Raw genomic sequence first — 72,089 nt, forward strand, 5'->3', positions numbered from 1 at the left:
AGATAACAACTCAGGCGACAGATTCGGAATCTTCTGATGACGAACAAGCAGTTGCTCTACCTATAATTTTCATATCAGTTTTATTTTGAAGTAGCTAAAGATTCAACTCACAGAAACAAAGAAACCTTGAAATAGCAAGCCCTTACGTACAGATGAACTGAATTTTGGCTGCCCTCATACTGAGAGAAATTAAGAAATTGAAAATATGGTGGCAGTCGTTGATTCAACTTCAGACCGAACATCTTGGTTTTGAGACGCGCACGAACACAGAAAGGCCCGTCGTGCCAACGTCGAGGCTCCGGCCAAGTTAGGAAACATCTGGAAAAAAAAAAGAAGTGGCCAGGTCTAGGGCCCAACGGGCTAAGCGAGCAAGTTGGCCCCGAAGCAACTTTTTTCATTCCTAGGCACGCTAGTGCGAGGTGCCGACCAGCTAACAAAAGCTCTGGGCATGCCCGATCCAGCCTATTCTGGAACGTCTTAGAAGGTCCATCAGCGGCAGTCTCGAATGCGTCAGTCTCTTTTTCGTAGGTACACTCCGTTGCTTCCGACAAAATCTAATAGTGATGCTCGGATTTGATCGCCGTTTTGGTCGTTTGGCGAGTGTTTCCCAATACTACGGGAGAGCAGCAGCGCCAGGCATGTGGTAAGGTACACCGAATTCTGCGACTCCTTCTTTTGTTGACGGAATCTAGTTCTCATGGTTCGGTCCCTCTCTCCGAAGAAAGTTAAACTTGGTAGCTACAGGTGAAAGCTATTTCTACATGTCATTCTGTGAATATGTCTAATTCAGTGGAGGCTGGACTCGGTTAAGAGTACGTTGTCCTTTTTCTAGTTTATAAATTTCTTATTTCCACCACCTTCCCCTCTGTCCATTCAAATAAGTGGGTCCCTGCAAGGTTTCTGTCTTTATTTCTGCAAGTATGATCATAGTCCATACTTAAACATAATTTGATACTGGTTAGAACGACAACATCCCGATGGTCTATCAGTGTTTATCTCGACCACTAGTTGGGGCACGCTCTTTTCATTCAGGCCACCTGGGATACGAAAACTGTGCCAATCAGTTTAGGTGAGATAGCGCAAGATCGCCAATATGACATTCAGGAATTTTTATTTACGCGCATTATAGTCTTTCTGCATTCCGTAACATGACAAGTTACCGTGTTGGCTACTGGAGGTCGGGTTGAAAACAACCCAACGCATGTCTGTTGATACGAACTGTTTCGGTATGGTCTCCAAAGAAGTGTTACTAGCCGGACGACGCTGTAGCAACCCATGCTACACAACTAATTGGCTGGTGGCTGTGATGTAGGCAACAGCCAGGGGCCACAGCAGATATCACGGTGACTAACAACGAAATCTTCCGGACAAGCCCTTATCGCTTCGCTTTGTGTGTGGAGGATTTTAAAGCCAGTGTCCTGACAATAGTTTCAGTGTGAAACGACTCTCAACACAATCAAAAAATATTCTTTGTCGATTGGAAGATAGCCAACTGATGTTAAATATAAAATATATTTGATTTGTTATAGTATTTACCCATAGTAAAATTAAATTACCATAATGGACACACCTAGAGCAAGTGAAATACGAGGTCTGAAGCTCGTGACAGGAGTGTTAATGCTTCAGCAGATATCTGGCGAACAGGGGTCCACCTAAATCCATCAACAAAAACAAGAATTTGAATTTGTATAATTCTAAAATTGTATTGTTTTTAAGATGCAAAAAGAAACAAAACATGACGAAGAAGTCATGACGAGAAAGACGAGATGATCACATTGCTTGGAATTTGAGTTCCGTTACTTCTTTTTTCAAATTAGTAGTAGCATTTGTGCCGGCCGGAGTGACCAAGCGGTTCTAAGCGCTGCAGTCTGGAACCGCGCGACCGCTACGGTCTCAGGTTCCAATCCTGCCTCAGGCATGGATGTGTGTGATGTCCTTAGGTTAGTGAGGTTTAACTAGTTCTAAGTTCTAGGGGACTGATGACCTCAGAAATTAAGTCCAATAGTGCTCAGAGCCAGTTGAACCATTTTTTGAAGTAGCATTTGTGTTACACCCACGGCTCAGAAAAACAAGGAAAAGTGATTTATACCCGTGGAAGATGCAACATTATGCTGTTCACGAACTTAGTACAATCACATCTGCACTATCTCGGTATCTACCTCCTAGCATACTGCTTAACTAACCCAAGAAGGTTTACTGCAAGTGTGTGTGGCGGTTTTATCACTACAGAAGACCCATCATTCAGTTTTCCGTGCTTTGTTCGGGAAAGAAGGTTTCTAAATTTTTATTTCATGATTTTAGAATTTAACCTTTTACTTTCAGGTTTTAGAGAAGAACATTAAAGGAACTGCAGCCAGCCTGAGAAGCCAGATTATTGGCGATCGGAAGTAGAAATAAAAGCCTAAGTGGGGGCAGGAGGCCCTTTTTTTTTGAGTCATCAGTCTTCTGTTTAGTGCAGCCTGCCATGAATTCCTCTCCTGTGCCAGCCTCTTCATTTCAGAGTAGCACTTGCAACCTACGTCCTCAATTATTTGCTGAAAGTACTCCAGTTTCTGTCTACCTCTACAGTTTTTGGCCTCTACAGCTCCCTCTAGTACCAAGGCAGTTATTCCCTGATGTCTGAACAGACGTCCTATCATCCTTCCCTTCTCCTTGTTAGTTTTTTCCGTACATTCCCTTCCTCTCCGTTTCTGCGTGAATCTGTTCATTTCTTACCTTACCATTCCACCTAATTTTCTAAATTCGTCTGTAGCACAACATCTGAAATGCTTCGCCTACCTTCTGTTCCGTTTTCCCACAGTCCATGTTTCACTACCAAACAATGCTGTGCTCCAAACGTACATTCTCAGAAATTTCTTCCTCAGATTAAGGTCTATGTTTGATACTAGTAGATTTCTCTTGGCGAGGAATGCTCTTTTTGCCAGAGCTAGTCTGCTTTTAATGTCCTCCTTCCTCCGTCCGTCTTAGGTTATTTTGTTGCTTAAGTGGTAGTTTCTTAACTTCATCTACTTCGTGACCATCAACCCTGATGTTAAGTCCCTTGATTTTATCATTTCTGATACTTGTCATTACTTCCGTCTTTCTTCGATTTACTCTTAATGCATACTCTATACTCATTAGCCTGTTCAATCCATTCAACGGATCATGTAATTCTTCTTCACTTTCATTCAGGATAGCAATGTCATCAGCTAATCTTATCATTGATATCCTTTCACCTTGAATTTTAATTCCACTCCCGAACCTTTCTTTTATTTCCATCATTGCTTCTCCAATGTACAGACTGAACAGTAGGGGCGAAACATTACAGCCCTTTCTTATACCCTTTTCAATCCGAGCCCTTACATCTTGGTCATCCACTCTTATTATTCCCTCTTGGCTCTTCTACATATTGCCCGCATCTCTTGGTTGTGCGGTAGCGTTCTCGCTTCCCACGCCCGGGTTCCCGGGTTCGATTCCCGGCGGGGTCAGGGATTTTCTCTGCCTCGTGATGGCTGGGTGTTGTGTGATGTCCTTCGGTTTGTTAGGTTTAAGTAGTTCTAAGTTCTAGGGTACTGATGACCACAGATGTTAAGTCCCATAGTGCTCAGAGCCATTTGAACCATTTTCTTCTACATATTGTATATTACCCGTCTCTCCCTTTACTTTATCCCTACTTTTTTTCAGAATTTCGAAAGTCTTGCACCATTTTACACTGTCGAACGCTTTTTCCAGATCGACAAATAGTATGAACACGTCTTGATTATTCTTTAGTCTTGCCTCCATTATCAATCGCAACGTCAAATAGCCTTTGCAGTGGCTTTATCTTTTCTAAAGCCAAACTGATCGTAATCTGACACATCCTCAATTTTCTTTTCCATTCTTCTGTATACTATTCTTATCAGTAACTTGGATACATGATCTGTTAAGCTGATTGTGCGTTAATTCTAGCACTTGTCAGCTCCTGCAATTTTACGAACATTGTAAATAATATTTTTCCCAAAGTCAGACGGTATGTCGCCAGATTCATACATTCTACACACCAACGTGAGCAGTCGTTTTGTTGCCACTTCCACCAACGATTTTAGAAATTCTGATGGAATGTTATCTAACTCTTCTGCCTTATTTGATTTTAAGTCCTCCAAATCTCTCTTAAATTTTGTTTCTCATACTGGATCCCTTATCTCTTCCCTATCAACTCCTGTTTCTTCCTCTATCACACCAGAAAAATCTTCCCCCTGATAGAGGCTTTCAGTGTACTCTTTCCATCTATCCGCTCTCTGCTCTGCATTTAACAGTGGAATTCCCGTTGCACTCTTAATGTTACCAGCCTTGGTTTTAATTTCACCGAAAGTTGTTTCGATTTTCCTATATGCAGCGTCAATTCTTTCAACAATCGTTTCTTTTTTGATTTCTTCACATTTTTCATACAGCCATTTCGTCTTAGCTTCCTTGCACTGCGTATTTATTTCATTCCTCAGCGACTTGTGTTCTTGTATTCCTGAATTTCCCTGAACATTTTTGTACTTTCTTCTTTCATCGGTAAACTGAAGTCTTTCTTCTTTTCCCATGTTTTCTGCGCAGTTTCTTTCTTTGCAGCTATGTTTTTTTTTCGACTTCTGTGATTCCCCTTTTCAGAAATGTCCATTCCTCTTCTGCTGTATTGCCTACCAATTCCTCATTGCCGTGTCTATAGCCTTAGAGAACTTCAAGCGTATCTCGTCATTGCTTAGAACTTCCGTATCCCACATCTTTGCGTATTGATTCTTCCTGACTAATTTCTTAAACTTCAGCCTCTCTTCATCTCTACTACATTGTAGTCTGAGTCTATATCTGCTCCTGGATACGCCTTACAATCCTGTATCTGATTTCGGAATCTCTATGTGTCCATGATGTAATCTAACTGAAATCTTCCTGTATCACCCGGCCTTTTCCAAGTATACCTTCTCCTCTTGTGATTCTCGAACAGGGTATTCGTTATTACTATTAAAATTTGTCACAGAGCTCAATTAGACTTTTCCCCCTCTCGGCCCTTGTCCCGAAACCATGTCCTCCTGTAACCTTACTTCTACTCATTCACCGACAGTTGCATTCCAGCCCCCCTGAGTATTAAATTTTTATCTCCTTCTACATATTGTAGTACCCTTCCTACACCCTCATATACTTTCTCGATCCGTTCATCTTCAGCTCGCAACGTCAGCTTGTATACCTGAAGTAATTGTCGGTCTTGGTTTGCTGTCCTAAGAAAGAAAAAATGGTAGCTGAAAATGTAGCGCAAGAGATCCGCAGTCGTAAAACCGCTAGTTCAAATCACACAAATAGCATTTCTTTACTTTTTTTAAGAATATATAAAGACACGGAAATGTTATTTAACACATACTGAATCATAATTTTTAATTAAAATAACATCTTTTTGTTTGTAATTACTAATGGCACGAAAATGAGAGTATTCATCGTTAACTGAAAATTAGAAAAAAATAGAAAATGAAATACGTTCTTTTTTCTAGATACTGAACAGTTTTATTTACGTATATCATATATTTTTATTTTGCAAATTTTGGTGTATTTTCAGATGTCCATTTTTATTAAAAAAATATGACTCAGAACGTCTAATTGAAACTTCCACTCGTTAATTAATGTGGAACTTAAACAAAAGAAGAAAAAGTGGCTATCAGCTCGAAACAGTAACTTCGCGATTACAAACATGTAATGTCACGTTCTTGTCTACCGACGAATACGTCCGTAAGATGGAACAGCGCTCAGAAATCTAATCTTCAATCTTCAAAACTGACTTTTTTTGGAGTTATTTTGTCATTTGAGCCGTACATCTTTAGGAAACTGACTCCGTGCACATGCTTTCTATTCCCATAATCATGAAGAAAATTGTGACGGGGCAGTCCGTGAATCACCATAACAAATGACAGTGCAGAACTGTACCACCCACATTCTTCAGGTGGAGATACACGGTACCTACCAGCTTCGACCACACTACAGTCAGCCTTCTGAATCTCTAGACCGGACAGCACAAGCTCGGAATCACACGATCGGTGTTTGCGGTATTTATTGTGATTGCTACAGAGGAATTTTCGATCTCAAAAACAGTCGCCATACTAGTGCACCAGATACATTCCTTAATTCCTTGAGATGTTGACGTCAGTGAGGTAGGTCTGTGGCTTTGTGAATCTGTCGTCTGACTATTCCTAGTGTACTCAGATATGGATTCGACAGATTCCAATTTGCTGTATGGATTGGCAGATGGTAATGGCCCTGAGAGACTTCCAGAACGACAGTGCAGCAGTAGGAGGACCTTTCAAGCCATTGATCGTCGTCTTGCGGATCATGGGACTTCTAAGACTACTATTTGGGACTGAAGGGAGGCCTAGAAGGAGGAGGACACCGCTATGGAGGAGGAAGTTTCTCGTGCAGTTGACGACAGCCCTAGTGTCAGCGTCAATCAACTGCTACAAGTAATGTTGACAATATTTGTCTGAAGAGTGACGTATGTGAAACTGCTGTTTGAATATCATACACAGCGTATACAAGTACTGCCAGCAGCTGATTTTCTGGCACAGGTAAACTTCTGCGAATCGTTCATTCAACAACGAGTAAGCCCTCACTTTATTGCAAATGTGCTGTTCACGGATGAGGTCTCGTTTCAAAGGAGATTATTAATAAGTTAAACGGTTTAAGAAACTGGGCTCCAACATGGAAATAAAGCGTTTCTTCCTCTACGTGTGAACAATTTTCCGTAAAGTTTGGCCACACTATTTTTGTTACAGCCTTTAAAACCTTCAGTTGTTTTATAATTCAACATCAACGTATTTCTACTTCAGTCAATTTCGCATCGATAGGAAGTGTAACATTCCTCATACCTTGTTTCGAATAAAATTTAAGAGCTTCTTCCACGCAACCCACGTTGCTTCTGCAGGACTTCATATGGTGAAGAGATGCGGACTGCCAGAAAGGCAGACGACAACTACAGCGCATATAGCAGTCGACAGCCCGGTGCAATCTGTGCCAGAGTCCCCAGGAGGACACCGACCGCGGCGCTCCCTCTACGAGAGCTGTCAGCGGCGAACAGGTGGCCCAGTTATGAGCTGCTAGCGCAGCGCAGTGCTGGACCTCATATGGCGGGTCGTTCATCCTGCATGCGCTCCGCACTTGGCTGCCCCGCTCCGAGCTAAAGGTCAAGGTCACGACCAGTACAGGTGCCTAGCTGTATAGGCAGTCTCCCCATCAAAATTGTCGCTACAGTACGGTACACGTTATTAGTAAGAAAACTACCAAAGTTTCTTCATTTCATTTCAGTCCAGTCACGGATTACAAATATTTATTAATGAGGTTATTTATGTTGAAAACGACAACAATCTTCAGACATGGTCATGGTCAACAGAAATTAATAACCTTATTAATAAACATTTGTAGTCTGTGACTGGATTTATAATAAAATAAATTTTTCCTGGGTCGCTGGAGAACGTTTCTGCGGCGGTGTCGCAACTTGTGTACCAAAATTTCTGATATCAGAGTTGCTTACTAGTGAAGGCTGCCTGCAATAGCAGATGAAATCTTAATAGTTTTATTACACTCAGGAGGATGTTATCGGACTATGACCACGAAAGCCTAAGCTCTTGTATGACCCTTTTTTTACCACATTGTTTCTGGACTGCTTCCTTGTTAGTCTGTTCAAATGTGTGTGAAATCTTATGGGACTTAACTGCTAAGGTCATCAGTCCCTAAGCTTACACGCTACTTAACCTAAATTATCCTAAGGACAAACACAGACACCCATGCCCGAAGGAGGACTCGAACTTCCGCCGGGACCAGCCGCACAGTCCATGACTGCAGCGCCTAGACCGCTCGGTTAGTCTGTTCAGTTGATTTTAAACTAACTTTCTGATTAGCTACAGACTTGTAAACACAGCTCAGAACTGGAAATACTGCAATATCAACTCATTTAACTATTCGTCTGCTCGTCAGGATAGGGTTAAGTGTGAAAAAAGTCGGTAACACCTGCAGGGCTACCATGTTGTGCAGGTAGTATTGGAGTGTGTTACAGGCGTTACGCAGACAGGTAGACAGGGCAAAGGGGAGATTGGGCTGGGGGAGTGCAGGAAGAGTTGGTTCAGGCCAGATTTTGCAATTGATTTTAAAATGAGCTAGATACTTGAAACATTCAACGTACGTCAAAAATGGATGACAACGCAATGTTAGTTCGCTTTCCTGTCTGGAGTATCGAAAATTGTGTACCAGTGATATTTCTCACTTTTCCTGTTGCAGATGTGAATGCTTAATGGGAAGAACGATTGTGGGTAAGCCTCTGTGTGAGCTCTAATGTCTCAAATTTTTAACATCGCGGTATTTTAGCGAGATATACATATGAGAAGACAATATATTATTTGAGAGAGGTTAAGAGAAACTGAACTAAATCTAATGCCATATGTCTTTGCTGTAATCTCATAAAAATGTTTGAAATAGATCGAAATTTTTAACACATACAAGAGTAAAGAAGAAGAATTTTTTTATTTGCGCATTGACCACATTTGCGCATTGATCACATTACAATTTCATTTCTTCTTTGTCTGAAGTTTCCTCTTTCTCCAGTTCTCCTTCATATGGACGTTGTGCTGTTGCTTCCGTTCATTTGCCCAGGCTCTTTCAGTCTTCTTATTTCTTTTGACTTGAAATCCTTTTAAATCTTGAATAATAGGCCGAAATGTATTCCTATTTAACATCTGATCTTCCTGACGTTGAATCCTTCCAGATCTTTACGTGTTTCCTTAATCCATGTAGTTTTTGTCTTCTTTTTCCATAGCTAGTCGAATATCCTTTTGGTTAGTCTGGTATCTATTCTATGCAGGTGTCCTACAAATGATAACCTCCTCTTTTTCATGGTCCGAGATTTTCTGCACCTTTTTCTGCATTTCATTGTTGTTCCAAGGTTTCCAACCAGTTTCAACCTGGGCTGGACCCATGGTTTTCCGTAATACTCTCCTTTCTAGTATCTACAGCTTTTGCAACCTGTAATTCATTGAGAGGCATTCGCTGGCATACAGGCACTCTGTTTTTACCACAGCATTATAGTGCTATATTTTAGCATTCCAAGAGATACACTTTTCTTTGTAAATGTTTTTTGTTAATCCATAAGCTCTCTCAATTTTTGAGATGCTGTCCCCCAAAGTATCTTTCTCCAGCCCGTCCTCTTGCATGGCTTCACCGAGGTATTTGGATTTTTTTACCCCCTCAATCCGTTCAGTCGCTGTTTAAAGGAATTGGGGTCCATGTTTGTCATTCGTCATGAATTTGGTCTTTTCTTTCAAGATCGTAAGTCATATCTTGTCAGCGATCCTTTCTAGCAGGTTGACCTATACGGCCCCTTCTTCTAAGTTATCTGAAAGTACTGCAAAATCATCAGCGAAAGCCAGCTTTGATTCCTCCCGATTTTTTTCCTAGATCGATTGGTCTAATCCCGTGATTTTCAAGTTCTTAATTCCAAATTCTCACTCTCTTCTTCAGAACACAGTTAAATAGTATTGGTTATAATCCATCGCCATGCCGCACACCTGTCTTCATTTCAAATGTTTGGGACAATTCTCCCACAAAAAACACTTTGGAAGGTTTGCCTGTTAAGGTTTCTCTAATACTGTTTGAAAGCTTGTTTTTGATGCCAAATTCTCTGATGATCCTATCTAGGGTCTCTCTATCCACTGAGTCAAAGTCAATGGAAGAAACACTATATTTTTAGCATATTGTAGCCCCATCAGCAACTGTGATAGACATCTACATAATACTTATTTTGCCTACAATTACGGTTGTCAGCTCCCAACACGTGATATACAGACTGCCAATGATATACAGCCTTGACTCTCCGTATGCGCACGCGCACGCGAGTTGCTATGTGCTCAGTGAAATTCCGCGTACAACGGTCAGTACCATCATAGTTGCCGCTGACAACCGACCGCGTGGTGGAGAGTTGCCGGGGCTGGACTTCAGTTAAGTGGTTTTAATTCATTGTACCGCGGTAGTATAGGTTTTAATTTTAACGTTGACTGTGCCTTACTCTGTCACGTTATAGTAATTCTATGCTTCTGAAGAAGGCTGGATTAATTTAGCCGAAACCTGGTGAAGACCAGAAAATTTGCGCAACTGAAGCTGATTCTTCAAAACGTTAAACACTATAATTTGGCCATTCAGCATTCTGTGCCGGATTATTGATTTCAAATTAAAAATTTGTTCCTCACAGGAGTTGTCTTTTCGAAACCCACCCTGATATTCTCAAAGTTGTTTATCTAAAATTCTTTCACTTCCATTCAGCGGCATCTTTGAGAGGATTTTGCAGGTACTTGAGAGTAATGATACGACTCTGTGGTTATTTAAATCTTGTTTGTCACCTTTCTTGTGGAGTAGGTGGATCAGTGCTGTTTTCTATTCATCTGGCAGTTTTTCAGTCTCGGTGAAGATTCGGTGTAGGTCGTCTAGGATTTTCGGTTCTGCCCATTTCAACATTTCTGTTAGATTTTTAATACATTCTATTTTAATTCGGACTAAAAAGTATAAGGTAGTTTTTCCTACCCCTTTCCAGATTCTCAACCCCAAGACAGAGTGTTTTGAAAATTTGTGATTTTGAATTTTTAATAGCTTTGAAAATTCTTGTAACATCTAAAACGAAAACCATGGAACACAAGCAATGCGTAACTGATGCATGAACAGTCCTCCTTACTACTACAGTATTTACTATCTGAATAGTTCACATCCTTATCCTATTGCATGTGCCCCACATTTTCAGTATTAAATCTTGTTTTAGCCGTTAAAAATGCATGATCACAAATTTCAGGACAGTCTGAATGGGGTTAGGAATCTTCATCAGTCTACTAAAATAATTTTACACATTTTAAACCGATTTAAAAATGTGGCATATTAAAAATTCATTTTTATTTAAACGACTGTTCTTTGAGTCATCAGCCTACTGACTGGTTTGTTGCAGCCAGCCACGAATTCTCCTCTGCCGCCAACCTCTTTGTACGAATGAAACTTGCACCCTACATACTCAGTTATTTGTGGAATCTTATAGTCTCTGTATTCCGCTACAGGATTAAAGAAGTTATTCCTGATGTCTCAGTACACGTCCAGTCATTCTGTCCTTCTTCTTGCCAATATTTCCCATATGTTCCTTTCTTGAACGATTCCGTGGAGAACCTCCTCGTTCTTTATCAGTCTACCTAATTTTCGATATTTTTGTACAGCACCCCATCTGAAGCCTTGTTTTCTTTCTCAGATTTTTCACAATCCATGGTTTACAACAATACAGTGTTGTACACCAAATGTACTTTCTCAGAATTTGATACGGTTGATGTCTTTTGGCTAGAAATCACCACGCACATAGCACTGAGACTGACGAATAGAAGTTGTTCCATGGGATGGACCCGACCAGCCAAAATGGTCATATAATCCTTGGCAGCATTTCCCTCTTGAGAGGAATCATGGGGCTCTTGGAATGCCATGAAGTGGCTGGGCGAATTGTCAGTCCCCACCACGTTTCACGCCAGGGACGTAAACTGGGCCGGAAGTTGGGAAAAGTGGGCAACAAGTGACTTTTTTTCCTTTGTTCTATAGTCACGCTTTTACGTCTTCGGCAACATGCTTTCCTGTTATGGGCATTTGAAACACTGGTGAATGGTTATGGAATGTGGAACCACCACGCGGAAAGCATTCTTGAACATAAATGCATATGCTAGGCAAGCCTACAGGTTGGGCTGTTGTACATGACCACGAACAGTGTCCTGTGTAGTTGTGAGTGTGTCACGTCAGATATAAGTGGCTTCGAGTGGGGACAAATTGGTTGTACTCTTAAAGTAAATTGACGATTTATCCGGCCTACAGGGAAAGTGGAAAAACATCATCTACTAACTCACAACGCGGACGAATATGTGTTGAGTGGTCGAGACTTGCGGTAATTGAAGAGGATTGTGACGAAAAATAAAAGGAAGATAGCTCCGAAAGTCACAACAGAACTGGATGTGGTTACCCCTATCAGCGCAAGAAAGAAAGGAACAGGAGCTCCTTAAGCTGAGAATTGCAAAGTGTCGGGCTGGAAATTCAAATCACCCATCACTGATGCAGATGTCAATAACAGGAACGCCTGTTGCCGAAACTGTAAAAGGTGGACTATAGAACACTGGAAAAAAAGTCATTTGTACGGATTACCTTGTTTCAATTTCTAATTTCCAGCCAAATTTACGTCTCAAGAGTGTAACATGTCAGGGGGTTCGGTGATGATTTGGGCACCCATATCATAGCATTATATGTGTCTTATGGTTACTCTTCAGGGTCGCATTACTGCCAATGGTTATGTGACCGTTCTGGCTATTAATGGTACAATGTTTGTTCCCCAGTGGCGATGCTGCGTTCCGAGACAACAGGGCCCTGTTCACACAGCTCACGTCCCCAAGGCCTGGTTTTGAAAGCACGAGGATGAATTGTCGCATCTCCCCTGGCCATCACAGTCACCAGATCTACATCTACATCTACATCCATACTCCGCAAGCCACCCGACGGTGTGTGGCGGAGGGTACTTTGAGTACCTCTATCGGTTCTCCCTTCTATTCCAGTCTCGCATTGTTCGTGGAAAGAAAGATTGTCGGTATGCCTCAGTGTGGGCTCTAATCTCTCTGATTTTATCCTCATGGTCTCTTCGCGAGATATACGTAGGAGGGAGCAATATACTGCTTGACTCCTCGGTGAAGGTAGGTTCTCGAAACTTCAACAAAAGCCCGTACCGAGCTACTGAGAGTCTCTCCTGCAAAGTCTTCCACTGGAGTTTATCTATCATCTCAGTAACGCTTTCGCGATTACTAAATGATCCTACAAAGAAGCACGCTGCTCTCAGTTGGATCTTCTCTATCTCTTCTATCAACCCCATGTGGTACGGATCCCACACTGGTGAGCAATATTCAAGCAGTGAGCGAACAAGTGTACTGTAACCTACTTCCATTGTTTTCGGATTGCATTTCCTTAGGATTCTTCCGATGAATCCCAGTCTGGTATCTGCTTTACCGACGATCGACTTTATATGATCATTCCATTCTAAATCACTGCTAATGCCTACTCCCAGATAATTTATGGATTTAACTGCTTCCAGTTTGCTGATCTGCTATATTGTAGCTAAATGATAAAGGATCTTTCTTTCTATGTATTCGCAGCACATTACACTTGTCTACATTGAGATTCAGTTACCTTTCCCTGCACCATGCGTCAATTCGTTGCAGATCCTCCTGCATTTTATCCACAAGGTCATTTATGTATATTGTGAATAGTAACGGTCCTACGACACTCCCCTGCGGCACACCTGAAATTACTCTTACTTCGGAAGACTTCTCTCCATTGAGAATGACATGCTGCGTTCTGTTATGTAGGAACTTTTCAATCCAATCACACAGTTTGTCTGATACTCCATATACTCTTACTTTGTTCATTAAACGACTGTGGGGAACTGTATCGAACCCCTTGGGGAAGTCAAGAAACACAGCATCTACCTGTGAACCCGTGTCTATGGCCCTCTGAGTCTCGTGGACGAATAGCGCTAGCTGGGTTTCATACGATTCACGATCGTCTTTTTCGAAACCCATGCTGATTCCTACAGAGTAGATTTCTAGTCTCCAGAAAAGTCCTAATACTCGAACATAATACGTGTTCCAAAATTCTACAACTGATCGACGTTACAGATATAGGTCTATAGTTTTGCTCACCTGTTCGACGTCCCTTCTTGAAAAGGGGATGATCTGTACCCTTTTCCAATCCTTTGGAACGCTACGATCTTCTAGAGACCTACGGTACACCGCTGCAAGAATGGGGGCAAGTTCCTTCGCGTACTCTATGTAAAATCGGACTGGTATCCCATCAGGTCCAGCTGCCTTTCCTCTTTTGAACGATTTCAATTGTTTCTCCATCCCTATGTCGTCTCTTTCGATATCTACCATTTTGTCATCTGTACGACAATCTAGAGAAAGAACTACAGTGCAGTCTTCCTCTGTGAAACAGCTTTGGAAAAAGACATTTAGTATTTCGGCCTTTAGTCTGTCATCCCCTGTTTCAGTACCATTTTGGTCACAGAGTGTCTGGACATTTTGTTTTGATCCACCTACCGCTTTGACATAAGACCAAAGTTTCTTAGGATTTTCTGCCAAGTCAGTACATAGAACTTTACTTTCGAATTCATTGAACGCCTCTCGCATAGCCCTCTTGACACTACATTTCGTTTCGCGTAATTTTTGTTTATCTGCAAGGCTTTGGCTATGTTTATGTTTGCTGTGAAGTTCCCTTTGCTTCCGCAGCAGTTTTCTAACTCCGTTATTGTACCACGGTGGCTCTTTTCCATCTCTTACGATCTTTCTTGGCACATACTCATCTAATGCATATTGTACGATTGTTTTGAACTTTGTCCACTGATCCTCAACACTATCTGTACTTGAGACAAAACTTTTGTGTTGAGCCGTCAAGTACTCTGAAATCTGCTTTTTATCACTTTTGCTAAACAGAAAAATCTTCCTACCTTTTTAATATTTATATTTACGGCTGAAATAATCGATGCAGTAATCGCTTTATGATGACTGATTCCCTGTTCTTGCATGATCGCTATCCATCTCCACAATCGTTACCTGAAGTTGACAGTATTTTGCACGAAGAATGGTATATTGTGTATTTATGCATTTAGAAACGGGTGGAACCCCTTTCGATTGTCAGTGGTTTTCCTAAGCCATGGTAATGTGTTGCGTTTTTTATGTTTCCGTATTTTGGTCCTCCTTGTGTGCACTTTCCCGGGCCGGGTGTACCGTAACTCGATTCCGTCACGTGGCTGTCTGTAAAACGCTGCTTCATGTTTTACATATCCACCGTTACGGTTGACGACTGCGCTGCCCAACGCTAAAACAGCACCCTCCTACAAAATTACTCATGTGGCTTTCCTGCATACCCCTTGGTTGGGTGCTGTAGCCTGCCTGAAACCGATGCTGCAACAGTACTGTGTAAACCATAAAAATATGTGTACGAGCAACGCTTGGTAATGAATTAATTCCCCATAAATTGACTTCATGACCAGTGTAGATACACACATAAAAAAAGTTTTGCATCATCCCTTTAATACAAAGTTCATGACACAGAGAACAAAAATCAGCTAAGAGGCACGCGTTTATATCGACTTTCAGTGTATAAAGATCTCCAAATAAAAAACAAGCACTTTTATAATGACGACGTCATCTATTTACCATGGGGTGTTTTTCACAGCTGTCCTGAGCAATGTCAATACGTTACGAAACGCCCCATTTCTCATATGAAGGGCTTGAATCCGTCGAGGAATAATATCGATTAGATCATAGAAGCAGCGATGGTTTGCGCAGAATACGTGGTCATGGTCGACATCCAAAAATAGCTCGTTCCGAGTGAACCCACATATGCTCGATTGGGTTCATTTCCGGGGAACAGGCAGGTCACTCCATTTTCGTGCTTGTAGCATCCTGAAGGAACGTGTTTACGAATAGAGCACAATGAGCACCTGAGTTATCATCCATGAAGATGAAACTGTCACCAAAATTTTGGCGATACGATCCCGTTAAATGTCATATGACTAGGGCCTCCCGTCGGGTAGATCGTTCGCCGGGTTCAAGTCTTTCGATTTGAAGCCACTTCTGCGACTTGCGCGTCGATGGGGATGAAATGATGATTAGGACAACACAACACCCACTCCCTGAGCGGAGAAAATCTCCGACCCAGCGGGGAATCGAACCTGGGACCTTAGAATTGACATTCTGTCGCGCTGACCACTCAGCTATCGGGGGCGGACACGATCCCGTTATTGACTGTAGAATCTCATCCCTGTACCATAGAGCAGTGAGATTGCCCTCAGTAAATTCAAAAGATTTACCTAGCCCCATGCAATGCCACCTCTGAACGTCAGTCCACAGCCACTTTGTTGCACGGTTGGGAGTTAGCCCTGGAGGCATTCGATATTATCTCATTATCTCCAATACCGTTGCCTGCGATTATGAGGGCACAACAGGTCTGAGTTTTGTCAGTAAACGACACTCGGCGCCAATCCTGGGGCGTCCATTCTGCATGTTTTCTTGCCCGTCTATGACGAAGTCCATGCTACGGTGGCGTACAACGAATTGCTCGCCATGGTCGTCGTAAATGAACATTCGCATCATACAATCATCTAGTAAGAGGTTGATGCGATTCATGACGTCTTCTAGCTTCTTCGAATGCCGAATTCTGTTCTGGTACTGTCAGCTCAAGGTTGACTCAAAAGCCTCAGATAATGTTCCTGTTGTGAATGTCGAAGGTGGACGGCCTGTGCTTTGCATCTCTTCAACACTACCTGTCAGCTGGAACCGATTTCACGTCTGCGCCACACCACTTAACTGTAGCGTACACGTCGAGAAACTTTCTGTGCGTGGTTGTAATTCGGACCCGCTCACTGGTTGCTATTGTCCTTCGTTGGGTAATGGATGTTCACTCTACCGTTCGAAAAACGTCTCTAATGCGTCGCTAATGGTGCTTCACTTTCAAATGAAATGCAACATTAAATTCGAGTCTGGCTTTTAACGCGAAGGTAGTGTTTATTGTAACTGCGTGTATGTTTCCAAAGGAAAGAGGATACCTTCCGATTGGTATAGGAACAGTCACGATAGCAACACACGTGCATTACATATTGAGATGGTGTAATGCTTGGATTTAAATATAAAGTTGACCTCTTTAATTCTGTCTGCGAAACGACTGAGCTTTGCTGGAGCAAAAAAATGCAGGATCACGGCGGTGCGCGTCTGTCCCGCGCGAGGCGAGGCGCACGCCGACCTCTCGAGGCGGCTGATTACGTGTGCGACGGCCATTCATCCGGAGACAATGGCGACCGATACGCAACGCGCTGTCACACCGCGCCGCGGCGCGCAGCTGCTGCTGCCTCTGGTGGGGGACTCTTTGTAAGGACGGGGACGGCCCGCGGACGTCGCCGCCGGCACACGACTTCGACGGCTCGCTCGATGTGCACCGCACTCACACGGCACGCAGTATAACGCCACTGCCTGCCTCAGGTAGCGTGCGCCCCCCCCTCCCCATCCCCCCACACACACACCACACACACACACACACACACACACACACGCGCGCGCGCTGTTTGTCCGACCCGCCCACGTAGCACGCATCACAGTATCGACACGCCAATGTGATCGACACCAAAGGCATAGACAGGCAGTATGCTACTGTTTTCAACAGATGTTCCAGCTGCACGTAGGGAGCATGCGTGTGTCAAGCAAGAGTTGGGCATATTAACCACAGCTTCTCAGTACATTATTCCTTAATGAAGTTTGTTGAAAATAATACATCTCTTTTTCCAACTAACTGCTTAGTACACAGTATCAATACTAGAAATAAGAACAATATACATAAGGATTAAAAATCACTTACTATCGCACAGAAAGGAGTCCAGTATTCAGCAACGCATATTTTAAATAAGTTACTAGCAACCATTAAGAGTTTAGTTTCAGACGAGACACAATTTAAACATAATTTAAAAGAATTTTTGGTGGCCAACTCCTTCTATTCCACCCATGAGTTTCTCAACAAGTGCAGTAGACCATTTTAATGAAAATTTAATACACTTTAATTTTTGACAATACTTTGTTGTAACAGCCAAGTAACTACCTGCTGTGTGAATGATGGATGTATGGAAAGCAGATGTAAGTCTTAAGTCTGTAAATAGTGGAAGTTTAATTTTAGATCTTGTACCTAATCTGACTGTTCTTAACTGAGGATCACTGAAATGAATAATTTACTTTAATTTTTGACAATACTTGGTTGTAATAGCCAAGAAACTAGCAAATTTCTGAATGATGGATTTAATGAAAGCAGATGTTAGTATTAAACCTGTAAATATTAGAAGTTTACATTTAATTCATGTACATAATTTTACTGTTTATTGACTGAGGATCATTAAAATTAATGAAGCTCAAGTTTTTCTAATTACATTTTTGTAATGTGTTTATCTGACATGTTCCACACCCAGGAGGATTCCCTCTTTTATGGGTCTATGGAATGAATAATTAATCTAATGTAATCTAATCATCTAAGCAAAGTGCAGGGTTCTGTCACGATATGACGTTCAGCTGATATCAGCTGTAATAACTACAACGGCTAAGTGAATAGTTACCAATATAGTGCAGTTTATGATCTCGGATAGCATACTACAGGGCGTCTAGACATGAATTATAAATAATTCACCAAAATATGTCGATGTTCTGACAATTTATGCCAGTAATTTATATTAGAGTAATAATAACTGGTACTGCAGACTTCGGTCTTGCATTTTTTTTTTTTTTTTTTTTTTTGAACTGCTGCTTGTAACAATTATAAAAGCAGATTTTTCTATCAGTGACGGAGGACGGAGTACTGAACAACACTACATCAGTATTTACGTCATTTGAAAACTAGCAATTACATTTATTTGGAGTAGTATCTTTTTATGTTGGTTAGTATCTCAAAGCACATATGACAACAGCAAGTCATATGGTATTTTCCTCTGGACACCAGCTTAGATGTTGAAGTGTGAACACGTGCACGCAAAATTTTCCGTCCATACTGAGAGGCATGGTCCACTTAAGTGGTGCAGTTACGACAGTGCAGAAAAGAAATCGGGAAGTAAAATTTGTGACGTGTTTGTCGGAAGACTGTTCGACGCAGATAGAAACCAATAGTCGCAGTGCTTCGTGTAGATGTTCACCTACCACATATAAAAATATCTGCATTTATGTCTATTACACCATCTGCAGCTTAATGCAATTAAGTTATCCTATATTACTAAACTGAACAAAACTTGTTTATGTAAATGAAATGATATCCTATAAAAAGAGACAGAAAGCTTGTAATTATTGTTACTAATTAGTCGAAATGAGTTGGACAAATGTTTTCGTCACATAGATCATTTGGGAAAATTTAATAACATCCATACGGTGTATTTAGAATATGCGTAGTGAAAACACTGTCGGAAAGATAGGTGATAGTTTAATACTATTAAGTTTTCCATTTATTCCACTGGTTCGATTTTGCCAAGAACAGTCAATACGACTAAATGAAATTCCTAATGTCTGGTCACACAGTTAAGATAATTTTTCACACACAAAAATGTTAACCTGAAGTTACTTAAAACCATTATAGGCACTTTAGGAATGTTACTGAGTAAACAACTGACTAATTGCATGGTTAAGTTATTTATTTCAATACCTAGGTTTTGTTAAGAATTGCCACTATGGCTATCATTGAAGGAGGGGTGGCAGCAAAGCGGCTATTGACATGGTTTTGTAGAATGTATGAGACTGACGATATACTACCAGACTTTTCGGAAAACCATTATCCACACATTTTTGAAGATAGCTGGAAATTTTGAGAATGATCAGCTTATCAGCTCATGCATCCAAGTTGCTAACGAGAATAATATGCATAAGAATTGGAAAGGAAACTGAGGTTGTGTTAGATGATCATCAGTTCGGCTTTAGGAAATGCAAAGGAATCAGAGAACCGGTTCTACCGTTGTGGCTGATAACGGAAAGAAGGCTGAAGAAAAATCTCGACACGTTCATAGAATTCGTCCACCTGGAAAAAGCGTTCGACAATGTAAAATGAGCAAGATGATCGAAGTTAAGAGAAAAATAGGGGTACGCTATATGAAAAATAGAGTAATATACGGAATGTACAAGAACCAATAAGGAGCAATAACACTGGAAGACCGAGAAGGAAATGCTCATATTGAAAAGGTTGAAAAGGGTATAAGACAGGGATGCAGTCTTTCTCCCCCACTGTTCAATGTATACATCGAAGAAACAATGTTGGATGTAAAAGAGCGATTCAAGGGTGGAATAAAATTTCAGAATGAGAGGATATCAATGATAAGCTTCGCTTATGGTGTTACTATTCGCATTGAAAGTGAAGAAGAATTACTGGTTCTGTCGAATGGAATGGTCTACTGAGTAAGAATATGAACTTAGAGCAAATCGAAGAAAGACGAAAGCAATGAAAAGTAGCAAAAATGAGAACAGTAAGGAACTTGACATTATGATTGGTGATCACGGACGGAATTAAGGAACTCTGATGAGTAGGCAGCAAAACAACCCATGATGGACGGAGCAAGGTGGTCATAAAAATCGTAGTACCATTGGCAAAAAGGGCATTCCTGGTCAAGAAAAGTCTAGTAGTATGAAACATAGGCCGTAAGTTGAAAAAAAAATCTGAGAATGTACGTTTGAAGGAAGGCTTTGTGCGATAGTGAAACATGAACCGTGGGAAAACTGGAACGGAAGAGAATCGAAGCGTTTTGGATGTGGTGCTGCATAGAAATGTTGAAAATCAGGTGGACTTACAAAGTAAGGAATGGGAGGTTCTGCGGAGAATCAGCGAGGAAAGGAATATGTGGAAAACGCTGTCAAGAAGACGGACAGGATGGTAGAGCATCTCTCAAGACATCACGAAATAACTTCCACCATACCAGGGGGAGCTGTAGAAGTTAAAACTGTAAAGGAAGACACAGATTGGACCATACTCAGCAAATAATTGAAGACATAGTAGAAGTTACAACCCTTCTGACTTGCCTCCTCCCATTTACACCAAATTTATTTGCACCTTGTCACGACCGGCGATAGGTAGGACACTTCAGTCGAACGTACTTAAAGTCTCATTACGTTGAATTATTACGGGAAAATGTATTTTATAAAGTTTCAGCGGTCATCGGTAAAGGGGATAATAGTTCCAGTCCATGCACACGTGAGAAAAGCACAGCACATAGACTGCTCTGAATGTGGCCGGTATGCCACGGTTAACGGGAGCTTTGGGCTGGCTTGTGCTTATCAAGTGGCCACCAACGGAAGCTCAAGGAACCTACCAGCCTTTTCCAGTAAGTCGGGGAACGACTCGCCTCTTGAGATGGCGGAGGGCAACAGTTTCAAGAACTTGCTGGGACACCACAATTTATGGCAGAAAAGTATACGTCTTAGAATATTGGACCAAAGTGCGAACAGCGACCTCATACATGGCACTTCACATTGGTTTGGCCTCGGGAAATTCGGAAGTGTTAAACAAAGTTCTGATTTGCCCACCGTCGGCCGACGTCAGATGGGAATTTCTAACACAAACTGGGGAGGAAGATGTGAGCTAATTGGCCCGTAACTGACGACATTCACGGGTGAAAATTTGTTCAAATTCAAATGCCTCTGAGCACTACGGGACTTAACATCTGAGGTCAAAAAAAATGGCTCTGAGCACTATAGGACTTGACATCTGAGGTCATCAGTCCCCTAGAACTTAGAACTACTTAAACCTAACTAATCTAAGGACATCACACACGTCTATGCCCGAGGCAGGATTAGAACCTGCGACCGTAGCGGTCGCGCGGTTCCAGACTGAAGCGCCTAGAACCGCTCGGCCACACCGGCAGGCTGAAAATTTGTTAAACATGGCATTGACATGTCATTGGCGGAAAAGAGTAGCATTGTACCTGATTGGCGTTTGCGGCCAGATTGGCGCAATCCACCTAGTCGTGAGCTGGATGAAGAAAAAGGGACACTCTTGGTCTGATTGTGAATGGAGACAGGTAACTCGCTTGAGACGTCGTCGTGCTTGGAGGTGTCCGAGTCTTGACGAGCGAGATTCTGATTATCAACTAGGACCACGGCCCTCCCACTTACCACCGCGGCAGACTGGTGAGAGTATACAGCATCACGGTTTACTAGACGGGACTTTAGACAGCTAGCGTACTGTTGCAACAGCTCCGCTAAACCCGATTCATGTCTTAGTATACCACTTGTCATCCACACCTGGTATGATTTGAGGTCACGACTGGTCGTCAATGAGGAAATTCTGACGGCACAACAGTACGTGACGAACATCTTACACCATCGTGTATTACGTCTCATGTAACTATACCTGGTACCATTTTCAAACACGACAATACTTTAAAGAGACATGTTCCATGTGTGGACGTTTACTGACCTGTTGAGAAATGGCACCACGATCCCGACGCGTGAAAGGTAATACGAGGGTGCAAAATCTCATTCATGTACAGTGGTGCGATGTTGTGTAATGCTGAGGTACTCCCTTGGCTAGCAAGAACCTCAGATCTCTCCCCAGTGCAACGTGTGAGACCAACTCGGACGCCAAATTCGTCCTAGTACCAGTGACTAACGTATCGAGACCAGTTATAGTGCTCGAGGGACGGTTTTCTCAACTACATTGTGGCCTCTTTCACAAACAAATAAGTGTATGCTTTGAGATCAGATGAGTGCAACGTCGTATTAGTAAGTAGAATTTTACTATCAATATGTTTGTATCTTTGACTCTATTCTTCAGTCACTGAGAAAATTCCACTAACCGCCTCAGTCTTTGATACATGAGTTCGTTTCCTCATCCTCTGCAGGGTGCTTCGCTTTCTTTGCCAGAAGTGTACATTGCCTGTCTATGATGAATAAGCATGACTAGCGTCAGCACTGAACGCTGTAGGTTTCGCTTCGAGCTCCCGTTTCTATGACCAAGTATCTGAAACTAAATTCTCGGTAGTAGCCTCAATCTGACTGCAAAACCCAATGCTGCGTAACCTATCATTTTTTAATCGACATGCATATAAACAAAAGACGATCATTTGGTGCTAATGTGACATGTACAGTCGTGCTGAAAAGTATCCGAACGACCTGAATTGCATTTCGCCTGATTAAAATGCAACCCACATAGCGCAGCTGTCTAGCAGGTCCTCTAATCGCCCCTCGGTACAGTCGTTTTGCTATTGAAATTGGTTCCAACAAGTCACCTCTAGAAAACACTGCTCTGTATCGCAATAACTCAAGATGTAAAGTAATACCAAGGTACTACAAATATCAGGGAACATCTTATCACAGATAAGACGCTTCTTCAGGCTTATAAGTTCACATTTATTATAATAAATGACATACATGACATGTTATCACTCTTATTATTACGTCAGATAGGTAATTCACGTAGTAAGTTTCGTCGTATTCATGATTTCCTCTTCAAAATAACATACCGTAGTTATTATTTAAGACAAAATGACATTAAAACTTTAAGTTATTCACGAGCAGCTAGTTGAGAATATGTATGAACTTCAAGTGACACGACGAACCGTCTCGTTCTGCATATGGATTCAAACCCAGGTCATGCAGACTAAGCAAAGACTTTCGTGACCGACGGAAACTAACAGTCATTCCTGAATAGGCATACAGAGAGCGATATACCTCCATTTCAGACAGTATCAGTTAGCAAATATCAACTATAAATTACATAACGAAAACATTGTTAACGGACGCGAAATCCTAACCAGCATCTATTGTCCTTGTTAACGAACTACGAAAGATGTTAAATATTGCTTCTTCACAAGTAACTTACTAGAAATGCCGTGAGGTGAAGGTTTGTTTTGGACAGGGATTCGTACCCAGAACCTAATGGGATTGTCGTCGAAGCACAATCAACTGTGACATATGGGATTTTCTCGGCAGTAGCTAGATGTTTTAACTGAAATGACGAGACGAAACATTAACTTTTTCTTTCCCAGGACTCCAACCTGGCACCTATCGCTGTTATATTCTAGAGCAAACGAACGTTAAAAATGAGTTTGTTACACCAGCAGCGACATGTGAGCATGTTTGAACTAGAAATAATATGACGAAGAGTTCAGTGCTGATTGGGAATCGAGCCCCACACGAAACGTTGTTGACTGCACACGAAGGATCCAAATTCCGCGTAAAGGGCGGTCTGAGTTGTATTCCCAGGTCAGAACAAATTTTATCGACATACAGAAGCTCAAATAAAAGATGGAATAAGTGTCCTGTGACCCTACATAGCGTTTGTTTCGTCACTAGAAATAAATAACTAGTATAAGAAAGGCTACTGTTGATAGAGTTTCTACGTGTCGCGACTTCTGACTTTATTGTGGTTCAACCTAAAGTCTACTTGGTAGAGAAGGAATATCATGTTTAACATGAATGTCAGACCACAATTCCATTATACCTTCTTCACTTGGCGTAGCCAGAAGAGAACAGAATCTGTCTCTCCTTATCAAACATCATCAGCAGAATTTGGAATCGAACCCAGAACAGAAGTATATCAACCTAGTATCAATCCAAGAGACCACCAATTTCTCTTTTCTATCACTCCTTTTCTATCATTACGATGTTGCGCCACACTGGATGAGAATTCTGACACACAGACTCCCTGTAGTGGTTTGCAGCATGTTCAATCCATTCAATTACTTGGTTGACCGAATCGCCATGAACTAGCTGCCTCGGCTATCCAGTGCATATATTCGACTCTATTTTGTAATTATCAAAATAAAATCACGTAACTGACACCTACACAGAACTGCCAACCGTATGGGATGCAGAAATTTAAACAGGAAGTGTTCCTTTCGACTTGACCTACTCTATTGCGCTAACTGTTTGTTAAAAGCGTTGCTGTGCTAAAGAAAAGCTGTAACTGTCTGTCTCTCAGAAGTCTAGATCCAACCATATGGATTACCTCACAGCACTGTGCAATGCGCAAGTTCTGGAGGAATTGTTGTTGAGTTCTGGAGGTGTTGTAGCTATGTGTCAGCTAGTAGCGTAACGGTAAGCGTCGCGCACTGTTGATAAGCCGTGGCGAGTTTGGGTACATCCACTGCAACATTTTTTAAAACGCCATACTGCTGTCTGCTGAAGTTATCGATCAAATGGAACTTTGAACATAATTCCCTTCACTTCTCAAACCAAAATCGTCGCATGTGGAAAAAGGGCTAACTTCTGTGACATTTTGTTCTTTTCAGGTTTAATAGATGGCCAGGCTGCAGATGCATCTCGAAACTTTTGTATTATGTATGGGGGGAGCGCATAGTGCCAAAATACGTCAGAAAAGTATTTTCTACATTAGCTGTCATGTGGCAGTGGCATTTTATTCTTCATAAAACCTTGTTTGACAGCTTTAACTCAGAACAAGTTTTCTACTTGCATGTAATCAGTAAACTGCATGTGTATTGTCAGACTGTTATAGATAGCATCAGAGAATTCTCATATATCGTTGATGATTAATTTCTCTCTCATGTTAACTAATGTTTTAACAACACTAAAAGAAACCGTACGAAAATTTTGCACTGTATTATAAGAAATGAAATAAAACTACCCACGATAACCTTACGATGAAAGTATGTTTCAATAAAACAGTATCTGTACACAAGCGTGCCTCTATCGTCACGAATTAGTTAAATACTAATCACTTAGATATCGATTGGGTCTGTGTTTGATTGGTATGCTGTGTCATACTCAAGTGGTATGCAAATGTGGCATTTCATAAATAAAGTTATGTATTCCTAGAAACCCAAAATTTGTTTGTGAGCATCGGAAAGAGGCGTTACCTGTTGTGCAGCATTGTTTGTTTTCACCATTGCACTATGAGCCGAAAGTATTTTCTTGCGATTTCCTTATCGATGTGTGATCTGACTGCTTGTAGCTCTTTCACAGAAGGGATAAAAACGTTACAGTCAGCAGGATTGGAACCGCAAACCATAACAGACGTTTTTTCTCGGGTTAGCACGTTTCCACAGAGCTAGAGAAGAGGTATGCGGCAAGGTTTCCTCTTACGAGACCAGTAGTGGCTAGAACTCGTAAACCGCTATTTAAAGGACGAGATTAGATGCGATTTTCACGTGCAACGACTTTCCTTGGCTGAAAACCGTAAATTTACAATCTTTTGTTACAGCTCAAGCGTTAATAATAACTCAGATTAATCAATGGAAATGACAGGAAAAATCAAGTAAAGTTTGAGGATTAATTCCGTGCACACCAGGAGGTAATCGTCGATCACAGAGTTGCCAAATATACCTTGCCTCGTTGCCAAATCTCAGTTGCATTACCAGCAGGAAGAAGACGAACCGATGTGATCCTACAGTGGGCTGGGAAGTGACGTTCTACCTCATTACGAAATATCGTATTCATGATCTATGGAACAAGTATTAATCTAATCTAATCATATCATATTGCTGACTATTCATGAAGAGGCACGAATTACAGAAATTTTCGCCATTATCAGTAACCAAATCTAAACTTGAAAAAGACAGATTTGTAATAAACCGGAACTCCTGTAAAGACCCTTTCGTCCCTGTTAACTAACCACGAAAGATGTGTGATATACCTCCATTCAGGGGGAACAAGGTGTTCATGCATTTAAAGATGAAGCGCATGATGTGAAGTTCTGTGACGGAGATACGAACCCAGCACGCAATCGGATTGTTAACTAAGCAAAATCAAATATTACGTATCGGTTTTTCTTACCAGCTGCTGGATGTTTGAATCTAAAGTAAGGATACAAATTTTTGTGCCTGAGCGACAATCTGACCGCACATCTACCGTCCACGACCATAGCTTAAGTAACACTTGCTTACTCACCAACAGTAAAATACGTGCGTGTTTAATCAGAAATAACGACACCTATTGCTATTGTTGGCAACACGTGAACAGACATTAAAAATGCACGTTAATGTTCACTAGTAGACTGGTATGCGCGTGATGTGTTTGAAATGAAATTATGAATATTTTTGTACTCGATCAGGATTCGGACCCACATACGTACCTTTGGAGGAGACCTAGAGATGATTGCAGTCTTGGGAAAAGGAACGAAACGATTGAACTATACTGTTCCGAGAGATTCAGATCCTCGAAAGATGAGATACCACTTCGAATCACAGTCCAGCATCACATTTTTCAACGTCTCTAGTTCAACCAAGTACAAGAAAAATAAGAGCCCTGTTCCTTTAAATGGCTATCGTTTCATCAAATGAAATAAAATTTTCTAATGTAAGTAAGTTTACTGGAGACAGTATTTCTGTTTACCATGACTTCCGCCTATGTTATTTCCCAACGTAAACCGGCTCTGCCCAGTTGGTAATGAAGGAACGTGATGTTTAATGCAGATTCTGGATTATAACGTCTTTCTCTTGAGGTTACCAGAGGTAAAGGAAATCTGTTTGTGCCTCTTAAAAGTAAATGCCTGAAACCACGCATTGCACCTGCGATAGTTCGTTCCACCAGACCGTAGTGGCCACATTTCCCAGCGCCAGGAGTGTGCTGTAACGGATGATGTGCTTAGCTTTGCTTACAAAGAAGAAAAAGCCCAGATCTGCACAGTGCCCGCATCTGCCCTTTAGTTTCTGTCCACACCCATGAGTCTGATTGTTTCTTTGTATCCTCCCATCTACTAAAATTAGATTTGAGAGCACCGATAGCTACAGCGTTCGAAGTATTCATAGTATTGTATACGTGTGTGTAAATGTCTTCCAATGCCCACTCAAAGAAGACATATTGCCGGACATAGAATTCTGATGGCAGCACGATTGTATTGTCCACCTTACGGACAATTTTTTTGTTTAAGACTGTATTTACAACACATATTGTACGCTGAACACTCAGAAAAATTAACAAAACAAAATTATTTTATGACAGCAACGTTAGCTACAGCGTTCGAAGTATTTATAGTATTGTATACGTGTGTGTAATGCCCACTCAAGGAAGTCAAGGATACACAGTCTACCTACCGTATTATAAATACGCCTCTTTTTGTGGATGAACTCATACTGGTTGAAAATCATGTTGAATATTTAGCAGTACTGTACCATTGGCGTTAAACTCGTTTTCAACCAATGATTCCCACACCTACAGGCACATTACATGTGATACCTCTTAGGCAAAATACTTATGCAGTGCTATAAGACGAAAAGATCGACCAAACTGTGGGAAGTTTGTTTTACAACTTTCGTACCTGGATAAAGAGCTTTTCCTATTTGAGATATCTGTGAATGTTGCTGCGTAAGACGGTTTAAGAGGAAACTAAATTCCTTCACCTACGACAATGTTTAATGAAATTGTCTTAACGGCACTAAATCGTGATTTGTGAATCGTTTATTGGCTGTACTCTGCCAAATTTCGGTGGCTGGAAGGCAAAAAGCTTACTGACAAATTTCATACAAGCAAAAGGGGCACGAAATGTCTCCCACTGGAAGATCATGTTGTTTTATTTAAATGATTACAAAATCAGCTAAAACGAACAGTGAGGCTGTCAGTATAAGCACATTACTGTTGTCAGAATGATGTTGCACCGCCCAGGGCCTGTAATGATAAAGGACCCGTTTAGGTCAGGCATATTGTATACAGAAGTGGAAGAGAGAGCACCACTAAATTCCACAATCCGCATGCATTGCATACACACAGAAATTACTGTTACAGTGTACTATTGGAGCCCAATGAGTGAATTGAATATTTTCCGGTGAAAAAGAGCACTGGCAAACAGTTTTCGCTACATTAGGTTACAGGTGTCACTCTGAGCTAGAATTTATGGTCAGCGACTAAGTATAAGGTCAATGAGTCGAATGCGGGTCTTGCAACTGTGAAATACTTTCCTACATTGTAGAAGTGAATACTACATCTGAATTAATAATGCGAAAATTTTGAACTTGGATAGCTTATAATGAAAATCTTTCTGTTTATTGCAAAGGAAAACAATTGATTTTCTATAACATTCTCTGCCATACACAACTTGAAACAGGTCACGTCGACCAAATCTTGTGGAAGAACTGACAGCGACGTATAACGGAAGGCAGTGAGATCCCTTGGCTTTTGGTTTGGCAGTATTTGACAGCCATTTCTAGGCGCAAATAAATTAAGAAAGGCAGCGCGTTTTTGTTATCAAGTAACGTCTTCATCAATTACTTTAGTTTTAATGTAATCAGCGAGTAATTGTTGATGTTTGATAGACAGGGAAAGAACCTCTTCTTGGGCAACTACTTCTATAATGACCAAAAGACATTAAATGATCTTCAAGCACATGTGTTCCAGCAACGGTATGAAGAAAATGATAATAACAATGACGGTGATAATCGAATTATCCGTTAACTTCACACTTCACAGTGAATTTTCTCGAACTAAGAAATTTGCGGAATTAGTGAATATTTCAAAATGGCTTTACATCGAGGCTATGATGCCTAGAAGAGTCTTTAAATCCTGCTGACATGAGAATAGCATAATCTCCACGTCAGAAGATTCCTTATACTTAACCATTTAATAGACTCGCATTTTTTCCACCGTGACTAATTCTGTAAGCTAAGCACATCATCCATTACAACACACTCCTGGGCCTGGGAAATGTGGCCACAATGGTCTGGCGGAACGAACTATCACAGGTGCAATGCGTGGGTTCAGGCTTTTACTTTTAAGAGGCACAAACAGATTTCCTTTACCTCTGGTAACCTCAAGAGAAAGACGTTATAATCCAGAATCTGCATTAAACATCACGTTCCTTCATTACCAACTGGGCAGAGCCGGTTTACGTTGGCAAATGACATAGGCGGAAGTCATGGTAAACAGAAATACTGTCTCCAGTAAACTTACCTACATTAGAAAATTTTATTTTATTTGATGAAACGATAGCCATTTAAAGGAACAGGGCTCTTATTTTTCTTGTACTTGATTGAACTAGAGACGTTGAAAAATGTGATGCTGGACTGTGATTCGAATTGGTATCTCATCTTTCGAGGATCTGAATCTCTCAGAACAGTATAGTTAAATCGTTTCGTTCCTTTTCCCAAGACTGCAATCTTCTCTAGGCCTCCTCCAAAGATAATTATTTGGATCCGAATCCTGATCGAGTGCAAAAATATTCATAATGTCATTTCAAACCCTATCACGTGCTTACCAGTCTGCTAGTGAACACAAACGTGCATTTTTAATGCCTGTTCATGTGTTGCGAACAATAGCAATAGGTGTCGTTATTTCTGGTCAAACACGCACACATTTTACTGTTGGTGAGTAAGCAAGTCTTCTTAAGCTGTGTTAGTGGATGATAAAGAAGGAAGGTGGCTGTGCGGTTAGCATGAACACTTTGTTACTTCTGAATGGGGGTATATCACACATCTTTCGTGGCTAGTTAACAGGGACGAAAGGGTCTTTACAGGAGTCCCGGATTATTACAAAACTGTCTTTTTTTCAAGTTTAGATTTGGTTACTGATATTGGCGAAAATGTCTGTAATTCGTGCCTCTTTATGACTAGTCAGCAATATGATATGTTTAGATTAGATTAGATTAATACTTGTTCCATAGATCATGAATACGACATTTCGTAATGATGTAGACCGTGTCATTTTAATGAAAGATTTCTTTACATACCGTGATTCAGTTTCTCTGCAACAATTTTTTACTCTCTCTCTCTCATTCTTTTTTATTTTTATCTCTCCCCCTCACTCTCTCTATCTGTCTGTCTCTCTCTCTCTCTCTCTCTCTCACACACACACACACACACACACACACACAAACAGACACACACACACACACACACACACACACACACACTCACACACGCGCGCGCGCGCACACACACACATACACACACGCACACAGTCTTTTTATTTTTATTTGTTTGTTGTGCTCGACTATCGACGAGGCACGAAAACGTTCGTCAATGATTTTATTAGTTTTGAGTACACTTACGAAAGATATATAAAAGCAACTATGAGAGTTACTGATTTATGAAGCTTAGTTTGAAGTCAGTTCTGAGTATTATTAGTAACTACGCTCCAGTCCCTAAACCCAGTTACAGAAATGTTTATCAGACGGATTACATATTCCAGGCTGTAGCAGCCGCGTCTTTGAGCCGTCAGCTGTGGTCACTTCCCAGCCCACAGTAGTATCACATCGGTTCGTCTTCTTCCTGCTGGTAAAGTAACTGAGATATGGCAACAAGGCAAGGTTTATTTGGAAACTCTGTGATCGACGATTACCTCCTGGTGTGCACGGAATTAAGCCTCAAAGTTCACTTGATTTTTCCTGTCATTTCCATTGATTAATCTGAGTTATTATTAACGCTTGAGCTGTAACAAAAGATTGTAAATTTACGGTTTTCAGCCAAGGAAAGTCGTTGCACGTGAAAATCGCATCCAATCTCGCCCTTTAAATAGCGGTTTACGAGTTCTAGGCACTACCGGTCTCGTAAGAGGAAACCTTGCCGCGTATCTCTTCTCTAGCTCTGTGGAAACGTGCTAACCCGAGAAAAAACGTCTGTTATGGTTTGCGGCTCCAGTTTTGCTGACTGTAACGTTTTTATCCCTTCTGTGATAGAGCTACAAGCACTCAGATCACACATCGATAAGGAAATCGCAAGAAAATACTTTCCGCTCATAGTGCAATGGTGAAAAACTTACAATGCTGCACAACAGGTAACGCCTCTTTCTGATGCTCACAAACAAATTTTGGGTTTCTAGGAATACATAACTTTATTTATGAAATGCCACATTTGCATTCTACTTGAGTATGACACAGCATACCAATCAAACACAGACCTAATCGATATCTAAGTGATTAGTATCTTACTAATTCGTGACGATAGAGGAACGCTTGTGTACAGATACTGCTTTATTGAAACATACTTTCGTCGTAAGGTTATGGTGGGTAGTTTTATTTCATTTCTTATAATACAGTGCACAATTTTCGTACCGTTTCTTTTAGTGTTGCTAGAACATTAGTTAACATGGGAGAGAAATTAATCATCAACGATATATGAGAATTCTCTGATGCTATCTATAACAGTCTGACAATGCACATGCAGTTTACTGATTACATGCAAGTAGAAAACTTTTGTGACGTATTTTGGCACTATGCGCTCCCCCCATACATAATACAAAAGTTTCGAGATGCATCTTTAGCCTGGCCATCTATTAAACCTGAAAAGAACAAAATGTCACAGAAGTTTGCCCTTTTTCCACATGCGACTATTTTGGGTTGAGAAGTGAAGGGAATTATGTTCAAAGTTCCATTTGATCGATGACTTCAGAACACAGCAGTATGTCGTTTTAAGAAATGTAGCAGTGGATGTACCCAAACTCGCCACGGCTTATCAACAGTGCGCGACGCTTACCGTTACGCTACTAGCTGACACATAGCTACAACACCTCCAGAACTCAACAACAGAACTTGCGCATTCCACAGTGCTGTGAGATAGTCCATATCGCGGAATCTAGACTTTCGAGAGACAGACAGTTACAGCTTTTCTTTTACACAGCAATGCTTTTAACAAACAGTTAGCGCAATAGAGTAGGTCAAGTCGAAAGGAACACTTCCTGTTTTAATTTCTGCATCCTATACTGTTGGCAGTTCTGTGTAGGTGTCAGTTACGTGATTTTATTTTGATGATTACAAAATAGAGTCGAATGTACGCACTGAATAGCCGAGGCAGCTAGTTCATGGCGATTCAGTCAACCAAGTAAATGAATGTATTGAACATGCTGCAAACCACTACAGGGAGTCTGTGTGTCAGAATTCTCATCCTGTGTGGCGCAACTTCGTAATGATAGAAAAGACAATTTGGTGGTCTCTTGGATTGATGCTAGGTTCATATACTTCTGTTCTGGGTTCGATTCCAACTTCTGCTGATGACTTTTGATAAGGAGAGACAGATTCTGTTCTCTTCTGGCTACGCCAAGTGAAGAAGGTATAATGGCATTGTGGTCTGACATTCATGTTAAACATGATATTCCTTCTCTACCAAGTAGACTTTAGGTTGAACCACAATAAAGTCAGTAGAAGCTCTATCAACAGTAACCCTTCTTATACCAGTTATTTATTTCTAGTGACGAAACAAACGCTACGAAGGGTCACAGGACACTTATTCCACCTTTTATTTGAGCTTCTGTATGTCGATAAAATTTGTTCTGATCTGGGAATGCAACCCAGACCGCCCTTAACGCGCAATTTGACACCTTCGTGACAATACAGCTCGTCTGCAATTTGTTGATTGTCAAAGCTGCAGATTCCTCAACATCTCCACATATTGCGCGTGAAAGGGTTCGAATCGTGGCCCAGCACTAAAGCTTTCATTATGTATTATCAGGTTCCAGAATGAGAACACCTATCTGCTGGTGGATAATAATTTTGATTTTTAATGTTTTTTCATTCGTTGTCAACACTAACAGTATCTGACGTTTTTGAGTCCCAGTGAGACACAGAACTGTTTGCGAAATCATTGTACATTCATAGATGTTATTCCGAGCTGCTGGTGGAAAAAAAATTCGGTAGCTGGCGTCTCTTCGTGTGCAGTCAACAACGATACGTGTGGGGCTCGATTCCCAGTCAGCACTGAACTCTTCGTCATATTATTTCTAGTTCAAACATGCTCACATGTCGGTGCTGGTGTACAAACCCATTTTTAACGTTCGTTTTCTCTAGAATATAACAACGATAGGTGCCAGGTTGGAGTCCTCGGAAAGAAAAAATTAAAGTTTCGTCTCGTCATTTCAGTTAAAACATCTAGCTACTGCCGAGAAAATCCGATATGTCACAGTTGATTGTGCTTCGATGACAATCCCGTTAGGTTCTGGGTTCGAATCCCTGTCCAAAACAAAGCTTTACCTCACGGCATTTCTAGTAAGTTACTTGTGAAGAAGCAATATTTAACATCTCTCGTAGTTCGTTAACAAGACAATAGATGCTGGGTAGGAATTAGCGTCCGTTAACAATGTTTTCGTTATGTAATTTAAAGTTGATATTTGCTAACTGATACTGTCTAAAATGGAGGTATATCGCTCTCTGTATGCCTAGTCAGGACTGGCTGTTAGTTTCCCTCGGTCACGGAAGTCTTTGCTTAGTCTGCATGATCTGGGTTTGAATCCATATGCAGAACGAGACGGTTCGTCGTGTCATTTGAAGTTCATACATATTCTCAACTAGCTGCTCGTGAATAACTTAAATTTTTAATGTCATTTTGTGTTAAATAATAAGTACGGTATGTGATTTTGAAGAGGAAATCATGAATACGACGAAACTTACTACGTGAATTACCTATCTGACGTAATAATAAGAGTGGTAACATGTCATGTATGTAATATTTGTAATAAATGTGAACTTACAAGCCTGAAGAACCGTCTTATCTGTGATAAGATGTTCCCTGTTATTTGTAGTATCTTGGTATTACTTTACATCTTGCGTGATTGCGATACAGAGCAGTGTTTTCTAGAGGTGACTTGTTGGAACCATTTTCAATAGTCAAACGACTGTACCGAGGGGCGATTAGCGGACCTGCTAGACAGCTGCGCTATGTGGGTTGCATTCGAATCAGGCGAAATGCAATTCAGGTCGTTCGGATACTTTTGAGCACGATTGTACGTCATTTCACTGTGTCATTTTGAATATCCGGAGTATTTGAAAATTGGTGCCGGCCTGAAACTAGTCATCAAGTAAATAAAAGTGAATTTTGCACCTTTGGTTGTTTTTCTGTTATACTGATTGACATATTTTGCAGCCCTGCAATTACACCAGCATACTGTACGTTAGTAGAGCTAAATGACTTCAGATGTAGTTTCCAAGTGGGCACGAAAATTGTAATTTCACTTCAGGTGTAATTTTCGAGGGCTGTTCGGAAAGTAGGGTCCGATTAGTCGCTAAATGGAATCCATAACGAAAATCCAAAATTTTTATTTGCAACAGTTAGCCACACCTTCCAGCTATCTCTCTAAATAGTCCCCTCTCGGACTTGGACATTTGTCGTGGCGTTGTACTTTCCAGTACCCTTGTCACAGCCACCACCTGTGCTTTCCTCCAATTCTCTACAATGGTCTGCCATTTGTTGTTTGTGCCTAAATGTTGTCTTCGTAGCCCATAGTTCATGTGAGCAAAGATTAACATCAGAGGGAGCCAATTAAGGTCTGTATTGTGGATGATCAAACACTTCCCATCGGAAACGCTGCAGGAGCGTCTTCATTGCCCTGTGCAGAATACGGCTGAGAATTGTCCTAAAGAAAGAAATGCATGACATTTATGTTACATGGGCTGCATAGCTTTAGGCGAAATCTCTCACTATAGCTCAATTCTTTTATCTTGGCGGCTCGCGCATGCCCGCCCAGATGCGGGAGATTGCTGCGTTGCCAGTTGCACACGACGCACGCGCCAATAGAAGCAGCGCCATATTATAGCATAGTTCGCAAGCTTTCGTTTAGGGGGGAGCGCGCAGTTCATGAAGTAAAGCCGCCACGGCCGCATTAACCCTTTCGCTGCTACAAAGACGTGCTCCCTGCATTCCGCGCTGTGCGCGATTTTGTCACTGCCCTGCTCGCCTGTGCAGACACATCGTGTTCCGACTGCTTTGACACTCTTATCAATCGATTCCACAAAAACTATTTGGCCCAAAAATTAGATTTTTACACATCTTCTTGACTGATGCCTTCCCCCCATAAATGACTTAATTTTGTTTCGATGTTCAACACAGTTATTATGCAGCATTTAATATAGTAAACCATTGCGCGAAATTTTGAAGAGTTTGCAGAGGTAAAAGTCCATAGAGTATACTTTCCGTATGGTCGATTTTAGTTGCCACAATGTTGAGAATGAAATGTGGAAAAGATGCCTAAATTTCATATAAAATTTACTGTATAACAATAGCTCATTTAAGTACCACATAGGTGTCGTATGTAATATTGAGAAATATTCCATCTTTCCCGACTGTAACAAAAGTTTTATTTACACTGAGCACGTTTGGCTTTATTTTAAAGCACTTCAATCAATCGAAAGGAAGTAGACAAAATACATTAAACAAAACTGTGGACTTAAAAAAACATTAGGACTTGAATATACCGTCTATCAGTGAAGTGCTCTGAGCTATGTCAAATACAATTTTTGTGTGTGGCACACACAAACATCATTTATTTGCTAAAACACTGATCTGCCAACACAAACGTTGAATATTATGTTACCGCAGCACAAAACTACGAAAGGTGATTTGGCAATGGAGGAGACAAAATACTGTCCACTGAAGATTCTTCAAAAGAGAGACATGCGTCTGGTCTAAATAAGCCCCTTATTACAGTTGCAGAAGAGGAAAATATTTCAGTACCATTGGTAAAACTGCGACTGTGGAACAAAAACAAGAAAGAAAACATGAGTACCATTGTGTATGTGCCATACCTTTCCTTGATTGAAGTGCTTTAAAATAAAGCCAAACGCGTCCGGTGTAAATAATACTTTTATTACAGTCGCGAAAGACGGAATATTTCTCAATATTACATACGACACCTATGTGGTACTTAAATTAAATGAGATATTGTTATACAGTAAATTTTATATGAAATTTAGGTATCTTCTCCACATTTCATTCTCAACATTGTGGCAACTAAAATCAACCATACGGAAAGTATACGATATGGACTTCTACCTCTGCAAACTCTTCAAAATTTCGTGCAATGGTTTACTACATTTAATGCTGCATAATAACTGTGTTGAACATCGAAACAAAATTAAGTCATTTATGGGGGGAAGGTATCAGTCAAGAAGACTTGTAAAAATCAAATTTGTGGGCCAAATAGCTTTTGTGGAATCGATTGATAAGAGTGTCAAAGCAGTGGGAACATCATATGTCTGCACAGGCGAGCAGTGCAGTGATTACAAAATCGAAAGGGTTAATGAAGAGACAAAGCACCAGAAATTTCAAAAAATTACATTCAAACGAATATAATTCGTGAAGTAAGGCTCTTCGATATTGTTTTTAAATAATGAAAATACTAAGTACCACACGAGGTTTGAACTCATAACCTTTCAGGTAGCAGCCAAACACCTTAACCGTTACGCTAACGCACCTCATCTGACTACATGAAGCCATGAGGAATATAACACGTCGCGCAAAATACTTACAAACACTGTTGGTATGACTATGAATTACTCACGCTTCGTCGAAGTACAATAGGAAATCAACAATTACCGCTGTTCTTTATTGCAAAAAAGTGGTTCGTGAGATTGATACAAACACCTTTCCTTGCTATCGCCTGAATTAGGAGTCTTATTGCTTGTTTGGTTTAATTAATTAATAGAATAAAACACTGTTGGTATGACTATGAATTACTCACGCTTCGTCGAAGTACAATAGGAAATCAACAATTACCGCTGTTCTTTATTGCGAAAAAGTGGTTCGTGAGATTGATACAAACACCTTTCCTTGCTATCGCCTGAATTAGGAGTCTTATTGCTTGTTTGGTTTAATTAATTAATAGAATATGAAGCAATTGGTACAAACAACGCTTTTTCCAAACTTTCTATAAAAGAATGTCTGCTATCAAGACATTGCTTTTGTTCTATTACTTTATTTATGACTGAACGTTTCTAAAACTGAAGACTCTCGTCCATGCTCTGCACTGCAGTCGAGATGTGGCAACGTCGTTCTCCGTTCATTGGCTGACTGTGTTTTGTGACGTCAGATGCCCAGAACGAACCTAAACTCGGCCGCCAACATAAATGACACACACTTTAGCGTCCCATGCTTGGCGGGAGACACTGTTATTGTAGGCATCTCTATGCGCTCATTGTGCCCTCAGAACTGAAAAGAGCGACGTGACGCGATCGACGGGCATCCTACATACACTGCCCTACACATCTGCACACACCTTCATCGAATTTCCGCAGTGGTTTCCATTTCGCGTCATATCGGACCTTACTTTCCGAATAAGCCCTATACATCGTCCACAGTGTCGGCTCTAGTAGTTAATCTCAAAGTGTGTTATGTACATAAATTCGAAACAAAATCTTTCAAGATACAAAGTAAAAGTACTTAGCTGTAAATTGAGTGTAAATATACGTTCTGTAAAATGTGGTAGCTAAAGTGGCTATTATTTCACAAATTGTAGCTGCAGAGTTCAAAATACAGTCGACATACACTTAATGAATAAGATGTAAATGTCATACGCAGACAGAAGATCTTTGGAAACAAGACTCGCGGATTGGCATAAATAAACTTATATAAATTGTGGATAGTTTCTTCAAAGATTTGATATATACCCGACAGAGTCATTTACCAGTGTCACAGACAGACAGTACTCATCAGTCATTCTGTCTACTTCCCTCATTACACAACGCAATGATGTAGTTATTGACTAATTTTGTCAATAACAGGTGTTTAATGCTAATAATAGTAACACAATCTACAGAAAATTTGTTTAATTGTAGCTTGAAGATGATGATATATCCTGTAGAGAGAGTGATGGTATAAAGAACTTACGAAGAACGATCGTTAAGGATCCTCTCTGTCCGCCTCTGTCATTAACTTTGTTTTTACAGCCTTCATCAGTCAATAACGGACACTTTGTTGGAGACTGTTTCCTCCTGACTCCACTTACAAACACTCGCTGGCCACTTGCTTTTCCTTGCACGTCTTTTTTTTTCATTTTTGTGAGCGTTTCGCACCACGCAAGGAGCACATTATCGGTGTTTTTCACGTACCTGTTCCGTGATATAGGCCTACTCACGTTAATGGCCCTTCTAGTCCTTCGCGCCTCCATCTCTCTACATACTACTCCGTTGTACGAATGATGCATATTCCTCTTGTTAACTCGCATCATTTGAACCATACATGTTACCTGTTAACGCAGTTTTGTTCCAAACGTGCATAGCTTTCACTCATAAAACTATCATCACTCTTTCGTTTCCAATTTTTGAGAATATCCTTTTAGAAGCAGCCAAGTGCAAATGTGGGATTCCCATGCGTTCTCTTGCGTCCATCAACCGAAATAAATGTACCCGCTGTTAATAACGACTAATCAGTAGATACAGGCATAATCGTCATATAATAACTCCGTTGTTAAAATAATGTGCTCGCTGCTGCTCTCTACGTGTATCATTGCAAATATGGACTAAAAGAATCAAAACTACGAAGAAAAATATTCACCCACTTTCAATATCTCAAGGTAAAAAGCTCTGCATTGAAATGAAAAGGAAATAAGAAAATAGAACGGAATGGAAGGAGAAGAATCCATTAACTAATACTATTTCCTAATAATCGCCATCTCCTCAATTATTGTGCGTATCAGAAGAAGGAGATTTCTCTTTTTATCAAGAACCGAGATTTAATTTACGAAAGTATTTTTTTGTATAAGTACACTGATCAAAAGTATCCGGACATCTCTAAGTAGTACGTAATTGATCATTAAATGTCATCAGAATCCGACCCCCAAGTATGAAAGGAGATGAGGATTGTGTTGTCAGTAGGGAAGCAGCAACAGCAGAATGGGTACGTAAGGAGAGCTCAGACAGTTCGAACGGGGACCAGGCCCTTCACCTGAGTAAGGAACCCATGTGGCACATCTCAAACCTTCAAAGCTGCCCAAGTGAAGTGTGGAAGCGCGAAAGAACAACCACTTCTAAACCAAGACCAAACAGACGCCATTTACTGACGGACAGAGACCGTCGCGCATAGCGGACGGCTACTGTAAAATATCGAACGAAATCAGAGGAAATAATCAGTCGTTAGTTCAAAGTGCTACAAGCAGTAGAGCATAATGACCATGCTGAGGGAGTTAAACATAGTGGCGCTCAATGACCGAGCATGTCTCTAGACAGTGTTAAACGGCACCACTGAACAGTGCATGACTGAAAATCGAGTGATTTGGAGGAATGAATCATGTACACCCTATTGCAATCCTATAGAATGATTTAGGTTTGGCGATTGCCTGAAACACTTTATTGTCATCACGTGTAGTGCCAACAGACAAATACACAGGAGATGGTAATACGATGTGCGTGTGTTTCTCGTAATTAAGGTGTGTTCCCCATATTGCTCTTAGTAAATGCGGAAGAATATGAACACATTTTGCAGCCTTGTCTACGGCTTACAATAGAGGAACCTTTCGGAAATGACGACTGTATCAGTTGACTATGCACTCTGTTAGAAAGCACCATGTTTGAGGCAATGAGTTACAGTCATTCGTGATGTGCACTGACCTGTCCGGAGTCCCGATCTGAATCAAGTAGAATATCTTTGGGATGAGTTGCAACGTCGGTTACACTCCAGACCGCAGTGTCCGATATCACAACCATTGCTTGTTTCGGCTCTTGAGTAACAATGGACTGCCATTCCTCCACAGATATCCAGACGCCTCATTGAAAATATCCCCAGCAGATCTCAAGCCTTTATAGAGGCGAAGGGTGGACAAATCGCTTATTAACGTCCACTATTAGGTATCCGAACACTTTTGATCACATGGTGCACAAATTTTTTGTAGCGAGTGGAAACTGATAATTTATGAACCACTGTAATTATATTTTGTGAAGCAAAAACCAAAAATTGTTAAGTAAAACAGAGAAGGAATCTACTGCAGAGAGAAAGTTCAGACGGGACGTTGTAGAAATAAGTAGAAACAGAAGGTTACGTCGAGTTTCTGCAAAGCTCAGGATATCGTGGTTCATGTTCTGGTCTAGTACCATTTTCAATTACCTTGAAATATTTATTACGTTGCATGTTCAGCATTTATGAACATTTTTACCTTATGTAATTTCATTTATTTCATTTTCATTGATATCAGCCCCACTGATTCCAATCATTTAATAACAGAAATGAGGTCTATTGAAGTGAGAAAATCGGAGCTTGGTATCTGCTCCTAATTCTGGCACGTTTCTGACTCACGTCAATACGAGCATACAATTAGTTGGAGAACGCCCGTCTCCCTGTATCTGCGGAATCGTACTAAGGTGAAGGTGAGATCCTGTGGAAGTCCTGTCGAAAATTGGTGTGCATGTTAGGGAGAGTGTTGTATTTGGTGGATAGTGTACCTAGGAACGCTTGATGTTTCCTGGTTGGTGCCTCATTGTAGTGATCAATTTTAAGATCACATAACATATGTACACTAGAAACAGCCAGGAGCAGTTCCCTGCATTTTCTACAGTATCTTCTTTTTTTTTTTTTTTTTTTTTTTTTTTTTTTGCGAGACGTAAGGTTATGTTTCGTGCAATATTTGTAAACAAAAATGTTAGGTCGGTAGACGCAAATGTTGCATAATACTGCAGAACTATTCTTAAGAAATTGTTAATTCTTCAGTTATTCAATTTCATATGAACCCCCGTCGGAGGTTCGAGTCCTCCCTCGGGCATGGGTGTATGTCGTCCTTAGCGTGAGTTAGTTTAAGATAGATTAAATAGTGTGTAAGCTTAGGGACCGATGCCCTCAGCAGTTTGGTCCCATAAGACCTTACCACAAATTTACAAATTTCCTAATCGTGTGGACCATTAAGCCGTACGTCGACGGTCGTGCACCATCTTGTACGTTGAAGCGGAAGAATACCTTCTATCGCGGAATATGTGATATTGGCTAATGATCTGAGTTTCTTTAATGTGTTTACAGTATTACCTGCCTTGAAAATGGAAATGTCTGTTATTTTGTAATAGCTTGTACTTCAAAATGTATTTAATTTCTAACCGGTTTTTGATAATACTCCTGGTAATTTGATTTAATTTACTGATTCGTGGGATGTCTTAGAGGAGTAACGTAAGAGAAAGACAACTAAATAAAATAATGGCAAGATTTCCTCGATTGCACCTTCAGTTCACGACAGCAGCATGGACTATCAGCTTGGAGACCATGGCTGCGGTTACCCTTGACGCTGCATCACAGACAGGAGCATTTTCGATGGTGTACTCAACGACGAACCTGGGTGCACGAATGGCAAAACGTCATTTTTTCGGATGAATCCAGCTTCTGTTTACAGCATTATGATGGTCGCATCCGTGTTTGGCGACATCGCACATTGGAAGCGTATATTCGTCATCGCCATACTGGCGTATCGCCTGGCTTGATGGTACGGGGTTCCATTGATTACACGCCTCGGTCACCTCTTGTTTGCATTGACGACACTTTGAACAGTGGACGTTACATTTCCGATGTGTTACGACCCGTGGCTCTACCCTTAATTCGATCCCTGCGAAACCCTACATTTCCGCAGGATAATGCACGACCGCATGTTGCAGGTCCTGTGCGGGCCTTTCTGGATACAGAAAATGTTCGACTGCTGCCCTGGCCAGTACATTCTCCAGATCTCTCACCAATTGAAAACGTCTTGTCAATGGTGGCCGAGCAAATGGCTCGTCACAATACGCCAGTCACTACTCCTGATGAACTGTGGTATCGTGTTAAAGCTGCATGGGCAGCTGAACCTGTACACGCCATCCAATCTCTGTTTGACTCAATGCCCAGGCGTATCAAGGCCGTTATTACGGCCTGAGTTGGTTGTTCTGGGTACTGATTTCTCAGGATCTGTGCACCCAAATTGCGTGAAAATGTAATCACATGCCAGTTCTAGTGTAATATATTTGTCCAATGAATACCCATTTATCATCTGCATTTCTTCTTGGTGTAGCAATTTTAATGGCCAGTCGTCTTAATTAAGAGCTCACATGAGCACGCCTTTAGGCCCGACCCACACTATCGTTGTCAGTGATGTTTGCATCAGTGAATTCCGAACATTAGAACCAGGGGTTCTCCTAAAGAATATGTGGTAATAGCACCAACTGGCAACGGAGCCACTGAAGAGCTAATGGTTAATTCATTGTAGACGTCAGTGGAACAGAAAGGAGAACGTCGTCACTGTCGAATGTTGGCGTGCTACCACGAGACGGAACGTCAACTCAACGTCGCTTCGCTTAGTCCAGTACCGAACGGTGAAACTGAAGCTATAACATACCATGCGTGAAAAGCCAGAATATTAGTAGTTTGTCCAAAAAGTTCAGAGAGTGACTTTATTTCTGGCGTACAAGCGCAGTATCGTTGGTGGCAGATTGAACTTACAATTGTAAACAAGAGATGCGGATTCTACCAGTCAGTTGTGAGCAAGCAGTGTTAACTATCTGACATGTGACCGTAATGTGTCAACATTGTGTCACAAATCACAATGTAGCAAAATCTATGAATCAAGTGTTCTAGACATTCCCCAGAATTTTCTGTAAAAGAGAAGTGTGTAAAGTGCAACCGAAACTCTAGCCTTCCGAGATAACGATGCCTGGATGCTTGCCTAATTGAAATTGAAAACCCAGGCAACTCATTTCTGGAAAATCACAATGGGTGACGACACTTGATGTTATCAATACGAACCTACCGCAAAATGACAAATTTAAGAAATTCACATGAAGGACTAACGCCTTAACGACATTCAAAATCAAAGTGGCATTCAGAATCAAATTGACACACGAGTTGAACTGCATTCGAAAGAGCGACTTTTCTGACACGTTTATTAATGGCCAAATCTGAGGCGCCTTGCCACGGTTCGCGAGGATCCTCTCGTCGGAGTTTAGATTCCTCCCTCCTTAGCGTAAGTTAGTTTAAGTTAGATCAAGTACTGTGTAAGCCTAGGGACCGAGGAACTCAGCTCTTTGGTCCCATAGGAACTTACTAAAATTTCCAAATATTTTGCTGATACGGAACTTCCTGGCAGATTGAAACTGTGTGCTGAGCCCAAACTATAACTCGGAACGTTTGCTTTTCGCGGGCATGTGCTCTATCAGCTGAGCTACTTAAGCACAACTCAGGACCAGTGCTTACAGCTCTAGTTGCCCTAGTAACTCAACTCTAATCTTCCAGACTACATAGAAGTTTTCCTGTGAAACATGCGGGACTAACACTTCTGGGAGAAAGGAAGAAAGGGAGAAGGAAAGTAAAATTCTTTCTGTCAACATACCACCCCCCTCCCCCAAAAGTGCTAGACCACATGTTTCTCAATATAATTCCTGTGAAATTTGGAAAATAGATGAATAATTGGCGGAAAGTGAGCTGCGATGACTGATACTAGGTCTTGCTTGGCTAGCTCTGTTGGTACAGCACTTGATAGCGAAGGGCAAAGGACGGGAGTAAGAGTTTCAATCCAGCAAACACATTGAGGAAGAAATTTCTGGTTCGTCGGTTTGGAGCAGAGCATTGTATGAAAGTGGATAGACAGGTGGAAAAGTGGAAAGGAAGAGTATGAGATGTGTGCTATATACGGATGCTGAATATAAAGTGGAAGGAGGAAGTAGAGAATGAGGAGATTCTCCTCAAAATCGCCGAAGAAAGGAACATACGGGGAACACCGACAACAGGGAGGGTCTGGATGAGGTTATATGAGATAAAACGTCAGGTAACAACTTCCATATGTTACTAGAGGCAGCTGTAGTGGATAAGAACTTTGGGGAAGAAAGAAGTAGGAATATATTCTATTAGCAATTGAGGACTTCAGGGCCTAATGGTACCCTGAGTTGAAGAAGCTGGCACATGAGAGGACTTCGTCGGAGGAGAGGAATTCATGCCACATGAAGCAAAAGGCTGGTGACTCAGAAAACTACAATCCTTTCGCCCCTTGTGAATTTTCACCCCTACCGAACGATTTAGCAATCTTACCACTGCATCCGGTGTTGTGATAAGTAGATCGCTCATACTAAATCACTACTTGCGTTTTCACTTAACTCAACGGTACGCTTTATTTTGGTGTTATTTCTGTAGCTTTACATCTTTGTTATTGATAGTTCGTTGTTAACTTGGTACATACTCATTTCAATTCCACACAGACTTGTTCTCTAAAGATTCCGTTCCAGGGATTTCGTACTCAATCTTAGTTCAGTGACTGACAAGAGTGCCCATTATGCTTCCTTCGTCTGCCAAAAAGTAATGCACATTCTCGGTTCTACCATTATTATATTGTCTTATATTGTATAACAACATACTTTATAATGTTTATGTTGTACGTTCAACAAGTTGTTAACCAAAGTTCTTCTATGATTCGCTAACTCTCTTTCAAAAGCATTTTACTTAGTATAAGTGCACACTAGTCAAAAATTACATTTGTAATGATAATAAAAGTTCTCGAATGCTACAGTACACATTCTTGGTGAAGCAACCACTATAACAGAGCCATAGACTAGAATCTTAGTGGGTTGATTAGCGAAATCTCTACGTGGGAGAGTTCGAATTCATTCGTCAAGCTGGTTACTTTCCAGTAGGCACCACTAGCATCAGCACGATGATCGTCTTTATTGCCACATGGTCAGAATTTTATTGTAATTTTGCTTAACTAGAAGACTAAGCATGAGCTAAACCATCTATTTTGTAGTTTTAAATTTTCACCTGCAAAGCTCTGTGCTGGTATCTGTTCTGAGTTAAGTTTCACTACTGTAATAACATTACACCCAAATTTTGCTGGACGTTTTGCTTTTGTAATTTTTCCTGTTTTAAATCACGTTTTACGTTGATTCTCATTCAAAAACTGACTAGGAAAGGTAATGGTTGTTTAGAGTGAAAATGGAATAATTCATTTTGATCTGGAATTCAGTTACAACAAACATAAATTTTTCTTTGACCATGCTAAAATGAATTATGAATGGAAGCTAATGAAGAGAAACCCCCAACTTCCCCACGAGTAATCAGCCGTTAGTGTTTACTAGAACCCATCAGTCGGAGCATAACTAAAAAGAGATATAACAGAGAGAGTGCACGTCATTCTGCTGCGTAACAGCCGCTGGTTTTGTACAAAAAGTAATAATTACATCAACTGATTATTAATCGATGGCTCAGGCGGCCGACAAACAATCTGATTACCGCCAGTTGCGTGGGCTGATGTGCACTGCCGGGCAGCCTACCCTCGCCTGCAGCGTGCTGCTGGTAAGTCTAACTACGCCTGGTATGAGCTGACGCACCTCAGGGTACAGTTCCTTCCATCCAAATTTTCAATTTCTTTATTTTGTTTGTTTGCCTGATAAAACGTTTCAGGCAATTGTGTTTCTTTTCACTTTTTTCATTCTCAACTGGCTGTACGACGAATAATAAAATGTTGCACGTCTACGGCCTTCCTGGCAAGAAGAAAGTCGTCGCTGAAATATCAAGCGTACACCCTATGTGGTCATGAAAGCCGTTTTAAGTTTACACCTTTTTTTCGTTTGGTAGCTTCCATTTTGTGATGACTGCTGACCATTTGCAGTCACACTTGGAATACGCTGTCCATTATACAGTGTAAAAGCATTGGATACATCTCTGCACAAGCCCCCTGTTCCGTTGTCCTATGTGTGGTGGTTCAATGGTAAGAAACTGGACCCTATTCGAGAGGTTGGGGATCCAAATCCCTATCTAGTCATCAAGAATTAAGTTTTATGTAACTCCACAGAATCAGGGAATACGCTACGATGCTTTCTTTGCAAGAGCACAGCCAATTTCCTTTCCTATTCTGAGCTTTTGCTTCATCTCGAATGACCTCGTCGTTAATGAGACAGTAAGCACTAATCTCCCATCTTTCTTTCATCATTTTCCCATCTTGAATAATGTTGGTAAGGGGTCTAGAGACACACTGCAGGATAAGCAGGAAGTTCTTTAGTTCCAGTAAAATGGTCATAACACTTGATGTATTGAGAAGAACTGCTAAATATCGATATGCGTCATGCCAACACACTGCGAAATACACTGAATAGAGTGTGACAGATCACCGGTTAGAAGGGTTTGCTATAGACAGTGCTACATTACACAGTGTTCTTTACAGTCCATTTATGTTTCACCATTTATCATATCATCTGTAGCTGCAATCTATTTATATCTTACATCATCGAAGCGGACAAAATATTCCTTTACGACTGACGCATATATTGAAAAATTTCAAATCCACCCCTACGTCACACTTATTTAAGAGTCATATTTGCTTTAGTTACATTTTTAATAGTTATATTTTGTTTAATTAATACTTTTAGGATACTCAGACAATATCCTTCTAGCAGACTGTCTAGTATCTCCGGTCCATATTCAACCAACGATTAACTCCAAGTAAACTTGCAGGGGGTATAGCATTACTGCTGCCAATTAGAAGTTTAACCCCTTAGTACGTGCATAAATTTCTAGACGAAAGATAAAGGTGAAAAACTGGGGCGCCTTAGAGGTACCCGAAACACTCAGCAGACTGCAGCATTTGTCAGAAGCGCTAGTGCTTCATTAAGAATCAACACCTACCGAAACTGGCGCTGTAAAATAGTTAACATTCCAAATATTAGCACAGCATTGGTATGACGCGAATTCTCGACACTCGGCATTAAGGGGTTAACGATTCTAGCACCCTTCGGGAAGGAAATTTAGCCAGTCTATTGCGGAGGCGCTAAGATTAGAAAATACAGGACCATCAATACAAATAAATTTAATTTCATCAGTGATTCTTGCAAAAATTAATAACCCTAGGAAGAGCAAGAGTCATAATTCAGGTTTATGTATTCTTCATTTAAGGAATTTTATGCACTAAATTCTCCTTAAATAGCTCCTTCAAATTACCCGTTTCAATCAGTACAATATAGATGTTGGCGATTAACATGGACAATTGGAGGTATCGTTTTAGGATCAGGACAACTTTAATGATTCCACTGATTTAGTATTAACTTGTTCATAATTGGAATCAGAATTACATTAATTACTCTAATTCATTACTGAGGAAACATCGTTAGAGAAGGAACATATGATGGATTACATACAGGATTTGTGCGACTAGTTAATTGTGAAGAGAAAGGATTTCATTCGTTGTACTGAAGATTTATTCTTTTATTTCTGTGTTTTGCGTTCTCTTTAGTTCAAACTATTGAACTAGAAATCAAAGCCGGCCGGGGTGGCCGAGCGGTTCTAGGCGCTACAGTTTGGAACCGCGCGTCCGCTACGGTCGTAGGTTAGAATCCTGCCTCGGGCATGGATGTGTGTGATGTCCTTAGGTTAGATAGGTTTAAGTAGTTCTAAGTTCTAGGGGACTGATGACCTTAGAAGTTAAGTCCCATAGTGCTCAGAGCCATTTGAAACATTTAGAAATCATATGACGCTCGGGGCAGCATAACTGAATATAGGGGTTTAGCACAGAATATACCAGCCTCAATAAGATGATGACACTGCGAACTCATTCCGATTGCTTTGTTCTTGAATACATTATTACAGACGGCGCAAGCTCTCCCGGGAGTTAATTGCTACCTAAAGCCTCATATGATGGCTTTGGTTAATGAGGGTAGAAATAGATAGGTGTTTGGAAAGGGTAATTTCTGCAGTCCATTTACGAATTTGTCCTCTTAAGTGTTTGAAGGCGTCTAGTCGGAACAGTAGTGAACTCGTTCCAGTCTCAGATCGACAAATATCCCGACAGTTTTCAAATATTGAACTACACGCTGAATGATGTGCCATACGCTTTCTGACGTGACAATCAGCGAATGTGAGGTTTGCCAACGCGAGTGACCTCAGGAGATGTTAGTACAGTCTTATTCACAGATGAGCCACAGTTAATCCTTGAGAGAGATCTGTTTATCTGCCGTCTCAACATTACACGATGGTACGTTGTTGACAGAAGCAATGTTCTAGTCTGCGGACACAACCTGTCAGCAGTCATTACATGCAATACCACATATCTCAGGCGTTAGATCGGAATGGGAGATCGAATTGCATAGAAAACTCACTTCTATGATCAGATACGTTTAAGTTTTGTTTGTGGGTGTGGGTGGGGATGGGGCATATCAGACGTTGGTGTACATGACACCAATTCCCGACGAAGAAATGCTTCTCTCTACGATACCTGCAGCCTCTGATGAAGTTTGTGCGATGCTTTTGGTAGAGCGCGTCAGGTTTTTCAGTGGAGATTTTATGCCTTTTCTTAACGTGGTGGTCGCTATTTTGAACACCTTCTGCACTGTACAATATTGTTGAGTAAACAGTAAATTCACTAAACTTGAGGTACATGCATACTTATTGTTCTTGTTGTTCCTGCCATTCCAAAGCTTCCATTGACTCACCATTGCTTCCAAGGCCATAGGTTCCACTCTTCTTCCAGTCTGTCCGAAAACTTTTGAGTCTCTCGATATAAATACCCTGAAAAACCACTCTAAAGTGCAGAATAAAACGTGCTTTGCAAAGCACCACATGCTTCAACTACTTCTCATTTTAATAGCGTATAAAGAGCCAGAAGATCGTTTAAATGCGTCGGTGAGTACTGTAATTAAACTCGTCTTACTTTCGCGGCCTCCACGTGCTTTTAGTAAAACACTAGCACAAGTTAACTTCCAGGAAAACGTATTCTGCGGCTGGCGACTAACGGTGTTACTTTGTGGGTGGTGTTGTGGACCCTCGTTTGACAGTACACGTTACTACAGGATAAATGACGATTGCAAGACATGGTCTTAAGATGAGAATACCACCCAATTTTACGTACATGTATGAGGTACATCTGACGATGAAGCTAGAAGGCTCGAAATCGAAAATGTTACATTAAAGTTGAAGTTCAGTTATTTAAAATCTGAGACTGATTCATTCTCTCAGGAAATGATAAGAAATCTTTCTAAAAGGGGTGTGCAGTTCTAAAGCATCGACTGCACGCCGACTACCGCAGTGCCGCGAAACGGCATCAAGAAATCGCTGACCCGCGCGCCAATGGAAAAAGTGGGTAACGCCACACCCCCAGAAAGACAGAGTTTAGCGCCCCTGTCAGTGCTGCCTCAGTCAGTCGCACATCGCTGGTCGTCTCCAGTTCGGTCGCAGACTTCTAGAGCATCAGTACTGGTTAATATGAAGACGTTCGGTAGCCTGCATTCCGCGAGTAGTAATAGTGAAAAGTACTTGCACGTAGGAGGCACAGGAAGCACAAGAAGTTAAGTATTGTTTCTTCCCTTAATACAAATAAAGTTTTCCTTTACTTAGGAATTGTTTTGTACAGATGATTTTGCATTCCTGCCACCGGCCATCGCTTCTCTCCTTCCTTGTTTGTGTCTGTGCTGACTACCACAGTAGCCGACACAACTAGAGGTATTCATAATGTTTTCATTATCAAATCGAGAAAACGAAGTTACGTAATAAATTGTATGCTTGCTGCTACTGTCTGTAATCCTGGTGCACACTGAAATCCTCATGCTACAGTAGCATAGCACCCTACTAAAGGAAAAGAACAATGGCGCAATCCACCTGCTCTCTTCAACCGGCTGCGCTAGTTTCTTTTCACTGCCGTGTCGGTGTGCTTCAGTATTGTGTTGCGGCGCTATATAGTGTACCGTGTGTAAACTTTTAGATGGCAGACCTCTCCCTAGTCCTAAATCGGTAGAAGTCGGTAAACGTCGGGAGGCTTCTGTAGGCACGCAGTTTCGACTGCTGCCAACATTACGTAGCTGACTGTGTTGTACAAGGTAGCCATTGTCGTCTGCTTCGTTATTGTTTTGCGCTGTACTGTTCTGCGTGTTTTTATTGTGCGGTTGTGCTAAACATTATCAAAATGAGTGAAGAGGTAGTTGCTGGCCCATCTCGGGAGTCGCCAATAACCCCTACCGGTAGGCCTACGGTTAGAAGGAAACTAGTATTACGTAGCGATGCTCGCAAAATTATATTGCGTGTGATTGAATGCTGCGAAAGGGAAAGGGAGTAGAAAAAATTGCTTCACCCCATTTAAAGTATTCAGTGACAGCTGCTACATACAGAGAACAAAGCATGCGTAGCACTGGAAGATTCAGTTTTCCAAGAATCATCCTGGCGTATTACCACAAACGCCTGGCAAGAAAAGGTTCGCGATCACTTTGAAGGAGCCCCCTATTTCGTCCGAATTACCTTATATTACATTTTTCCTTGCTACCGTATTGCTTTGTAAGGAAACAACACTGGTTACTGTATTATTTCGAAATTGCGGGGAATGAAATAAAATGAAAAAAAATTGCGAGCAGTGGGAATCAAACCCGGGTCCATGGCATGACAAGCCTTTACCTAATCAACTGCGCTGCACATGCTACAGTGACCTAACTGTTGAAACATTGCCCATTACCCTTTTCGGGCGTTCGGAAAACAACTCGCCAAAGTTTCATTACAATCGGATGAATGGTTTGTGAGCGCATAGTAGACAAACATACATGCATTCTTTTATATATATATATATATATATATATATATATATATATATATATATATATATATATTTTAATGTACATGACGATTTCAGTTTCGTTTACGAACAACATTTAAAGTGAGTTTTACTTCCAAGCCTTTCGTCTGCTTTCGTGCAAGCATGACGCGCAATTTGTAGTGCCAGCACTGGAACTGGTAGGCGTGCCTTGTCCCCTCCCCAACGGCTCCCTCGCCAGTGACCGAGCGAGGTGGCGCAGTGGTTAGACACTGGACTCGCATTCGGGAGGACGTCGGTTCAATCCCGCGTCGGCCATCCTGATTTAGGTTTTCCGTGATTTCCCTAAATCATTCCAGGCAAATGCCGGGATGGTTCCTCTGAAAGGGCACGGCCGACTTCCTTCCCCATCCTTCCCTAATCCGATGCGACCGATGACCACGCTGTCTGGTCTCCTTCCCAACCAACCAACCAACCAACCCCTCGCCAGCCAATGCTTGCTTCCTCTTCTCCCCGCACTCCCCTCTCAACTCTGCCGTCTTACAGTTAACACACTGTATCAAGCCCGCAGACCTATACCTTTGAAAGACCAAAACCTTAATTACATAACTTCAGTTTTTCTAGAATATAATTTATACCTTGTACCTGCCATAATACCTGGTAAAGTAAAAATGTTTCGTCTGCGTAAACTTTAAGTGCTACAAAGAGCGCAGAGAGGTGCAGAAACATGCGCAATGGGCGCTCCCCATCTGGCATTTAGCAATAGCTTCGGGCCAGTTGCCGTAGGGATGTGGCAATCCCCACTGGAAGGGAAATAGGAACGTAGTTTATTGGCGGCACTGCGGACGCACTGGATTGATCGCCGCCTGCCGTGGGCCTCTGGTTATTGGCATCCGCCGCAGCCGCAGCTGAAGCCGCTGCCCACGCTGATGCTACCATCGCAAAGCCTCTCCGACCCCTTGCTCGCGGGACGCTGCATTCCGAAGGCGGAGGCGACGGCGTGGGGTTTGCTACTCGTGAGTTATTAGCCTACAGGGCGTTGGATGCCAGCCGCGCCTCCGTTGTGCACCGACACGAGAGTTCCATCGTCAGCCTCCGGCAAAAACGCACTCTAATACAGGGAAGAAAGGGCGGTGTATTCCCGCATGAGTCAATGTCTCGCAGGTACGTCGGCAGTTGCGGCCGCGTCGCACCGTTATTAATCTTGCACGACGTCTCGTGCCGAGGCACACTTCAGCCCCATCTCATCCCGAGACAGCAAGTGCTCCATCACTCTGCATTTTCTGTCAGGTGCCAACCGCTCAGCACGCTGTCGTGGCATTATATTTTTCCCGGAGGTAGCGTCTGGCAGTCCACACTAATCTCCAATCCTCTGAACGTTGGCTCATTAACGTATGTTTCTTGATATACATCTAGTATCTCTCTTTTCGATCGCCCCATTCTTCTATTCTTCATTTGTTACGATATATACCAGATATCTCCGCTCTGACGTGTTCTGAAAAATTATCCATCCCAGGAATTTCCATGCGATCATTGTAACCGACGGAGAGAAGCGTTTGTATAATTTGTAGACCTCACCTCGTTTTGAGAAGAATTACCTACAAAAGTAAGTCTGTAATATGGTCTGAATTAAAACGCCCTCTGACGAATCGAGTTAAGACCCAAGAAATTAAATAGTAAAGCGATCGCCGGCCGGATTGGCCTTGCGGTTCTAGGCGCTACAGTCTGGAGCCGAGCGACCGCTGCGGTCGCAGGTTCGAATCCTGCCTCGGGCATAGATGTGTGTGATGTCCTTAGGTTAGTTAGGTTTAATTATTTCTAAGTTGTAGGCAACTGATGACCTCAGAAGTTAAGCTGATAGTGCTCAGAGTCATTTGAACTCGAAACTTCCTGGCAGATTAAAACTGTGTGCCGGACCGAGACTCGAACTCGGGACCTTCGCCTTTCGCGGGCAAGAGCTCTTTAATCTGCCAGGAAGTTTCATATCAGCGCACACTCCGCTGTAGAGTGAATATTTCATTCTAGAACCATTTGAACTCATTTTTGAATTAAAGCGAAACGACTACAATATTTAGAGTATATGATCTAGGGCAGGAGAGTACTTCTTCGCACAACTCATTATAACGGGCAAAGCAAACAGTTAATTGATGTCCATGACTCTGATTAATCATAGCGAAGATCTGAATTTACGTGAGAGACGTGTAAACGACGATGATTATAAGGTCATCGTGTGCATTGGTCATGATGTATCCACACTATTACCATGCTCATAACACTTATTTACAAGGGATACTCCACGATAGTTGCCCTGTATTCCCATTTGACAGCTTTCGCGCGCATGGCAGTCTTCCTCTTTCAGACCTCTCTTCCTCATTACTCTAATTACTCACACTCTCCACGTAATCTCGACCGTCCACGCCTCTTCCTTCCTATTAGCGACCATTCAAGAATTGCTTTCGGCCCTCGCACTTGCTCCACTCGCCATACATGGCCATACCATGAAGAGCTCTATTTTCAATTCTTTCACGACTGGTTTTTCCTTATCCTTTATCTCCCTAATTTCCTCATTTCTCCTCCACTCTGTAATGGATATCCTGGCTGTCCTCTACATTCCATCAATTACTGCCTGTCCACTTCTCTGCCACTCTCTCGGGGTCCATCCTCCTCTATCTTTTGTTAATACTAGTATACTTTCCTCTACTGTTTGCAGAATCCTCTGTTTGTTTCTTTTGATGCCTCCAGACACCACAGAACTCCATATAGCATTTTAATTGTTCCTCTTGTCTGCTGGAACCTGCGCTACAGATTTTCTTCCCGAGGAATGGATAATCGATGCTAAGTATTTACACTGGTTTACAGCTTTAATAGTTCCTTGCGGCAGTGAGATACACCTTCCCTCTTGTCCTACTACAAGATATCCAGTTTTGCTCGTATTTATTCTAAGCCCACCTCGTTCAAATGCTTCCATTAAGTTCTTTAACATAAATTTGACATCCTTTCTACTTCTTGCAATCTGTAACTGACCAACGGCAAATAATAATATATAATTTTTTGCAGTTGATCATATATTGCACTGCCGCAAGGAACTATTAAAGCTACAGAGCAGTTTAAATACTTAGGATCGATTATCCATTCTTCCGGAAGCTGCTTAGAAGATGTGGGGCGCAGCATCCATCAAGCAAGAGGAACAATAACACCGTTCTGGAAAGGAGACTCCATACATCATCATGACTGATTCCACCGTTTCAATATGTACTGCATATTTATCTTAAACGGGGTTGGCCACTTAATGCAGCCCTATCTAAGTACTTTCGATGACTGGAATGTCTCACTCAACTTTCTCCCTGCTTTAACTGTGGCGATCGATTAGTGGTATATTCTTTCTATTAGGGAAATCTGCTGTGGATATACATCTGCATACTCCATTGCTTCCCATAGTCCATTGGTGCGTACAGAATCATACGCTTTTCCTAAATCCACAAATATTAAGTGTCCCTCCTGACACCTAGAAGTTCATGGCACGTGAATTAGAACAGCCAAACTTGATTTTTTATGGATGAAGAAATTCAACTCTGCCACCTCCGTCAAACGGCACGCCACATACCTTCTCTTCTGAAAAGACGGTGTGTAAAGTTCATCGTGATCAGTGCAAAATCTGAGATTAATCGTAAAATGATTTTTGAAAATGCCATCTTTGTTGATGGCAAAGTAGTACACCGTGTACTGCGCGGTATTATACTAATCCCAAAGTCCAAGTCAGCATAATAAAATAATGGCAAGGAAATTCATTTAACTCTGAATGAGCTGGAGTACAAGAGTGTATAATTATGTCCAAAATGCATTTAAGCCACCGTGGTGCACACACCGTTAGTGGTCAGAAGACGTGGTACAAAATCTACGAACACATCGGGACTTGGAACAAAATAAATTCTATGTCCATAAACATTGAATAACGACCGTTGGTAGGGCATGTCCTCCCCCAATCGGATGGATTAATAGCAAACTGATTCTCTGTACCACACATATAAACTTGTTATGTAAAGGCACAATGTCGTCAACTCCATACGTCAGACATGCTTTTATATCTTGGAAGATTTTGTGACATTCTCCACAACCTAGTAATGCAAACCAAGAAAATATGTGCCCGTAAACTATACGATATCCTTGAACGATTACCAGAGTCGTGCCGCAAATGTGCTCATCTTCAACGCAATCAGACCACAGCGCTCCACACACCAAACTGCACCAGCAGACCGGCCACGCAAACTAAAGAGGACACATTACTGCGTTTCAAGTACACTGTCCACAGATCGCCAACAGCCGCACATGTTTCTCGTTGAGCTGTGAAACAGAAGTCAGTGAGTCGTTCCCTGTAGGGCAACAACGTAAAATAATTTGAGAAGGTAAAATTGCGAACGTGAGAGACAACTTTAAAGCTGACGCCTATAAAAAGGCTTATACATTACAGTTCAAGGTACTGAGCTAGCGAAAAGACATTCATGTCCAAAATCATAAAAGAGATCTGCCTTTGATATAAGAGCGTAGGCCTTCGCCAGAATACATTTCAGTAAAATATTCTTGAATGTGTGACTGTGTCATATGTTATGGAACTACCGACGTTTCAACCAGTGTTTCAAGCAATCTTTATCAGCGTGTTTACTCGTAGCATGTGGTAACAACTTCCTATTTAGTATTTAAAAATGGCTGGGCGAATTGCCACAATGTTTTGACTGGGTGACAGGCTGAAGGAGGAGGAATATAGAGATTTAAAAAAAAAAAAAAAAAAAAAAAAAAAAAAAAAAAAAAAAAAAAAAAAACAGGCAGGAATTATCCGCATGCGACAGAGATCGGTAGATGTGGTGCACATGTAGACAAACAACTCACTACAATTTCAGAAAAACTGGATGCTATCTTTAAGAGAAAGAGCTACATAAATTGAGCAAGTCAATAACGCTTTAGTCAATTTCTGGTCCTCATGCAAGCAGTTATTCGGTTTGACATTGATTGCGAGAATTGTTGGATCCCCTATAAGGAATATCGTGCCAAATTCTGTCCTGTTGGCGCATTAGATCGCGAAAATAAAGAGCTGGTTGGAGGGTTCTGCCGATAATGCTCCAAACGTAGAAACTCTCACCGTGTGCTGGTAGAGATTATCTTGGTGAAATGTAAGACCAGGATGGCTTGCCATTAAGGGCAACAAAACAGACCGTAGAATACCGTCGATGTACTACTGTGCTGTAAGGGTGCCGCAGATGACAACCAAAGGGATAATGCTATGAAAAGAATTGGTACGCCAGACCATCACTCCAGGTTCTCAAGCCGTTTGGTGGGTGACAGTCAGGTTGCTATCCCACCGCTGTCCAAGTCGTCTCCAGGTAAGTCTTCAGCCTGGAATATCAGTGTCTGGAATATAATTATCTTCCATGATGAGTACAGCTTCGAACTGAACCCCGATGTCCTGCGCTTATATTTCAGCAAGATAATGCCCGCCGCACATGGAGATAGTTACAGCTGGTTGACTTCGTGCTTGCCAAACTCTGCCTTGGCCAGTTGAGTACTTTTGGAGCATTACGGTCATATCTTTCCAAGCAGCTCAGGTTTTTGACGATTTGATGAGCCAGTTGGTCAAAATTTGGCACTGCATCCCTCAGGACAACTTCTGTCAGTCAATGGTACCCGCAAAAGGGCCAAAGTTGGGCCAATGGCTTTTTGACTTGCTTAATTTGTGAACTTTCGTCTCTTGATTAAACGTTAAAATTTTTTCTGAAGTTGTAGTCATCTGTTTGCCTGTATATGCACATCACACCTACTGATTGCCTTCCCATTCTGGTAATTCTTTCATAGTGCATTGTTTTCTTGTTTGGTAGGTATTATATTAATTTTCACTGGTGCTCCTTGGCGAGTCCGATGGAGGCTGCCACAGTGACGTTGTGCTGGTTACGTTATGACCGATGGCGCCCGAAACCTGTCAATGGTCCCCGTTGCCTGCAGTCTGGTGTCTACCGAGGCAGTTCCGCTAAGACGGCCGAACCGCCGACATGCAACAACTGGTAACCGAGATGACGAGAGTCTGTAGTCTTCCTCAGCAATCAAGTCGAATGGCCGTTTCGTCATCTCGACAACCTTCCCAGACTTTCTCTTGGTGGTAAGTGGTAGTCTAGCTAAAACATAGGTCTGGTTACATTGTATGGATGAGCTAAGCGTCTCTACGTTCTCCCACTGCCAATTAAGTGTACTAACAGAGGCTGCACTCGCAGTGACATCGGACATTTCAACTGACGACGGGAATCGAAAGTGGGTGGCCGATCTTTTCGAATCAGTACGCCAATACTGTCTCAGTTCAACCCGTCCCAGCACCCGACAGTATAAATTCGGACGACGCTCGGCGGAATCCAAATCACTCGAATTGGGCGAAGCTCCCACACACGCAAAAACTGTAATAGTGAGAAAATAATTACAAGAAAAAAAAGGAATATGTGGTCTCCCGAGGAGAAGAAATACCGTACCAGGGATACATATCGGAATCTATGGTACATGTTAACCGTAGGTAAATTTAATTTTTTGCATTATAGTTACACAAATTTAAGGATACAGGTAATTTGCGAACGAACAGAATAAAAAAAGTTATGCCTTCCTCATTATATTACTTCATCAAGCTTAGTGTGTGAATATCTGAGTGATATTCTAGGAAAACTGGAATTAATAACAGATGTATACTGATTTGGAAAACTTAAGGACGAAATAGACTTCCGCAAGACGTGTCACTACCAAGTAACATACTTCGATGAAACTTGACTTCACATAAAAATGAGTGCTGCAGTGCAGTAGAGGAGCTAACTGAAAGTAATGCGTAATGAAACGAACAGAAATGAAATCTTTTATTCAAAAACAATAACTGAAATGACGTCAGCACGATGGATGATGGTCCCCTGAAAATGCGCGAGGTGGTTCTTAATAGTGTGCGTGTAATCATAACGGACGGTACGAGTGCCCTGCGACTCGCCCCTGTATCTGTTGGTTTGAGTAAGAGTTGATAAGAGTTCCTGTGGTGGAGCGTTCCATTCTACCAACAGCGCAGTTGATTAATGCGAGACGGTCATTGGCACTTGCGGATGTGCTATAGTACGTCTCGTCAACGCATCCCACACGTTCTCAATGGGATATAAGTAATGGGAACAGGGAGGCCAGTCCATTCGACTCCAAGAGGTCCTCCACCTATTTTGTTCCGCCCCTTGTTATCCATAAAATTTAAGCCACGTCCGAATGAACCCTTGAAAACACGGTCATAGGGAAGGAGTACAGTGTCAAAATGACGTTGACTGGTGACTGCACCTTGTTCAATGATTTGGAGGTCAGTGCGCCCACGCAACGCTATGCCTCCTCACATCACAACATAAAGAACAACAAACCTACCACGTTCGAGAATGTTGGTGGATGCATTACGTGTTCTCACATGCCGCTACATGAGGGTACGTCCAGCATGATCATTTCGGTGGTCCTGGTTGTATGGTGTGGGGAGACAAAATGTCGCATGGGCGCCCTGACCTCCAAATCTTTGAACACGATCCACTCACTGGTAAACGTTATAGGACACTGTACTCCATCCGCCTATCTCTTTTCAGGGGTGCATTCGGTTGTAAAAATGTTTGTGGATGAGCAGGAGCTCCTGAAACGAAGGTACACTATATGATCAAAAGTATCCGGACACCTGGCTGAAAATGACTTACAAGTTCGTGGCGCCCTCAATCGGTAATGCTGGAATTCAATATGATGTTGGCCCACTCCTAGCCTTGATGACATCTTCCAATCTCGCAGGCATATATTCTGTCAGGTGCTGGAAGGTTTCTTGGGGAAAGACAGCCCATTCTTCACGGAGTGCCGCACTGAGGAGAGGTGCCGCTGTTGGTCGGTGATTCCTTATACGAAGTCGGGTTTCCAAAACATCCCAAAGACATTCTGTAGGATTCAGGTCAGGACTCTGTGCAGGCCAGTCCATTACAGGGATGTTATTGTCGTGTAACCACTCCGCCACAGACCGTGCATTATCAACAGGTTCTCGATCGTCTTGAAAGATGCAGTCGCCATCCCCGAAATGCTCTTCAACAGTGGAAAGCAATAAAGTACTTAAAACATCAATGTAGACCTGTGCAGTGATAGTGCCACACAAAACAACAAGGGGTGAAAGCCACCTCCATGAAAAATACGGCCATACCATAACACCGCCGTCTCCGAATTTCACTGTTGGCACTACATACGCTGGCATATGATGTTCACCGGGCATTCGCCATGCCCACACCCTACCATCGGATCGCTACATTGTGTACCGTGTTTCGTCATTCCACACAACGTTTTTCCACTGTTAAGTCGTCCAATGTTTGCGCTCCTTACACCAATCGAGGCGTCGTTTGGCATTTACCGGCGTGATGTGTGGCTTATGAGCAGCCGCTCATAAGTTTTCTCACCTCCCGCCTAACTGTCATAGTACTTGCAGTGGATCCTGATGCAGTTTGGAATTCCTGTGTGATGGACTGGATAGTTGTCTGCCTATTACACATTACGAACCTGTTCAACTGTCGGCGGTCTCTGTCAGTCAACACACGAGGTCGGGGTGTAAGCTTTTGTGCTGTAAGTGTCCCTTCACGTTTCCACTTCACTATCACATCGGCAACAGTGAACCTAGGGATGTTTAGGAGTGTGGAAATCTCGCGTGCAGACGTATGACACAAGTGGCACCCAGTCACCTGACCACTTTCGAAGTCCGTGAGTTGCGCGGAGCGTCCCATTCTGCTCTCTCACGATGTCTAATGACTACTGAGGTCACTGATATGGAGTACCTGGCAGTAGGTGGCAGCACAATGCACCTACTATGAAAAACTATATTTTTGGAGGTGTGTATCTCACGGGAACCGGTGTATCCACTGCGGCAAGGCCGTTGCCTTTTGGAGGTGTCCGGATGCTTTTGATCACATAATCTATATTCGGCGAAAGGACTTGTCTGTCCGTTCCCACGACCTAAATCAAATCGGGAACGTGCGGGATGCATAGTGGAGACCTGCTACAGCTCGTCCACACGCACCAACCACCATTAAACAATTGACAGAAGAGCTGGTGTAGGAATGGAAACCCCTACCGCAACAACTCCTTACACCCTTGTAACCAGCATGGGACCTCGTTGTAGAGCATGCATCGCCGTCCATGATGATAACAAACACCATTGAGAGCTATCTACCGCCCTTTGTTATGCCCAGGGGTCCATCATGGCTTACAGTGGCTTCAGTGTAATTATTGTCTCTCAAAAAAGTTTCGTTTCCGGTTGTCTCATTGCGCATTTCTTTGTGCTAGATTATGTATTATACTCTAGCGATATATTACTACCAGAGCGGCGTTGCTACGACGAAGAACTCGAAGATATTACATTAACCTCATTTCACAAATAAAACATTAGTAAATGTTTAAAGGAATCCTTCAATACCTTAAGACATTTTCAAACTCTTACTCTGCCCTGTGTTGCATATCAGGTTATTTGCCTCTAAACACTGCCAACAGTTAACAGTACCAAACAAAGCGAAAAAAAATTCCTTTAGCTAAGGCAGCTGCACTGAAAAATTGTGCTGTTGTTACATGTTCAGTAGACGGATGTCTCCGATATATCAGCAATACCTTTCTTTTTGTTGCTGTTGTCAATAAATTACAACTGTCCACTCCCTAGCAAGGCTTTTGTGGATTTATTAGTGTAATATATCAACCAGTTTCGTAGCCACGGTACAAATCTAAGAGAATTAAACATAACAACCGATATTTTGCGCTGAGTAATATCACACAAATAAGAATATAAACTCTCGCTTGTGTACATATTTAAAGACTTTGTACTTCGTGAGAAGGTTTACCTGAAGAGAGAAACACTTTCAACACAATATAAATTGTTTTTATAAATGATTTTATGAATATGAAACTTCTTTTAATTTTTGGGGATTTTAAAAATATCTGCAGTTATTTCCTACGGGAGGATCGTGACATCAGTCTCTGCCTTACGTCTATTTCATCCACAGACGATGATTGAGACGGATTTCCAGTACATTTCGTGAATGTAGGCCCTTCTCTAACATAGTCATTGTGTTACTGGCGTGCAAAGTATTCTTGAAATAATACGATTTACGAATCCTCAGTAAACAAACTCTTTTGCAATTTTAATGGAAACTTGTTTCGTAATGATAAATATCCACCTCAACATGCCTAATTTCTGCGTATGTTGAAATTAAATGCTATTATGAAAAAAATATACAAAATTAAGAAGAGCATCACCAGTTTTCTAGCTTTTTAGGTCCCGGGGCCAACCATTACTGATGCTTATATGCAAGCATTAACCACTTATTTTGACATTAATTAAGTCTCTTTCCAAATTCACACTTCTTCATGTAAGTGTCGTGAATACGTCACAAGTGGTGGTGAACACGTGTCCGCAAGGCGCCTAGTAAACATCTGTTGTCATATCAGAAATAGTCGACCACCATGTATCGTACACTTTGGTCTCTGAAGAAAAAAATGTTACTGGAGTTTTGTTTTACATTTTGTTATAAAATACTACTTGCGCTACTTATTTAATGTGTGGTTCACTGTTCGATGATTGTACATAATTGCAGTTGAATGTTTAATAGCAGTTAGAAGCTCTCATAAAAACAGACCTCAAAAGTTCGCTAATTCCTTCTTAGTGATTACTTTTCTGTTTGCGCTCATGCTACCACGTATCATCAACGCAAAGAATTACAACTGTCAACAAATGGAAGTGAAGCACGAATAAATCGCAAGTTTTCTGTGCACTTCTACTACACTAGAAAGTAATAAAAAGCATGTGATTTAAGATAAACTTTCAGTTACCGAAAACAGAAAAATTACTGCTCTATTCTCCTTTCATCTTACACGAAACTGCCGTGTTTTCCAACATTCTGCTGTTTCCTTTCTGATACTTCAGTATCTCGCAAATCGTTAATGTATCTGTGGTAAGCCTGCTGCCATTTAAATAGATATTGGATAATTCCTCCAGTCTGTATTTACGTCTTTGGCGTGATGTTAGTGTACACATTGTGGTAGTTTCATTTCCTTCTTTCCTCTTGCTTTCACGGATAATAGGCTAGAGCAAAGGTTGTCAGTACCCTTGTGTGTAAGACAGAATTTCTATGATTTTATTTGTACTGTTATTGCATGACCTGTAGATGGAGGGGCCGAGCGGTTCTAGGCGCTATAGTCTGGAACCGCGCGACCGCTACGGTCGCAGGTTCGAATCCTGCCTCGGGCATGGATGTGTGTGATGTCCTTAGGTTAGTTAGGTTTAAGTCTGATGACCTCAGAAGTTAAGTCCTATAGTGCTCAGAGCCATTTGAATCATTTTTTTGTAGACGGAGGAAGCGACAGACAAACTGCTTGACATGTTTTCGACGTTACCTCTCGAAGCTTTGTAAAGCGCCTCACAACGCCTTTTCTGCATTCCTCATTGGAATTTGTGGAAAATTCCTGTGACACTCCCGCATGAATTTTCTTTGCTTCATCCGACAACAGTACGTTGCGAGGGTTGCAAACCGTCGAACAAGAAGTACTGGTCCAATGGCTGTTTTAGAAGAGACGTTTCTGTTGTTCAGATTACAGTTTCTTATCATTCTTTCAATAAATCGGTTTTCGGTATTTGGCTCCAGCATTTATATAATCAATCCATCTTAAATAGCCTCGGAAAACAACTCCTGTTGAGACTATTTCCTGTGAGTGATAGCCGATCATGTACTCAAACGATATTTGAGTTTGTTGCTTATTTACGCGTAACGCATTACATTTATTTATATTTAGATAGCAATATTTACACAGGCGCTGACCTTTCACAACAAATCCTGCATACATAACACATTTGTCACAATGTCATCTCCCTATACACAGCAGAGTCATTTGCAGGCGGCCTATTAGACTGCAGATGTTATTCGTCAGGTTACTTGTATTTCGTCATGTAAAATCGGTGCTATATCACGTGTCTTGAGTTACAAATTACGCTTCTTAGGATTTTTTAGTAAATCAAAGTCTCGCATCTTCTCTTCATACCTTATGATTATTGATTATCAATCCGTTAATTATCAAGGTACACAAGCCACCATGAGAGTAAAGCGGATCGAGAAATCCAAGACATTCATAGATAAACCTTTCTTCTAGTATTTCACCTCCCCTCGTGTAGGTAAATTTTGGTCATTGTGGCAGCTTGCTCGTGCTTGGTCTAGGTAATAATGAGCAGGTAAACGAAAACAAAAATAGAAAATATGATTTTCAAACATTTAATAGCTATCGCTTCCAACTGTCTGGAAAGCACATTTTCTGTTTTTGCTCTTCCTCAGGTTAATGTCAGCGATAACGCTGCCACTTACGGGTGGAGATAAGAATAACAATAATAATAATAATAACGACGCTGTTCAACATGTGACTAAGACTATTCGCAGTCCTTTGTTGTCGACAGGGTAAAAAATAATCCTTAATCGCCTACTAACGGTGTGAGCAGACAAGGAGGGACCAATCGATTCCTCGGATAAGTTTTGTCTTTAATACGAAAACTCACGGATTTCACACAACAACGCCGATGAAGGTGATGCTAGCATACGTGCCTAACTCTCCCCTTTTGGTAACTTTCGTTCCATGAACGATTTGATTCCAGAGAATAGGAACCCTACGGTCATTAGCGAGAACTGCAAACGCGTGAGGGCCAATATCCAGATCGCGCACCTGAGTAAGGAATGTAAATATAAGAAGTAGGCAGCCAAGCTCACTTCTGCCTGGGCACAAGGTTTTTGTAAAATGCTTCCATATGAAACTTTCAGGCAGAATAAAAACTGTGTGCCGGACCGACACTCGGACTCGGGACCTTTGCATTTCGCGAGCAAGTGCTCTAACAACATTTTTAATTTTAATTTTAATTTTTTAATTATTTTTTTTTACGCCTCTTCATTTTGTTCAGTATTGCTCGCTGCGTTTGGTCTGAGCGGACGTCATGTGACATCTGTTCAAGTTGATTCCTTTAGTCAGTTTTTTTTATTACAGAGGGTAACCAGTCCTCTGACCGAGCACGCTGAGCTACCATACCGGCTATTGAGCTACCCAAGCACGTCTCACTTCCCATTCTCACAGCTGTAATTCCGCCAGTACCTCGTCTCCTACCTTCCAAACTTCACAGAAGCTATCCCGCGAAACTTCCAGAACAGGCACTCCTGGAAGAAAGGATGTTGAAGAGACGTGGCATTGCCGCAGCCTGGGGGATGTTTCCAGAATGAACTCGTTTGTGTCTCGGTCCGGCACACAGTTTTAATCTTCCAGGAAGTTTCATATCAGCCCAGCCCAGCCCTCTGCAGAGTGAAACTTTCATACTAGCTTCCATGTGACTAGTAGGGCAGCAGATATGATTTCATCCGACAAGGGTTATTTTGCTTCCAAGGCAGAAGAATTCCTTAAATTCATCTACTTGGGAGCCCCAATTTTGATGTTGAGTTTCTCACTATTGTCATTCCTCCTACACCTCATGTCTTTGCCATTTTCTGAATTACTCTCAATCTATATTCTGTATTAATTAGACTGTTCATAGTATCCACTAGATCCTGTAGCTCTTCTTCCCATTCACTGAGGATAACAATATCATCAGTCTTAGCGGTAACATCGTTTCGCCCTGAATTTAGTCCCACTCCTGGACGTTTCTTTCACTTACGTCACTGCTTCTTCGATGTATGGATTGTACAAAATGGTTCAAATGGCTCTGAACACTATGGGACTTAACATCTGAGGTCATCAGTCCCCTAGAACTTAGAACTACTTAAACCTAACCAACCTAAGGACACCACACACATCCATGCGCGCGCAGGATTCGAACCTGCGACCTTAGTGGTCGCGCAGTTCCGGACTGAAGCGCCTAGAACCGCTCGACCACACCGACCGGCTAGATTGTACAGTAAGGGCGAAAGCCTACATCTTCGTCTTGCATCCTTTTTAATCCGAGTACTTCGTGTTTGGTCTTCCAGTAGTCTTGTTCCCTCTCGGTTCTTGTACATATTGTATATTACCGGTTTTTCCCTATAGCTTACTCCTTCTTTTTCTCGGGATTACGAACATGTTGCACCATTTTATATTGTCGAACTCTTTTTCCAGGTCGACGAATGCTATGAGCGTGTCTTGAGTTTTCTTCAGTCTTGCTTCCGTTATCAGCTACACCGTCATAGCAGCCTCTCTGGTGCCTTTCCCTTTCCTGAAGCCAAACTGCTCGTCATTTAATACATACTCACTTTTCTTCCTCATTCTTCGGTTTATTATTTTTCTCAGCAATTTAGATGCATGAGCTGCTAAGAGGATGCTGCATTAGTACTCGCATTTATCTGTCTGCATTTTCTGTCGTCTGAATTGTATGGATGATGTTTTTCCGAAAGTACGATGGTACGTCGCCAGTGCCATAGTCTCATAGATTCTACACACTAACTGCATTTCCCACCAATTATTTCAGAAATTCCGATTAAATTGTATCCAACCCTTCTTCCTTATTTGAACTAAAGTCTTCATGAGATCTTTTAAATTGTGGCTCTAATTGTAGCATCCTCGTGGCCACTGTAGTGTCCTCATCGCCCTTGCAGTCTTGTACCGTAGGAAGCAAGAGAGAGGATGTTAATCGAGGGGTGGCTGGTCTCCTCCTGTACAACACAAATGTACACCTGAATTAACACAGTTTTTTATTCAGATGAACAGATAGCTGCTATTTAGCTTTAATAGAGTCCATGTGTTAGGGTACGTGCTCATCCGTAGCAGTCCTCGTGCAGACAATATCGGTAATCTCGATATTGAAAATTTGAGTTTTGCTGCTAGTCCCGCGCCGCGTGGAGTGACCGCGAGGTTTAGGGCGCCGTGTCACGGATTACACGGCCGCTCCCGAAGGTGGTTCGAGTTCGCATAAGTTACTTTAAGTAGTGTGTAAGTATAGGGACCGATGACCTCAGCAATTTGGTCCCTTAGGAATTCACACACATTTTGCTAGTTCCGCTCTGCTGTGAACTGACAGACGCCAAACTGGGGTGTGAATTAGTGAGGCCCTCCGGTGAGCGGGGGTGGCCTAAATACTTCCTGTCGATAGGGCGTTAGTGTCGTGTTGCTTGAGAGTCTGACTCTGGCCTTTCGTGGTAGACGCGTTTGATCCATCGCCTACTATCGATCTTCTCACTACATCTTTGCCGACTAGTGTGCTGGCGACAACTTACGCCAGCACACTAACAGTATCTCCCTGGTGTCATACAAAGATATATGTGGTCCTTTTCTTCATAAATACACTACTGGCCATTGAAATTGCTACGCCAAGAAGAAATGCAGATGATAGACGGGTATTCATTGGACAAATATATCTTATTAGAACTGATATGTCATTACATTTTCACGCACTTTGGGTGCATAGATCCTCAGAAATCAGTACCCAGAACAACCACCTCTGGCCGTAATAACGGCTTTGATACGCCTGGGCATTGAGTCAAACAGAGCGTGGATGGCGTGTACAGGTACAGCTGCCCATGCAGTTTCAACACGATACTACAGTTCATAAAGAGTACTGACTGGCGTATTGTGACGAGCCAGTTGCTCGGCCACCATTGACCAGACGTTTTCAGTTGGTGAGAGATCTGGAGAATGTGCTGGCCAGGGCAGCAGTCGAACATTTTCTGTATCCAGAAAGGCCCGTACAGGACCTGCAACATGCGGTCGTGCATTATCCTGCTGAAATGTAGGGTTTCGCAGGGATCGAATTAAGGTAGAGCCATGGGTCGTAACACATCTGAAATGTAACGTCCACTGTTCAAACTGCCGTCAGTGCGAACAAGAGATGACCGACACGTGTAAGCAATGGCAGCCCATACCATCACGCCGGGCGATACGCCAGTATGGCGATGACGAATACACGCTTCCAATGTGCGTTCACCACGATGTCGCCAACCACAGATGCGACCATAATGATGCTGTAAAGAGAACCTGGATTCATCCGAAAAAATGACGTTTTGCCATTCGTGCACCTGGGTTCGTCGTTGATTACACCATCACAGGCGCTTCTGTCTGTGATGCAGCGTCAAGGGTAGCCGCAGCCATGGTCTCCGAGCTGATAGTCCATGCTGCTGCAAACGTCGTAGAAATGTTCGTGCAGATCGTTTTTGTCTTGCAAACGTCCCCATCTGTTGACTCAGGGATCGAGACGTGGCTGCACGATCCGTTACAGCCATGCGGGTAAGATAATTGTCATCTCGACTGCTAGTTATACGAGTCCGTTTGGATCCAGCACGGCGTTCCGTATTATCCTCCTGAACCCACCGATTCCATATTTTGCTAACAGTCATTGGATCTCGACCAAATGGAGCAGCAATGTCGCGATACGATAAACCGCAATCGCGATAGGTTACAATCCAACCTTTATCAAAGTCGGAAACGTGATGGTACGCATTTCTCATCCCTACACGAGGCATCACAACAACGTTTCACCAGGCAACGCCGGTCAACTGCTGTTTGTGTATGAGGAATCGGTTGTAAACGTTCCTCATGTAATCACGTTGTAGGTGTCGCCACCGGCGCCAGACTTGTGTGAATGCACTGAAAAGCTAATCATTTCCATATCACAGCATCTGCTTCCTGTCGGTTAAAGTTCCCGTCTGTAGCACGTCATCTTCGTAGTGTAGCAATTTTAATGGCCAGTAGTGTATTTTGGGAGTCGTACAATTTGATTTAGGTTTTTTGTCCGTCCCTCTTAGCGCAGAGGCCAAAGATGGCGCTTCTATCTCGCGTTTTGGTTGGGAGAGTAATTCTGTGCTCTGTCATCCTGTTCCAGTTCACAGGACATCTTCTATTGGAATATGTGGGTGAGGATGGGCTGCTGGGGCTATCGATCTCACAGTAGAGAGCTCTCGCTGCTAGCGCTGGGATCGAAGATGAGCCTCTCTAGACAACGGATTAGTGAAGAGTGTACACCAAGCTGGGTTGAGCAGTCAGCGGAGGCCCAACAAGGAATAATGCAGAGAGAGAAGTCGGGGAGCTGTCGCGTGCCGGCTGCACACTGAGGTGACCAAAGTCGCGTCATAATTTCTAACATCGTGTCTGACCTCCTCTTTGTTCCTCATAGAGCAGCAACTCGTCGTGACATAGACTCAACAAGTCGCTGGACGTCCCCTGCAGAAGTACTGAGCCATGCTACCTTTATTACAATTACGTTTTTCCAGTGCAGGATTTTATGCAGGAAGTGACCTCTCGAGTATGTCTCTAATTGTCGATGGGTTTCATGTCGGGCGATCTGGATTGTCTGGAAAAATTGTGGCCTTGTGACAACGCACAGTATCATTCACAGAAATTCCGTCGTTGTTTGGGAACAGGAAGTCCATGAATGGTTGCAAATGGTCTGTAGGTAGCCGAACACAACCATTTCCAGTCAACGACCGGTTCAGTTGGACCAGAGGACCCAGTCCATTCGATGTAAGCACAACCCACACCATTATGGAACCTTCAACAGCTTGCACAGTGCATTGTCCATAACTTGGGTTCTGCGTCACACTCTAACCCTGCCGTCAGCAGTTACCAGCTTGAATCGGAATTCATCTTACCAGTCGTCTAGGGTCCAACAGACGATGTCGCGATGTTGGCAAAGGCACTCGCGTCGGTCGTTTGCCGCCAAGGCCCATTAACGCTAAATTTCGCCGCGCTGTCCTTACGGATACGTCTGTTAGCACTGACAATCCTGCGCAAAAGCCGCTGTTCTCGGTCGATAAGTGGAGGCCGTCGGCCACTGCATTGTGCGTGGTGAGAGGTAATGCCTGAAATCTGGTATTCGCGGCACACTCTTGACACTCTGGATGTCGGAATACTGAATTCCCTAACGCTTTTGAAATTCAGTGTCCCAAGCGTCTACACCGAACTACCATTCCGCGTTAACTGACATCTCTCCCCAGTGAACCGGCTTTTTTTTTCACCTTGTGTTCGTGATACTACCGCCATCTGTACATGTGTATATAGCTACCTTATGACTTGTGACCTCAGTGTACAACACTGCTGACTTCCCCTCTGTCCCTCCTTCCTTCTCTCTCTCTCTCTCTCTCTCTCTCTCTCTCTCTCTCTCTCTGCTTCGGGGATGTGTACCGAGGACGGCGCGCTTGTGTGAGCAACGCCAGTCACTTTCAACAAGGCTGTGGAAGTGACAGTTACGTGCTGGCTAGACTGGCAGCAAGTTGAAGAGGCCGACGTGAACTTCTTGAGGGTAAACGATTGTGTGGGCTCGGTAAATACTCCGTTTTGCTGTGGTGAGGCTCAGAAATGCGTTGAAGCAACGTTTGAAAGACGTCGTGAAGATATTTCGGTTTCTTCTCAACGTTAAGTTTCTTAGCTTCAATTCTGACTCACATATCTTGTTGAATCATACGGCAGTAGTTTGCATCCTAGAACAGAATACTGTGTTCCTACCGATTCACTGCATCTTCGTCAAGTATAAGCAGACTGACTCTCTCGCTGGCTAAGAAATAAAGTGTTTTGCCCCTTTCTGGTTGTCAGTAATATAACGTTAAGACTTTTATTTGATTGGTTACGTATGCTGATACTGTATATACCTTAGTACAATGTCTAATCTATTACATAGTTTGTTAAAGGTGGCCGTGAATTATTATTTAGAGAGCAGTTTAGCGCCATATAATCATTTGAAATTTTATCAGTTTGTTGGTGTTGTTTAATCGTAAGGGAAACCTGTTCTTAAACAACGCCAACAAACTTACTTACATACTTACTTACTCACTGTTCTTCAGTGTATACATATACAAATTGAAGAACGTAAAGCATGCAGTTAAGAGTGTGATATTGAGTGTGGGGTTGGGTTGTTTGGGGGAAGAGACCAAACACTGAGGTCATCGGTCTCATCGGATTAGGGAAGGACGGGGAAGGAAGTCGGCCGTGCCCTTTCAAAGGAACCATCCCGGCATTTGCCTGGAGCGATTTAGGGATATCACGGAAAACCTAAATCAGGATGGCCGACGCGGGATTGAACCGTCGTCCTCCCGAATGCGTGTCCAGTGTGCTAACCACTGCGCCATCTCGCTCGGTGATATTGAGTGTTATTTCCGTGTATTGAACCCATCTTAAGTGGATGGTACATGTGTCTACTTTTTACTATCAAAGTTAATTTAATTGAACTGTCACTCATGTGCAATATTACTGCGTATTGTTGACAGGTGGTTTCTTGATTATTGTAAGGTACCACTTGGTGCGAGGTGTAAAATTCTAGATCTGGTTAGTATCAATTTTCTTCTTGTTTCGTGTTACTTTTGCATAACTCCAGCACATTCCGCATTCCATCCTCGTGCTTATTATCGTTTCAAATTTATTTATAAACTGTGATTTTTGCGAAAGTCCTCTTTAACATCTACTTCGTCTGAATGGCCTATTTAGCCCGTTTCGGACATTTAAGTGCGATTTACCTTTTTTACGCTCTGTAAGGTTGAGATCTACAAATTCTAAGTCGACTGTATTTTTATACATCTCAGACGTCCTCGATGGCAACCCCGTATGTAATATGCGTCTAGACTTTCCCACTCCTCAACTTTCCGTACCGTCCAGTATTCACAAAGTGATGCGAGTAACGTCCTCTGCTTTGAAACACAAGCGAAAGTTATTTCCAACGCAGTTCACGGTTAAAAAGAATCGTCACTTTGAGCTCAGAGGGAAAACCACAAAGACTTACTAAGCAGTTCTCGGAAAACTTGGGAGCTAAAATTGCTGCGGCCACTAAGGTCTAATTTATCTTCTGAGGAAACTTTGTAACTAACTCTGAGCACCTAGAGAAACACACACACACACACACATACATACACACACACACACACACACACACACACACACAGAGTACTCGTCTTTCTAGGCGTCGGCCACAAAATGTGGAAGACGGTGCGAAAAATCTGATATTCAGGCACTGTCGATGCATATCCTCGTCTCAGGTGGAGAGCCCGTGTTTCCGCTAATACCTGGAACCCCATATCAGCGACGGCAGCCCTGCTTCTCAGAGTCGTATGGGGACAGCGTTGTCCTCTTGCAAGAGCACTTTCACGACCGGTGCAGGCGAAGAGCGTCTACGGTCGTGGTTCGTTTCTTCTCATGGAGGAGTGTTTCGGCCATCACCGTTACCATTCCACATACGGTGTTGCAACTATGACTCACTACCATCACCGAGGAGAAAGTACGATGGAACTTTAAAAGTCTCAACGAGTCGTACAGTGCTAACACTACTGCGCAACAAGAGGGCGCATTGCATGCTTCGGGTTTCCTGCAGACACATTTCCGCTCTGGAACTGATAACAGGTCATCCCGGTGTGGGAGTAAAATGACGCAGCAGCTGGAAACGCACTCCAAAGTTGAAGTACGCGGAGCAGTGCGGTTCTTGTACGCAAACGTAGAAGTTCTACACAAATTCATATTGACATTCTAATTATACGGACAAAATACAGTTACGCATCCAACGAAAGTGAAATGGTGCCAACAACACTTACAAATACAAATATATAAGCTGCATCCTTTCCGAATTTACCCTCTATAGAATGTGGGTGACGCTTTCATAATTGGCTGCAATCTCATTAGTGTGGTTTGGAGCTATTTGGTTTTACCATGCTGTTTTATTCGGTTTTGCATTGAATGCGCTACTGATACGGACGTACTCCCATTTACATAGGTGTTGCAGAGATTTAAGTACGCTACACTGTGACAAACAGTTCACCATAAATGCTCTGAAGATTGCTGCTTAATCATCTGAAACTTGCCGTCACATTTTAATGTTTTATACTGCACGCAGTCTAGATAATTATAAACTATTTTTAAATTTAATTTTTAAATTTTAACGAAAAGCATTTGTGAAACAAAAGATAATGTGTACATAGACAGGGTATCTCTCATAAAGCCGGCCGTTGTGGTCCAGCGGTTCTAGGCGCTTCAGTCCGGAACCGCGCTACTGCTGCGGTCGCAGGTTCGAATCCTGCCACGGGCATGGATGTGTATGCTGTCCTTAGGTTAGTTAGGTTTAAGTAGTTCTAAGTCTAGGGGACTGATGACCTCAGATGTTAAGTCCCATAGTGCTCAGAGCCATTTGAACCATTTGAACCATCTCTCATAAGCATCGTCAAGCGCATTTTCTCTCGCGTTTGACCAGATATTTACAGTTTCTTTTTTTTTCAGCGTGGAGTCAGGCCAGACAAATCCAACTCATCATGTGTTTCATACGACGCTCAGAGTCAACAGGAAACATGGGTTTGTTCCCCGTTACAAATAAAATGATTTTTAAAGTGATATTTGACGAGCCCATTCGACAGTCCCAAATTAGTCCAGCGCGATACTCGTTTTGTCGATGTGTATTAACAGGGACAGTAAAACACGAGAGTAATCAGT

Source organism: Schistocerca americana, chromosome 3, assembly GCF_021461395.2.
Source record: "Schistocerca americana isolate TAMUIC-IGC-003095 chromosome 3, iqSchAmer2.1, whole genome shotgun sequence".
Lineage (NCBI taxonomy): Eukaryota > Metazoa > Arthropoda > Insecta > Orthoptera > Acrididae > Schistocerca > Schistocerca americana.